Genomic DNA, 72089 nt, shown 5'->3' with positions numbered 1-72089 from the left:
GATTCAACGACAAATAGAATATGCTATATTCTACCATAAATTTTTGGATATAGGCCAATCCCAAAATACCCCACCCAAAGTGTAAGCCACCAATCCTCCATTAAATTGGCTTTGTCGAGTGTAAAATGATATAAACTGTAGTATTGACATCAAAACTTTTAAAAGTCTTAGAATCAATATGTTATCCACTTGTAATTCCAACTCAAAATTTTTATAATTGGACAAAATTTAAAAATAAGCTATCTTAAAAATAGGATTTTAGGGTTGTGTCCAGAATTTTTACATTATTTCGACTTTCTCAAATTCAGTCATTGATAACTATGGAGGTAGATTTCAGTATTACACAAACTAAGAGTGCTTTATTTAGCTCTTGATTGGAGTAGTAAGATATAACCAATTGAAAGGGTTTGGCATCACATATTTAACTTTGTCAAACAATGACGTTATTAAGAAAACTAAACTTTTAGAATTGTATTTTAAAAGCAAATGGTGCATTTAGTGCAACACTTGCTTTTAAAATACAAACAACTTAAGGACCGGCATGCTGTTTAATACTTTTTGAAAAATCAGATTGACAAGAAAAAGCAGGTTCTTGCCCCTAAGTATAACTAATAGAATCGTTCTGTTTTTGTTATCTCAAAGTATAACTAATCCTGTGCAGGGTAACTTACTGTTTTGCCAAACTCTTCCAATCTCAGGGCTGTCACAAAGATCTCAAGTTTCTGGGTAACTACAGAAAGAAGGCAGGAAATTAAGCAGCTAGTGATTTCCTTTCTGGTTCTATTTTTATTCTATACTCTATGAAAGTGGCCAGTGGTCAACTTCATATTCGCTAAGGAAACTCCCTGGTCCCCTGCCCTTGATGACTACCCTGTTACCTTGCTAAAATTTCACCCGAAGAGCTGCAAGGACAACAAAATACAACTGAGATAATTAGTATATTCGTTATGATGTTGGACATAATTGCTAATATTATGATAGTTAAGGGGTGTTTTGCTTTGCATTTCCCAATATTTAAAAAAATTACAAATAGTCAAGGTTTGTGTGGGTCTCCTGATTCAAAGGCAAATAGTATGTTCCAGTTGCCTCAATTTTCTTCAAAAGTAATAGAGCTTCCCTTTATTTTATCAATCATTTTAAAAAGTTTCAATAGATTCTCATCACGTAATGAAAAATTTAATAATAAAATAATAAAAATTTTTTTATCCATATCATTACTGTTTGGTTAAAGGGTGTAGTTTCAGCCAGTATTGCATTATAGCTTGTAATCACTGATCCGGCCTTGTTAAGTTACAAATATATACAATGCAGTATTGTTATATGTAATTTGCAAAATATTAGAAGCAATTTTCCATCCATTTGTAGGTCAACAAAAAGCTCCTATGAAATTATGAGCTAAGGGTTATATCCAGAATTTTTAGGGTTTTTAAGTCTCTTACACTTGATCATCGATAATTCCAGAGGTGGATTTTAGTATACACTAACTAAGAGTGCTTCATTTCTGGAGTATAAGCAAAAACAATGAGAGAGTTTTGCATAATGATTTAAAAAAAAAAATTTTATAACTAAAGTGGTTAAATTGAACTGTTATTGATCAAGCATTGTGAAACCAACATCAGAGGGTTGTGCAAACAAACTACGTCTTAAGTTAAATTTTAGTAGCCCATTAGCATACAATGTTATGGCCAATCTCACTAAAAAGATGTCTGCGACATGGGATGCAGAATATCTGCTCTACTCACTAGTGAGTGGCTTTGGTTGATAACTCTCCTGTGACAGTTAAATAGACATCGCTGCTTAAAATTATATTAAAGTGTTACAGTTACATTAACTTCAAACTTCTCTTGCCTTCTTTTTTTGTGAAAAGCCACCTGAAGTTCCAAGACTATGAGGAGGGCTTACCAGTCTGGCCTATATATATGCTACGTGTAGGATGGAAGCCAATATTAATTAAGTTCCAAGTACTAGATCCTTTTTTTTCTTTTATAAGAACCTTTTTTAATAGGAACGTTTAGGCTGCGATTAGCCCAAATTTTTAAAACATTCCTAGAACATACCCAGGCTGAGAGTCAGTTGAGAACTTTTTCATTTTGCTCATCTTTTTTATCTTTTTTTTTTTATGAGAAGAATAAATAAAGGCGAAAGAAATGTTAAACTGTGGTCAAACAGGACAATAAACTCAAATACTTAAGAATGCGGTTTTTATTGTTGTACGATAAACTGAAGAACAACTCAGATTGTGGTTGAATTTAGTCCGCAATAATAAAAGTTTCAGAACATCTTAAGAAAGTTTTCAGACTCAAATTGCATGAAAAAGAACGTTCAACCTCAGCCCCCAAATTAGACGTTAAAAAAAGGGTGTGTTACCAAAATGGAACCCATTGTAGTGCTCAACTTGTATTTGTTAAGTATTGCCTTTCCTCCAGTTGGCCAATATCATGGGTTTTTCATACACCAAACTGAAAAGCCATCTCTTAATCAAAGAAGCCGAATTCAGAAAGCTTTTACAATAAATATTTTTGTGCCCTTTTCCTAAAATTATTACTTTCGAGTTGGTGTTATTTAAAGCGTGGCCGTTGGACTTTTGTTGTAAACATTACAGGATTCGAGTTATATCAACTGTCTCTTGCCTTCTTTACAGAAAGATACCCGCAGGTTTTAGTTTCGAATTTGAAAGATAAAGATTAGGTCTTTCCTGCAAAGAGTATTTTATCCCAAATTGAAAGGTCCCTTTTTAGTTTTTTTCAGTTGGGCTTCCTTAAGTCGCAGTCATCCTTTATTGTAGGCATGCTATGCGTGCAAAAGTTATTTCTTTGGATGGATAAGTTCAGGTGGGACACTAATTTACTGACGTTTTCATTTTTGTAAAAAGACAAAAAGTATTAACTTCAAAAGATTCCGACAAATTTCTTTCAATGGAGAGCAAAAAAGACCCATCCAATTTATCTGAAATGAATTTAGACACAGGTGTTTTTCTGGTCTATTGTCACTGGTGTCTGAATAGTTTTAAGCAACACTAAACTGCATTGGTGTCACTCTTGCGGTAGTCTCCGTCGCAGCCGTTGTTTAGTCTCGCCACGCAGTGCAATCTCTCTTCCATTGCAAGACCAAACAACGACTGCAAAGGCGATTACGCTAACAGGCCTTCATTATTAGTATTTAATCACGAGGGTTTTATTCCGCTGCAGGAAAGTACCAGGCCTTCAGCAAAACTTCTTCGCCTTCTCCAGCAAAAGGAGAGGTGGTCCTCATAAGAGGGGTGTGGAAACAGAGACCCCACAAGTTAGGTAAGTAGTCCTCACAAGTCTTATATTAAAAGTAGTACCCACAAGCAGGCAAAGTTGAGTAATGGACAGGTCCCCATAAGGAAGTCCCCACAAGAAAAATTGAAATTTCCTCAATTCTAATCAAGTGTATAAAGAGTAAGGCAAACAAGCTATCAAACATCGTAGTTTTTATTTTGATACTGCCAGCAGAAGGGGGGGGTCCCCGCAAGCGGTGTGTGTAAACACAGTCCTCACAAGTTGCCAAAGGTGCGTATGCGTGTGTGTGTGTGTGTGTGTGTGTGTGTGGGGATAAATTTACTGTAGGCCATACCCTCTCGTGTAAAAAGGGGGGCTTTGTAGCGCAGAGCCAGAGCAAGAGAAACAACACCGTAAACAATGCACAAAGGAGAAAACATTTTCGTTATCTACTTCTGTTAAGAGAACCAAGCCAAAATAAAAGATGGGGAAATACTCAAAAGATACCCTTCAAACATGCTGATGAACGACCTAGAGTTGAGCTGTCGATGTAACAGTGGCTGACACTGTAAAAAGATGGTTTCTTGCTTTGTTTCAAAATCTATGTATTACAACAGCTGATTCGGACAGTTTTTCTTTTTTAAAATTTCGATACAGAAATATTTTGTCAATTTGAATCGTACGTACGCGGCATTTCGCAATAACTTTCTATCAGTTTAAAAGAAACCTTGACACAACGTGCTGATTAATTCACGTATTTCGTGAGAAAAAAAAAGTGTTCAAAGCGGCCGAAAATAAGTCACGATGGCTCTTTCTCCAAAACAACCTCGTGTTAAATAATCATGTTGAATCAGCCCATAGTAATCTATATGAATGATAATCCAGATTAAAAGGAATGTCTGCATGGTGCATGACAAGGTATATAATTAAAAAAACTCTTGATACCATTTAAAAAATATGCAACTATTTTTAACACTATCGGATATATCTTCATTAGCCTCACTGAAATATAACCTGGTTTTATTATTATTTCATTATCGTAAGGCCGAATAGCATTGTTTATTTGTATTCAGGAACCCTTGGGCTCCGTGATTTTTTTTTTTTAGAAAACGGTAACAGTATGGCGGAAAAACTATTTCGTTGCCGTTAGCTGTAGTACAATCTTTGTGAAACTTGAGGTTTTATGTGATCTTATTTAGCAGTTATTGGGTGTTTGGCTCCATGGTTAACCAAATTCAATTTCAATTTATTGATTTCTGACTTTTTTGCTTCGCTTTTCATTAACGTTGATTTACAGTATAGGAGTCTTGCTTACACTGTCAACATCCCCAGAAAGGAAACCTTAATGCCAGCGAACACTCCAGACGGTAAATCCTGTAACTGGTTGTTGGACAAGTTCCTGGAATAAATAGGTCTTTTCAACGAAGTGTGAACTCTGGTGTCTGCAACATGTGTGTTTTCCGACACCTCGAAAACTCCCGATACTTTTTCAAAATAATAACATGAACGTTTGTATTTACCTCACATTAGTGGATACTTAGATCAAGTTACTCTAACGTTAGATCCTAATACAAAATAACATTGTTCGGTTAATCTGCCAACATTTCACATCATCTGCATGGTTTTCTGAGCAGTGGTACAAATTCTAAAAGATGGCGAACACTTTGATCAGATTAATTGCTTGTCGATAACTTAAACTCGCATGCAAATTGAAAGAAATGGAGGATTCATTTTAAATCCCCTGTTGTTATATTCTTTTAACCCGTTGGTGATAAGTCCGAATAGTTTATTGAAACGCCAAGTGACCAGAGAGAGAATCTTTCATTCGAAACGATCAGAAGTAAAGTTGATATTAGCACATAAATGTAATGTGAAATTCTTTCAGAACTCTCAGCATAGATTTATTAACACACTAAATATTAATTGAATTTTCATTTGAGCCACGAGCACTAATTTTCTACTGAGTGACATCCATTCACGAATAACAGTTGTACCGGGCGTTTTTAGCGCCGGTTGTCGTTATATGGTCCTGAGCGGTATTGTAGAGACTAAATGACTGTAAATAGATGAAAATCATGTATGTAAACTGCGAATATATAAATGAATATAGAAGCAACCCTCGCATCAATGAACACTGCTTAAGCATTAGCGAAAATAAGGTACAAATTCCGTACAAGCCTGAATTTTTTTCAGGCCTTATTTTCCCTAGCTACTGCTTAAGTGGTGTTCATTACTGCGAGGAAATCCGTACTCATTTCTTTATCTGCAGCTCACTTATATGACTTTCATATATTTACAGCCATTTATTCATCAATTCACGGGTTTATTTGGAAGCAACATAATGATCGGCTTCTAATTGGCTTGTTAGCTCAGTTGGTAGAGCGCTGCACCGGTATCGTAGAGGTCATGAGTTCATGAATTCCATGATTTTCCGAAAAAAGAGAAATAAACATATGAACACAGCTCTTAGGCAGCAGAGGTAGTTTTATGACTGGTACGGGAGCAAAAAAAGTTGTAATTTATTGTACGGGAGACAAAAGCGCAAATGTGTGGTTTTCAAAAAGACAAGGAATGAGTCGTAAAATTTTTTGGCTTGCCCAGTTTTTGAACTTCGAATGTTGATAATGTTAAAGAGGGTTTCTTTTATAGCTTGCGAAACGTCAGTGCATGAAAGTGTCATTTTAAAAAGGACGCGAAATAGATTGAAACATTATTTTAGGTCAATCGAAAACGGTGCGAAAGTTTTTTAATGTTAAATGCCGTTTACGAAGTTGTAAACAAAAATATGCAACTAGAGCGCGAATGTTTGTGAGTTTGATTGTTTACGAAGCCGTTTTGGGCTCAAAGAAGTCTCAGAAGGAATTTCATGGGCAGTACGAGAGATAATTGTACAAATAAGGTGTGATCGTAAAGATGCACAATGGGTAAAAAATGTCGATGAAGTCGCAGTCAGAGTTTATCGAGTGGCGCATGCGTAAACAGTTTAAAAGAGCGTGATTATAAAAAGACGAGGAATGAGTGGAAAAACATTTGGCTCATTAAAAAAAATGTGTGAACTTTGGACGATGATGGAGCCGCAGTAAAAGGTTATTTTGAAGCTAAGTTCGAGCGTCAGCTGTGCGAAAGAGAATGTTTTTCAAGCGCATAGTGGATCGAATAACTTATTTTGCCCGATGGACGCCGGCGCGAAGATTGAACTTTCTTAATTCCCTCCCATGTGTCATCCATTTGATAAGCAACATCAAGATATGAAAAATACATTTTAATCTAGAAAAAATCGAAAAACTGAGATCTTCCTCAAGCTAATCGCAAGAAACATGATTGGGTTGCTGTCGTGCTTGAGAGAGCGGAAATTTGACTTTGGTGCGTTTTTTTTTTTATGAGGAGGAGCATAGACAACATTTAAGAGGGGTGAGGATTTGAATCAATTATCTTGATTACTTGTTCATGCGTGTACCTTCATGGAAACGAAATTAGAGATCAAGGGACAAGAGTACTTTAATGAAAACCTGTTTTCCTTCAATTCAATTCGGCCGGGGTTGTCCTAGAGACGTTAACGTTTCAAATAAATCCCACCCTGAGACCACCACCTGGACCATCTCCAGAACTCATGTTTAAGTTTAAGCTTTGAAACTAAAGGATATTCGTAAAGTTAATATCTTTTGCGGGGAAAGTTCTATGATAGAGCTCAATGCTTGAATAAGCTGTCTAAAGATAAAACTAAAAGAATTTTCCAAAACCAAAACAAAAACTTGTACCCGGAATCGAAACTGGTATGTCACAGGCACACCATGATCCTAATAGATAACGCATGTTTTTTTAAGCCAAAACATTCCTTGGTAAAATCACACCACCTCAGGAAAATGAAACCTTATTATCGACTCAATGGGCTAAAGAGGGTCAAACGGCGAAGATTATTTACCAGTTATGTCATCATGTTGAACGATTTGGTGACACATAGTGATCATTATGATAAACGACATTTTGTTATCCAGTTACCATGGTAAACTTAAGTCCCCTAGGGATGTAGATAAGACTCTTACCGGACTCCAAATAAATATGAAATGTAAGTGGACTACGTTGTACAAGAGAAGTTGCCAATCTAAGAAATATTGTATTGTTTTATATTTTTTGACAGGATGTTCAGATTCCAACACATTCTGATGTGAAAGCCCATATCATGTCTCTATACATCGGCACGTGATTATAAAATCATTAATGAATGTTCGTAAGCTAAAGAAACGTCATTCTTACAGATATTTCAGTCTTGTGTTCTTACTAAAGGCCCCTGCTGTCAAGTTCTGCAACTTGTTTTTGGACAAGTCCCTAGGAACAAATTAACAAATCAATTACCTATTTATGGAGGAAGTAAATTTTTTAAAGAAACTGTGGTGCTGCGTCGGTGGAAGAGTGTAACTTATTTGATAACGTAAATTAGTGATTTGCTCTGACGAAGGGCTAACGCTTGAAACGTCAACTTTGAAACTATATACCGTAACCAACTTACGTTATCAAATCAGTTGATTATACCAAATTACCTAATTATTTTATTTACTCCACTGGTAACCTAACTTGCCTAGCTTTCAAATATATAAGAGACTCGCACTGTCCGCATGGTGCTTGTTAATTTGAGCTTCACGTACAAATGAATCAGCTATGAGTTTTTCCTTTAACTTCAAACCATTTGCCGATCTCATAATGGCTGAAAAGATCTGATGAAATGTACATTCATCAGGATTATCCTTATGCTATTCAACTTTTCGATCAAGCAGTGACCATTTAAACAAGATAACTTTTATCAACTAATAGATCAGAACACCTCCTCCAACAATTCGGTTTGAACGTTTTGACCAATTCGACATCCACGAGGAATATCCGTGGCGAACAATTGCTTAACAAGTTTTGACCAGTTTTTTTGGCCCAAACGATTACCATAGCAACACTTCAGTCTACTACAGTGTCATCCAGTTTTAGCTTTCCGTGTATATCACCCAAAAACGAGTTCGGTGAACCCAAGATTTGATTATTCAGTACCAGTCAGCATATCATGACTTAGCTCTTAGAAACTTTTAAAAATATCAGTGGAATAAATTTGGAACCACCATAAATTATCGAAAAGCTATGATAGTGCTGAAACTACCTTACAAGCTTTTTCAAAGACTTAAACAAACCTACCTCTTTATGTGCTAATTGCAATTTAGCATGAAGAAAAGGTGTGATCAATAAACTCGCTTTTGAGTGACAAGCTCATACAGTTAACATGAAGGTTGTTTTTAAAATACCGCATAGTTAAAATTGTGAAAATGTCCGACCTCATTAAATCTTGGGTTTATAAAAAATAGGAAATTTTCTTAAAGCTTCCGTAACGGCCATGGGTTTTCGTAATGAGCTGACCAAAAACGATTTTCTTTCACTTGGCCTCGATCAAAGGGAGCGTGTACACTTGAAATGATTAATTACATACTAAAGACAATTTTCGAAAATACCAGAGCTTAATTTGACCAACGCTTTTGCTGTTTACCAAAACCAGCAAATAAAAAATAAATAAATATGCAATGATAATGATGCTCACGGAAACACCCGAAATGTTTTTTTGGCTATCTTAGAGGATAGTAAATACATGTAACATCAATTTTTCCTCCACAGCAAGGATCAGAAGCAAGTGTTCATATTCTTATAGTAATTTCAATGCTGCGCTCAGAAGTAATTCTGTCTCACTCTGTGTAACAGCTCTAAGTGACTTCTTTCCCATGAATACAGAGGTTAGCTCCGAAGGCTTAAACTGGGTCCGATCTACTACTTGGCTCTTAGCAATAAACTGATATGCTTCTCATGCAGAGCACTTTGTATAAAGCTGATCTAAGATATATCGACGATTCTCTGTTTAGTTCGAGTATTTTTACACTGCAATGGTAAGTGTTCTTTGAGTACGATATGAAATAATGAACTTAAGAAATTTACTGAAGTCCAAATTTTCAGCTGATCTCAATATCGTTTTCTTTTACTTATCTCGCCGTGTAACTTTCCAAGCTGCCTTACTTAAGACATTAAGTTTTTTTTACCTAAAAGTTTTACAGAGCCGGAAGAGAGCTTTAAAAATATAGTAAAGATGGACGAATTTTTTCCAAGCTTATCATGGATGATCTATTTCCCATGTGAGGGTCATTTCGCCCGTCAGTTTTTATGTTCTACGTTCGAATCGAACAAAAGAATAAATAGTCTGATATTGATGGTCCGACATAGATACCTTATCAAAGTTTACTCACTCAGAAATTACATATCACATGGAGGTTATCTCTGGAAATACTTCGGTTATGTCCAAGAGAAATGATAGATTGACACTGATTTCGTTACTAGATTCAACGGGTTTTCTTTGTCAGGTTGTAGTTGCTGGTGTTGTTGTTTTTGTTGTCCTTTCACCAACTTAACATTTGCAGGTGGGCTCTAAGGTCTAACTTAATATTTTCATGATCAAGCTCAATAAGTGGATCTTTACGTGGAATAGCGGACATATAATTTTTAAAGTAAATTTTGTAAATCGATGATGCATGAATTTAGCTAATTTGCGAAATTTATGCAATTTGATTTGCGAAACGCACCCGAACCTCACTGAATGAAACATTATTTTCCATCCGTTAATCTTCAATACATCAAAATAAAAAAGAAGTTGACAAAGTCAACATGACTTACAGTTTTATCAGATTAGAATTTCTGCTGAAAACTTCCTTCGGCAAGTGCTTCAGTTTGTTGTTTGAGAGCGTGCTGCAACAAAAAAGAAAGTAAGTTTTAGCTCAAATTGTGAAAGGACAATCAGCAGCTAGTAGAAAAACCGTCATCTGTTTTTACCGAATGAGTGTTCAAAAAAAGAAACCGGTAGAGAAAATCTTGATCGAAAGTAAAACAAAGTCAATATCTTAAACTCCTGCGTAAATCTGACTGAAATTAACCTGTACAACATTTTCAAATACATTGAATATGCTTTCACTGGGTTTTTTTACATTCTAAGGTAAATCAGTTGGCTCTTCTTTCATTTCAACACTCTGAATGCAGATAGAAAGGGAAAATCACCCGACGCATCTGGTTCAACAGTTATGGAATGTAATTCTTGTTATTTCTTATGAAATTTCTTATAAAATTACAAACGACCATAAAATTATTTTGTCTTTAGTATAACCTTCTCGTACTTTAGGAAATCATTGTGCCACTTCCAAATTCGAACAAAGGTCAAATTTGAGGCTTAATCGTTTATATGAAAAAATTATGCATGTCTGATTGGCTGAAAACGATTGCATTTTTCATATAAATTCTTATTGGCGCTGCCAAAATTTCGTCCTTCTTGACGTACTTCTGTGGTGAGTTTTTCATATGTAAGCATTAACAAGACTAACAAGTAACGACATGATTTCGAGTGCAATTTGGTGTAAATAAGCGCACTTGTAAATCTGTCAAAGACGGACTCGTGCAATTTTGTTGTCTTTGAAAATTTTTAGTATTTATTAATATCAAATTGCACTCGAAATCATGTCGTTACCTAAACTTATATGATGTATTAAGAACTTACAGTTTTCCAGTAGCTCGGGGAATTTTCTCTGGAATTGACTTAAGCTGTTTCGTTCCACAGTCGGCCGATACTAAGTTCTTCATGTTACCTTTAAGGACTCTGCATTGGCACTGTTGAGGGCACTCTGACAAACAAAAACAGGCTGCCATTAAAAATTGATATTTGAATCATATCTGTTTGTTCGAATCAAATTGATGATGGCGCGTTACAAAATATACCATCCGTTTAGCTAAGCATTGTTCAAAACCATCCAAAACTAAAATGCTCTCTCATCGAAATGAAGACATATTTCACATCACATTTTTTATTTCTATTCAGCCGTTGGTGCAAAACAGCTCTTTATAGTCACGAACATGATTTTTATTCGCCATGTATGAAAATGATCTGAAATACTTAATTATTGGGATTTGTTGCTCTCTGGTATTTTCCGTTTGATCTGTTCGAAGATAAGGAGAATAGCAAAGTCAATCCGGTGTAAAGTTTGTTAATTTTTTTCATGTTTACGACGTAGATTCAAATAGACCGAACTTACTACGGCCAAGGTCGCATTAGAACTTTTTTGTTTGTTTAAGCGAGAAATCTGTCAACAAGTAGTGTAAAATAAGTCCTACCCCCATTTTAAAACCTTGCCAACTTTTTGCGGATCGCCAAAATTTCGCCAATCTTCAAAGAAGCCGATGTCCTGCCTTGCAGGCTTCCAATTTTTAGCACACCGAACAATCTTGTTTTTTAACCATTAAGCTGTCATCGTACGCAAGACATGTCTAGATAAAATTTAGGCGAGAAAGAACACTGTGGTCCGCTGGTGTAGTCTGGCGCGCGCGATGGCAGGAAATTTGACCCTCTGTTTTCATTTGAAGGAAACGAGGAAATTGAGCGACGTTTTTATTTGAATGTCTGACTCGTACCCTGGGCCCGGTCACTGGCGGCAATCTGGAGAACAATCGGCTTTAACGAGTAATTCCCCTTTCAATGGGATCATCGAAGCCTGCACATGTGGTGCAAGCTGCAACCAAAAAGATCGACAGGAAAAAAGAAAGCGAAATACGATACATGGTCCCAAGCTCGAACGATGACTCCACCGCACGCGGAGACCTCGACTAAGGACGGTTTTGGAAGTGAGCTCTATTTAATAGAAGTCTTCTACGTCTAAGAACTGATACTAGATAAAACGCAACGTTGTTTTGCAGAGAAAGAAAGCTGCGAAGATAATCATTCGATGACGATCCATTCTTGCCCAGTAATTCGAGCGAGAATTTTTTCTTTATCCTTTCGTTGAGGGAGATGGGTTCGTGATTAACGAATGTGTCAATCAATGAAGTTTTGATCAAAGGATACTAATTGGATGCGACCGCCTCCAAAAATTGAAAATTTCAAAAATTTTTGCCAATGTTTGGTTCGCAAAAAATTCGCAAATATTTGAATTCGCTGTAGTGCGACTCGGCCCTTTAATTCTCAATTTCAAATAGATTCAAATAAACCGACCTACTAATCCTCTATTTCCTTATGTGAAGTATACGGCGAACGACTTAAAGATGGCTATCCTAACCGAAAAACGGCTCTCACTTTCCTATACACTGATTTTATTGCGTGCATTGCCTCTTGCGTGGTCGAAGTAATGGAAAATGCCTTTAGGTTAGCAATGGGTACCGTCAACTAATCACTTTTCAAATGAAAATTGACAGCAGGTGTTTGCATCACTTTCTGGTCGCTACATTTGAGCTCAGGGGAAAACCGCACTGACGTCACTCGACTTTTGCAAGTTGTTTATTTGAACGATTTTGCGATTATTCAATAGTTTGAACAACACAGTTTTTGATGGCATCACAGCAAAAGTTGTTAAATGCAGATCGATTGCTGACAGTATTATTTTCAACACACTTTGAGAAAGGGAAAGTCAGTTCGCCATTTTTGATGTTATTTGGATTAGTTTCTCAGCGTGATCAACCGATAAAAAGCAATTTATATACAACAAACCAATTTTTTTCCTTTTTTCAAGTTCTATAAATATTAATTAATAATGGTCAGAAAATATGAAACATAAAGAATAAGAAAGTTATGAGCAATACATTATTTGAGACCTGGTTTGATTATTTCCAACGCGAAGAAAGATCAAGGTATGATACATTTCTTTGACAGATATTAAACGTAACAAAGCCGCACTAGGGAGTTCTTCCTAAGTAGTCTATCAATCCCCCTCATAATGGAAACAGATTGCATATCTGACTTCCATTGCAATTTCAAACACGAGTCCCCTTTTATTCCTTCTATGGCTGCTAAGTTAGATACAACGGCTGCTACAAATTCGTTTTCTTAAGACTTCTTTCACAAATGCTTATGGGAAAAAACACTCCACTAGAATGAATTAAAAAAATGTTCTGCTCAGAGCAAGGCGAGCGTAATCTATATGTGACAAGATGGCACCTTAGACAAGAGAATCCACGTTGTTTGTTGAAAGACAAAACAGTGGCTATTAAACAGACGCAATTCTTGTAAACAAGTCGTTTCTTTTTTATGATACACCGAATGAACGCCGCTCTCTTAGATACAGCGATTTTCAATATCCTTGCTTTTATATGTGGGGCTTTTTCTTGGGCAGCGGTCAATCGAGTCAATTAATAATTTTTTAAAAGCAAAAGCATAAAAACTAACCTTTTAATAATTAGAAAAAAGAAACTTAGTTATTTTGTGTTTTACTTCATGAATATGACTTTTCAGGTTAACCTTGAATAAAATTGTAGAAGGTTTTATTTTAAAACCAAAAAATCCTAAAATTGACTCAAGACAAAGAGTAAGGTTTACCAAAAGCATACACAACAACTGAGATCCCCCTGAAGTAAAGAAGTAACTTGATACTTACTCTCAACAACAAGACTGATGTTTTTCCTCTTCAACAGGCCATGGTCGTCCACTTGGCAGCTGTAACTTGTATTTCTTTCTTCTTCAGTGACGTTGATTTGAAGTCGCACACTAGTGCTGTTTTGCACAACAGCGCCATTCTTTCTCCAAACAATGCGAGGGGCTGGTCCACCTTCCGCCGGGCACCACAAAGATGACGAATGGTTGAGCAGGACAAACTGAGTCTCTGCGACCATTTTTAGGTTGGTGGAAACTAAGCACAGAAATGATAAGACATGTCATCCAGAGTAAATTATACCAATAAGAAAATCAAAACATTGAAACCTAAGAATACTTACCTGTTGCATTTAGTGCTTTTCCATAAAGATAACTTTTCCATAGCCGGTATTTATGGTGAGATGAAAAACTTAACCACATGTTCTGTCCACTGGAACGTAGTTTAAAGCGAGGAACGTCTCTTCCACAAAATACACCCAAAAGATTCCCTGACTGATTATACCAATCACGGATCTCAAGATATTCCTCATCAGCACAAGGTGTTCCAGGTAAGTCAAAGGGAATATAAAGGTCCAATTCTATTTCCACATATTGCCCTTTTTCTACTTGAAGATGCTGGGTTGTATCAAAGTCTGGGATACGTTGTCGGGAGTATACTTTCGCGATTATTGCAACTGTGACAAAGAACATAATTTCACAGAGGAATAAATATACATACTTTGCACAATTAGTTAATTAATGACTGTCTATCTCGTTTTTTTGAGCCTCCGTTATCGTGTGCGTTAACGATAATGTAAACTCAAAACTCCTACGTCAATAATTAACAACTGATCAGTCATGCTGTGCTCAAGAGTCAAATGTCCCTGGTCATCTATGCGGTAAGCATGGATTTCACACATAAACTTTACGCAAATAACGATGTTCTTGTCAAGAACTGTTACGAATGGCCCTTGGTTAGGCTTGGATAGCTTCCGTTCGCATAATAGTTTAAATTGCCAGACTGCAGTGCTCATCGGTAAAATTGTATAGTTTACTCAAAATTTTACCAAAACTCTTAAATTACGCTCTTAATTAGCCTCAGTAGCCAAAAAACATCGTTCCTTCAGATTGCACGTATTTTCATAAATATGGATGGTAGCCTTGGCCTAACATGTAAAGCTAATTATAACTAATTTATGGAGCATATACATTCCTCAAACTTAGCACAATAACATTTCTTTGCTGAGTCGTAATAATCAGAATGGAGGAACTGCTAAAAGGCATTAATAGAGTAAAACAAAACGAGAAATTATCAACGTATACAATAAAAGATTTTTATTTAGAGCCAATGAATTTCACTGAAACTTCCTACAACTGTTCTGCGCATAAATAATGTTGCTGATTTCCTTTAGTTTTGCCCATATTTTTACGTGAACTTGCTGACAGAATACTCGCCTCGAACATTGCTTACTTTTCACCATTCTGCCTATAGAATTGATCCAAACTTACCCTCAGAAAATCAGAATAATCTTTGCGTTAAAATTTTCTCACAACCAAAACTACCATAGTGTGTCTTATGCTCGCTCGTGAAAACTACACGTCTTAAACAAGCCCAACCGACTTACCCAAAACAAAAGTGAAAGTCCACATTTTAGAAAGAATGCTAGAAAGAAAAGCAAATGAGAATAACAATAAATTTAAAGCTATCTTGTATGTAAGCCTCTACTCGGCACCTCAGCATATCTATACGTTGTATACGTTACGATTCAGTATCATCATCGGCTTCCACCTTATTTCCTTTGTCGCGTGATTGGACCAGAATATTTATGCCTTAACGACTGAGCGTTCTCCCGGCCACTGTGGCCATATCATACGGTGAATGTTTGCACTATTTTACTATTTTATTAAACTTAAATTTGAACGTGCAGGTTAGTTAATATTCCTGCAATAAAAATTGTTCAGTTCAAATTTTTAACGCTGTTTCTAAACATCTCTTGTTATTAAGAGACTTAAAGCAACATCCAGCATATTTCCATTGACTGCTATTTTATCATTGTGTCACACCTACCCCAATTCTAGTAGTATTCCATACAGTGTGCTTTACGAAAAATTTGCGTTGACATATGAAATAAAAATTCGTCGTCGTCACAACTTTATTAAGAAGTCAGTTACTCATAGAAGGACACAAAGCGTTATGTTCTGTTTTCCTCGTTTTTTTTTTCCTTTTATTTTTCTCTAGCCCTGTAGCATAAGACTCTAATTAAAACAATTTTACGACAGTTATAACACAAAAAAGCCACAAGAGTACCTGAATAGTGTTTGTTTCCTTTCTCCGTTAGAGTGTTTTATGCTGCAGTCGTATTTACCAACACAACAAATATTTTATTCACGTATACATCAATAAAACCCTCACAGATGTTTCAAGCTGGTGGGGTTATAAGTAAGGCTCGACATATATTTATCTCAGGTAGCCTCTGAAGAAGAGTTTCTAAATGTGCTTAACAAATCTGAACTGGAAAAAAAGATAAAAGCAAAAACAGTGTTCGCACTAGTTGTGGCAAAATAAAAACGTAAGTAATTTTTTCAGAAGAGAAAATCTTTCACAAAATGAAGTCAGCCTCTGGCCCCTCTTGTCATTTCCTCTTTGTTTAATAATTAGCATTTCAAATGTCTCATTCTTATTTTGAAAAGGAAGTTTTAAAACCCGCCAATACTTCATCCTAATCTGTGAATCAAAACATTTATACCTTCAACTTTGCATACTGAAAATCGATTGCAAGACTCGGTGTCTTTAAGTTAAGCATTGTTCAAATGCAAGACTAACCTGTGATATAATTGTAAGTTATATTAAAGAAACAGTAATATCATATTAAAAACAGGCTCGGTAAACAAACTTGTTGTCCTCTTTCTCAGAACTTACAACATGAAAAATAATTTTAGTTATAACGGTGCAACCCTTTGGAATAGTTTACCCTGTAACATTATACAGAGTCTGGTTCATTAAACTAATTTAAACCCCTTCCCTATCATAGTTTTTAAACACGGCATTCATGGAAATCAGGTTTTTAAGTGGCTCATTGTTGTAAGTTAATATGATGTTAGGATTAGGACTTTTAGGTTCTAAGGAAATTAGTCATTGTATTGAAACTTTTTACCGTGTATAAATAATGATAAAATAAATAAATAAAGTTGACGAGAAAAAAAAAGGGAACGAACCAAGTGACCTTAATGACGAAAAAAAACGTTTTAACCTTATCAAGAGCGAATTCAAAGATAACACAATGAAAAGGCATGTTTACAATGTTATATATTATTCTTTGGTGCCTCTGTGTATTCACGCGCTCGTCTGTATTTTAACCCCTGTTTATTAGTCCTGTTGTCCCCAGTGAATTTGCTGAAAATTGTTATTAGGCTACCTTATCTAAATATATATTGAAGAAAATAAGCACCCGAGCACCATTTGTTGTTATTGAAGATCTGCACTTAAAAACCCGCGCGGAATCTAAACGCTCGCAATTTAATTATTTTCCTATAGAAAATTTAAATCACAGAAAAAAGTGATCAACATTTAAAAGCAACAAAATCTATAGGATGTGTTAATAAATACACAAATCATTAACTGGTCTTCCGTACTGGTAACTTCTATTTTTTTTCTTCTTTTCTGAAATGACGTTCATTTGCAAGGATTTCGCATATGGTGCAGAGAATCCAGCTCTCATCTTCATTTTTATCGCTCTCTTAATTCGCACAAATTCCTTAGGATATATCTCGTCCGGCAATCAAAATTTGGAAAATTGAAAATTTAAATGAAATTGAGAGGCTTGAGTCGTGAAATTTAATGCCCCTTATTCGTATTTGCCTCTTGAAATCGCGAAAACAAACCCCGTAAAATATCGTCTCCCCAAAATCGCAAAATTAAGTACCCGCGAACTTTTAATACATTTAAAATCACTTAGTTGAAAGTAACTGTTAAATAAATAAAGAGAAATCTGATTGAGAATCGTCAATTTTCATTTTTTATTTGCGTGAAGACTTTGGGAGGCCGTGGAAGATGTCACTGAAATATTCTGAAATTTTGTTGCACTTCCTCTCCTACCGAAGAACTTGACGCATAATTCAGTTATTATTGTTTGCCCAACTTTCTCATTTTCTATTAGCTTAACAGGACATTTCATATAGAAATCAGGCTTGTTGAAAATTGACTCATCTATAAGAATTCATCTAAGGGTACGCATGCGCCTATGTTTGTGTTCAGCGGAACGCAAGGAAAGTGAACGAGAAACTTTAGAGGGAACTGTTTGTCTCAGCTGGTTATTTTGCTCCTAGTTTGACTGGTGTTAAGGCTCTCCGAGTTGTTCTTTACTCCTTAGGTATATTAGTAAAATGTGAATCTTTCCCAAAATGCCACAGTGTTATCTGCAAAACAGGACCATCTCAGTCATGAGAGGACGCGCGGACATACTTCAAAGACACAAAGAAAGTGAGAGAAGCTCTGCCATAAGCAGCCGAGACTTGAGAATTCTAATCAGAACTTTCCGAGGGAAAATTTGACTCTAAAAAACCGTGAATTTTTTGGCTGAATAGCAATCATTTTATTTGATAGAGGGCGGGGGAGGGGGGAGGGGGGGGGGCGAAAGAATACTTGGAAATAACAGTTGACAAGAGTAGGGGTCTAAAGGTTTAGTCAGGAGGTTCTCTTAAAGGATCTTTCCCTGTTAACAACCAATTTCATGTCAAGTGACCGGTTTATTTCTAAAAATACTGAGGTCAACCTAAGTCAAAACCATATAAATATACAGTTACAAAACGAAAATTCCTTGGTTATTTAGACAAAAGAAAAAGAACCTGATTAGTCCACCGTATTTCATAAAAGTGGACTTCTGTTTGCTGCTAAAAATATCATGCGATTGTCTCCCGGCCTACTATTGAGGGATGCATGCTTATATAACGTCGCCAAATTTGCCAACGCAAAAATCATTCTATTCTCAAATCAGTTGTTATAAAAAAAGCGCACACAGATGTTTAAAGCTGCGCGCGCAAGTAATAAAAGTAGAGGTTGTCTCATTTTAAATTCACTTGAGGTAATTTATACATCCCTAACGCTTTTTTAAATTTACTTATTTGTGCTAAATAATTAGGTCTATAAGGCCAGAATTAAAATAGTCAGATACCTACATGGTGCCATAGAAAATAATTTTAAGAAAGCTGAACATGTAAACATTTCAAAAGACACAAAATAAAATTCAACCCAGTCATCAGTTTGTAGCCACGGTAAATAATTACTGTGGCTGTGATATATATTGCACATCTCCATTCAGCATAATCTTCCTTAAAACTCAGATGTATAACTATTTTTCATTTTTCACCATTTAACAGTTCAGTTTGTTGTTAACTAATCCTCCAAGTTCGTTAATACTATCAGGCGGCCGTTATCCTTGGAATTAAATATTCAAAACTGTAGTAAACAAAATTAAACAATCATCTTTTACTTCCATATGTTAGTTAGAATTTGAATAACAGAGGTACTTTTCCATTATAATCTTATCTTTGGGAGAAACCATTGAAGGATGTCAACGAAGCCGATGTTATTTTACTTTTCTGTTGATTTACTTATTGCAAAAAAAGTTCAAAGGTTTATTCTATTAAATTTCCAAGACCAAAGAAACAAAAACTGAAGCTGGTATTCCTGCACAGTAAACAAGCAATACTTATAAAGTAGATTATTAAAAAATAGACAGTTGCTGTATCATTGTTATTCTAATTTTTATGTGTAAGGAAGATAAAATTCAGCTACTTCAATATATGTAAACAAAGTGTCTTCAAGATAATTTATTGTGTGGGAGTTTGGTTGTTTTGTGAAAAAATTAATTGCAACTTCACTTCAAAAAAAAGGAAGTAAAGTAAAAGTGAGAGGATGTGCTCATACCATCAGACATATCCCTCTCCCCTGAAAATTACACTCAGTTAAATTTAGTATGAGCCAGAAGAACCATGCAACCAGAATTCCACTGGTCTCCGAGGCCTGATGCAACTTAAAGCGCAGTGGAACCTCGATTTAACGAGCTTCGATACAACGAAGTCCTCGATAAAACGAACGATAGTCTTCAGCCCGACCAAAGTTACAGTAAAGTGTATAAGAAAGAACCTCGATATAAGGAAATCCTTGTAGAACGAAAACAATCCAGAAGCCCAAACGTGTAATATACCCCGATATAATGAACAAATGTCAACAGGTGACAAAAGACAAATGCAAAACAGACCAACAAGAATCAAAATCGTTTAATTCTACAACAATAGGACGTCACAGTTAACAGCTCAATTATAAATGCCGACGGCGGTAAGGTAACGGCGCAGTCAATAATTTCGTTCGTATACAGATACGAGAATTTCTTGAAGCCACTAAGTATGTCGGATGGTATATATTATTACTTAATGGCCGTTACGTACATTTGCGTCAGTATAATAGAAAATTCTAAGATAGCCAGTAACGCAATGACAAAACAACGAGATTTGTGATTATCATAAATCCCACGAATGCCGACACTGACACTATTGACACATCTACAGATCCGCTTTATCCTCTCTGTCTCTTATTAGTTACAATAAGGCTTCTTGTAGTTAACTTGTAAGAGGCAGGAATTACCTCTTTAATACCCTTGTTTCTCTGTTTGCCAGTGACTTTCACTGAAATTTGTCCTCCGTGCTTTTAAAACAAGGTGCTGTAGCCATGTACAGACCTGTACAGCGTACTGTAGCTTCATGTAGATATTAACGCACAAATGTTAATTACAGTAATCGTTCCGATCCCGAAATGCCCGACGTCACACCACCGAAAAAAAAATTTAACCATCCCTCGATTTAACGAACATTTTGGTTGTTTTTCTGCAAATTCGTCAAATCGGGGTTTTCGATATAACAAACCCCAATCTGCGTGTAGTCGTACCCCCCCCCCAAAAAAAACAAACAAACAAACAAACAAAAACAAAAAACAAAAAACAAAAAACAAAAAGAAAGTGAAAAGGAAGTTAGGGAACCGTCGCACAAGGCATCTTGTTTTCGGCGGGAAATTGGAACCGGTGAGGACTTCCTGGTAACATCACTAGAAACCACTGTTCAACCGACCGCGGTATTTGCAACGGCCGCCAAGGTATACATAGCTATTCTCGATCGGCTGCATTTCTATAGCATGACGTAAATACTACATTCAGAACAAGGGATGATTTGAAGGTGTTATTTGAATCCAAATGGCTGAGATGGATTTCTTAGTTGAGATCCTGTTAAGAATCGGTGTAAGAAACTGGATAACGGTTGGGAGGCAGCGCACACCGCGCACCTATAACGAAATAGTAGAACAATTGGAGGCGAAATAAGTCAGAGGATATTGGAAGATAACATGTTATTTAAAACCACTTTGACTTTGTTGACGAACACTGATTGATTGATTCCGAAAGACACACTTAGAAAGATTAAAACTCACAGACTCACTCAACCTACTTACACGTGTCTATTCCATAACAAAAACCACCACAAACTAGCTTCCTGTGTCATAGTTCGCTAATTTATTGTTCAAATCGCATGCCACACACGAACAATAACGAGTTTAAGAAACGACGACGGCGATGCCGTGGACAACGTCGGTTAAAAAGTGAACCTTTATTTTACCTACGAATCTCGCGTTACTCTAAAGTCGTTTAGTTTTTTCAGTGTCAAATCTATCTGAAACTAAATAAGGAACAGGGCATTAAATTAGAAATAGAAAATTAAAAAATTAGCCGTCGTCGGTCACGTTCTCCAAAAAACGCAGAGTTTGGTGATTTCACGTTGTAGTTTTGCAGAGGACGCAGAGAAATTTAGAAAAATTTATAACGCACCTACAAAGCCATTGTTCTATTCATTAAACCTTATGTTTAGTAATGTTCCCGTTGCCGTTGCAGTTGTGGTTTTTGCATGCCCAGCCGATCACGTGGAGCAGTCAGAGCCTCAAGAGCGCGCTGCCTGCTAGGCTTCTTCTTTTACTGAAAGGCGAGGTCAGCACTCTGCATTCCTCCGTGTTATAAAACGAAACTGGAACGTTAAAAGGGCCATTTTGAATCAGTTTTCCAGGCGACTCTCTTCAATGGACACGTGAGGAAAGATGGCATGTTAACTTTACACGAGCCGCCTCGGACACAACAGCTTGAATCCATCTTCTACGTTTTTACGAGTACTGAGTCCGCTTTTATGGGATAAAAATGACGTACATGTAAGATATGAGATCAAGGTCTGATTATTTATTTCTACAGCTGACTATACTCTTTCTTCCCCATTTTAGTGAGAGATATTCAAGATCTGATGCTCATGACCATTTCAGGAATTTCCACAATTTAAAAAGGAATAATCAAAGATATAATCTTTTTCTCTGAGTTGTTAAACCTACTTCAAACCTCTACCGCTGGTTCCAAATACATGTCAGTAATCTATTTCTCACCAACTGACATTGTGTCAGTTGCTATAAAGAAAGCAGCAATTACATGAGAGAAATGATCTCAGTTTATATCCCTATTGGCAAATGGAGACATTAGCTAGTTGTTCAGTTATTTCAGAAGTCATGATTTTGAAAGGAATAAATTTCAGATGAAATTCAAGCAAAGAAATGATCCTCAGAGGTTGACTGTAATTTATTGTCAATAAGAAATTGCAGAAAAAAAACCTGAAAAAATTCAGGCTTTGAAATGATTTGAACCCGCAGAGCCTTCAAGATACTAGTTGGCTACTCCTAGCATTACTGAGGTACAGAGACACTCATTGAGAGGCAAGTTTTAAAGCGTTCTCCTTTTTCATTAACAATTCTAATCATAATTTTTTTAAAATTAATTTGATTTGAGCTGCAGATGAAAATCAGGCAAAGAAATGGTCGCTGCAGGTGGACTGTAATTTAAGCAATTGCAGAAAAGAAGCGAGCAACACCTCCTACATACTAGCTGAGTGCAGTAGCACTAATTGAGCTATGAGGCCAAAATTCAAAACAAAAACTAGGGAAATCTCATTTGTCTTCAAATGCTAAAAAGAAAAGATTTGGACAGGGGTTATAAATAGTGGTGCCCAGCATCACTACTTAAAGCTTGATCTGGTACTGATCAAATTACATAAAACAACTGTGTACTCTTATGATATGTGGTTTCCATTACACCAACACAAGAGAAATGTACTTGTAACAGTAAGACACAACAGTAATAAGAGTTTCCTTCGATAAGACAACCACCGACACTGACATGTAAATGGTATGGGTAACATCCACCATTAGTTTTATCAACTGAGTTAACAAAACCAAAGCATAGTTGTTTTTTTGGAAACTAAACTCCCTTATCCTGTAGATCAACAGCATAGTGTGCCAACCTGTGGGACCTTGTATCTGTGACAATTCAGTGATGATACACAGGAAACAATAGCTTGTGGATGATCAATCAAAAGTGTGACCTACCTTGCTCTGGTAAGTAATATTTCCTACAGTAAGTTTGCAGAATGCACTCGTGGTGCCATGGGCAGCATTTGTTACCTAAAAAAAGTTATAATTTACATTAAAACAGTGACCTTTCACACTCTGTGTGGTCTTACAGTGTATTTTGGGAAGCGGAGATTTTGCATTTTTATTTTCTTTTCTATCAAATAAAGAAGAGACCACATCACACACTTACAGGAAGATTCTTGGATGAGTCCAGTTTAACAAAAAGAGCTGCTGTTGCTAACATCTCCTCACCAATAATGGCTTGGTCAGGCTGTACACAAAAAACAAAACTAATAAACAAGCAAATAATACACAGTCAAGATCTTTGTCTCTTGGTCTGCCTAAACAAATGGTTGGTCCTGCTTACATATGTAAAGGACCAAGGTGCAGTTCTTGCTAAACTGGTCCTGTTTTTTTGAGCATGGCCAGTCAGTAAAAAAATAAGTTCTCCCACTGACTACTGTACTTCCAAAGTGTGCCAAAGTTGTTAGACATGCTGAACATTACAGACAGAAAATGGTGAACAGTTGTTTCTGAGCCTTGAAAACACACAGAAGGAACCAACTCACACACCCATTCTCAAAAGTACAGGTCCACAACTTCTGCTTTCCATTTACTATTCTTTAACTGCACTGCACTGATTTGGTTTTTCTATTATTTTTATTTTTTTTTTATTCTACTATTTTTCTCGCTGACTGTGAACTTACCGGTGAGAGGTCCTCTAGTTTGGCAGTCAATGTGAACCATGTGCATCTCAAGTTGATCTGGTCACTCTTCACATTCTCTAGTGGAAGCCACTGTATTCAAAAATTACATAATTACAGGTTAGAATAAACTGAGTGAATTTAACCCTTTAACTCTCAAGATCTGATCATCAATTCTCCCCTCTGGCTACTACACATTTCCTTGTAAATTGATTATGAGAATTAGGTTTCAATCAAGGCAATACTGTAAATTGTACCTGATGAGTTTGAGTGTTCTCATTACCTGTTTGCTGTATAATGTATGGATACTATAGAGAGAAGTTACATGGTAATCACTTCTAGGAGTTTTAATCTGAGTGTTTAAACCAATAATTCATCACAATGGCCAATCAGGACAGAGAGAATTATTAAAATGAACCTGTGAATGTAAACTCAGCTAAAAGAAAAAAAACAGGTGAAGTACCCAAAGTAGAGGAAAGTGTCACTGATTAAATCACTATAAGTTTTATCTCTTTGCATGCGTTTGGCTCAGAAGGTAGCACATGTTTTCAAGACCAATCACAGACCATAAGAACAAGTAAACCCAGTGCAATCCTGGGTTGGTTTCATTCGACAATCAATTAAAAATTGTTCTAGATGCTATATCAAATCACACAGTGTTAAAAAAGGTTCCTAACACCAGTTATTAAATATGACATACAACTCTAGTTAGCAAAAGATTTGCAACTTACCAATCCAGCATTGCCTTGTTGGACAATTGTACTAATGTCAGCCTCAACACTGAGGAGATAAAACATCATTTTTCAACATCAAACAGTCACATACATGTAAAAACTGAAGATATGAGTTGCTTTCTACTAATTCATGTTTGGATGATTACTTACTGTATGATCCAAGAGATTCATCATCAGACACTTAGTCTTAATCAAAGACACCAATCTTTATTTTCTGACCATGTGAGTTGTCCACAAAGGCCTAATCACATAAACAATCAGAAACAAAATTAACAATCAGAAATGAAATATCCTATGTTCGAAGTATGGACTAGGAACCACAAACCCATCTAAATCTTTACCTCAAACGTTTCATTCCATATTGGATTCACTGTGTTGTCCTTTGTCTTTGTGTCTTGGCTCCCACTGGCAACAGAAAGAAATATCATCATGAGCTATGCCCTGGTGAAAAACCTCACAGGATCTTTGAGGATCTTCAAGGATTGACAAAGACCTGCCAAAGATCCTTAAGGACAAGGATCTTTAAAAGATCTTTAAAGGATCTGTAAAAGATCCTCAAAGATCTTTGTAAGCAAAAACGTTTGTTAAGATCCTCAAGGATTTGATAAAGATCCTCAAAGGATATTTCAAAGATCCTCATAAGGATCCTCACAAAGTTCTTTTCAAGGATCCTTCAAGATCCTCAAGGATTTAGCAAGGATCTTTCAAAGACCCTCAAAAGATCCTTTCAAGGATCCTTTCAAGATCTTTGTAAGGATCCTTAAGGATTTAATCAGGATCTTGCAAGGATCCTAGTCAAGATCTTTGCAGGATCTTTTTGAGGATCTTTCAAGATCCTCAAGGATTTAATGAGGATCTTTTAAAGACCTTCCAAAGATCCTTTCAAGGATCCTATTAAGATCTTTGCAAGGATCCTTAAGGATTTGATCAGGATCTTACAAGGATCCTAGTCAAGATCTTTGCAAGATCTTTTCAAGGATCCTTCAAGATCCTCAAGGATTTAATGAGGATCTTTTAAAGACCTACAAAAGATCCTTTCAAGGATCCTGTAAAGATCTTTGCCAGGATCCTTAGGAATTTGATCAGGATCTTACAAGGATCCTTAAGTCAAGATCTTTGCAGGATCTTTTCAAGGATCCTTCAGGATCCTCAAGGATTTAATGAGGATCTCTTAAAGACCCTCAAAAGAACCTTTTAGGGATCCTGCTAAGATCTTTGCTACGATCCTTAAGAATTTGATCAGGAGTTACAAGGATCCTATTCAAGATCTTTGCATGATCTGTTCTACAATCCTTCAAGATCCTCAAGGAATTGAAAAGCATCTTCCAAATATCTTTAAAAGATTCATTTCATGATTTTGTACAGCTCTTTGTAAGGATCCTTTTTAAATTTGATGTGGATCTCAAAAGCAACTTTGTCAAGATCTCTACCACATCTCTGCATTATGAATTAGGTTCCTTTGAAATCCTCAAGTAATTTCAAACATAACAAAATTGTATATTGAGGGCTCACTGTTTTATAATTTAAACACAACAAGGAATTTTCGCAGAAAATTATTGTGCAATGATTGTAATGAAGGTTACTGCATAGCAACGCCATGCTCGAGGCTTTCGGGAAACTTTGTGACTACTTACATGAAAACAAATAGTGTTTTGCATTATGGGATAGGAATTTATACGCGCCGAGATTTTTAACGGTCGCATAAAAACATAAGAAGCTCGTTGTTACGGCAAATATCATCGACAATGGTCGGAACTAAAGGGAAAATGTACACAGAAATAAAAGTAAAGGAAAGGCGTTTTCTGGAGTTCAGAAACAAGCGAAAAGAGAGACAGAAACAACCGAAATCGTCAATCAAACTCCAAGCAGGTCTCGCCATTGCTCTGACTCTGAGGCTGAATGAAAAGAATTCATTGGTACTTCTGGAAAGAAAATGAAGATGCCATCCTCGCCTAATGATTCTTGCTCTGAGCACTTGGAGAGTGAGGATGCAAATGATGTGTTACAGGGACAAGGATACAGGCTTATCGATCTAGAGAGATTCTCCTCGACGCTCACTGAAGGACATGTTTCTGAAGAAGGTGTGAATTTACTTGGTTCTGTGTAACCAACTTAAAAAGCTCTTTTAGAGGTTTTCATATGAATTCCCGAAAACACTTATTTTGTACCTCAGGATGTATTAGTTCAATTAATCTGAGGTTTTCAGGGCTGTATCCTCTTACTGAGTTGAGTTGGATAAGCTGACAGTTTCTCTATAAGCTGAATTTTAAGTAAGATATTATGGAATAACTCACCTAATAATCACGGTGAACTTTGAACGGGCACTGTGCCCATAATATAAACAACTCCAAAAGTTCCTCAGCTCATCCAAAAGAACGACCCTAGTACTTTGTTTTGACACTAAAAACACTTGATTTCATGCAATCTTTGTGCAGTTATCTTTTCTCAAGTATACCTAGGTTTTTCACACCATGTGGTGGACAAATTGATCTGATGTCAAATAACAAATTGGTTTAGGGCAACATATTAGTTATATTCAGTATGTGTGATTCCTAAGCTTTCCTTTGGTATATAGGTTAATATGGTTTAGAAATATAGTCATTGAAATACTCTTGTTTGCCTTTTTTTTCATGTTTACCCCCTCTGTAAGAGTAGTCTGAGTCTGGTCATAGTCTAGTCTTAGTCAAGTTGAACACATATTTTGGTCTTCTTATCTTTGAGCTGGACTGTTGCCAGATTTTTTGGAAAATGAAAATCTTAGTACTAACCTAAAGTCTGAACAGAAATAGTGTAGAAGTAGTCCTACTAGAAGAGGATGGGTAATTTTCGTTTAGCAATTAAAAAAGTTTTATCTTCATTTTTTTATGTTTGGTTCAATTTTTCTTTTTAACTTAGTATGAGGATTTAAGTATGCTTATTTTCTTGTCAAAATTTCGAAGGTTCTATAACATTCTTGCTAAGATCTTCAACAATCTTCCATTTCCTTGCCAGGATCTTCAAGGTTCACTGACATTCTTGTCAAGATCTTTAAGGATCTTCAAATCTCTTGCAAAGATCTTTAATTTGGCTGTCAAAATCTTCAAGGATCTTTCTTTTTTTTGCCAAGATCTTCAAAGATCTTTCAAGTTATTGCCAAGATCTTTAAGGGTCTTTTATTTTCTTTCCAAGATCTTTAAGGATCTTCAAAATTTTCAACAAGATCCTTGAAGATCTTGGCAAGAAAATGAGAGATCCTCAAAGATCTTAACAAGAATTTGGAAGATCCTCAAAGAATTTTCAAAGATCTTTAAAGGATCTTCAAAGTTCATGTAAAGATCTTTGAAGATCCAGACAAGATCTTCAAGGATCTTGACAGGAAAATGAAAGATCCTTAAAGATCTTGGCAAGAAAGTCAAAGATCCTCGAAGATCTTGGCAAGAAAATCAAAGATCCTTGAAGATCTTGGCAAGAAAATCAAAGATCCTTGAAGATCTTGGCAAGAAAATCAAAGATCCTTGAAGATCTTGGCAAGAAAATCAAAGATCCTTGAAGATCTTGGCAAGAAAATCAAAGATCCTTAAAGATCTTGGCAAGAAAATCAAAGATCCTTGAAGATCTTGGCAAGAAAATCAAAGATCCTTGAAGATCTTGGCAAGAAAATCAAAGATCCTTGAAGATCTTGGCAAGAAAATCAAAGGTCCTTAAAGATCTTGGCAAGAAAATCAAAGATCCTTGAAGATCTTGGCAAGAAAATGAAGGATCCTTGAAGATCTTAACAAGAATTTTGAAGATCCTCATGAAGATCCTCAAGAGGATCCTCAAAGGTCCTCATGAAGATCTTGAAAGATCCTTAAAGATCCTTGAAAGATTTTCACCAGGGAATTGGTGCACATACAGTAAGATACTCATTGGTGTTCTAAAACAATGATCTTGTCCTAATGAATTAATATCTCCCCATGAAGGCAAAGCAAATGAGAAATTCAAAACATGCCTTAGTTATTAATAAATTTATGTCTCGCTGATTGCTGATTCTATTTAATTCAGAATAAACAATCAAAAAAGTTTACACAGAAGTAGAATTTTCAGAGGAGTTCAGACTTTAAGTATGATTCACCTTCCATGAAACTGAGGTAGAAAAATTTCAGTGACACAAGCACCAAAAGACACTTGGATACATATTACTGCTGGTCAGTAAGGGCTCTTTCATGTCTTTAGCTCATACAGTAATCTCCACAGGCTTTGACACATACCTCTGAGAATGACATTTGGATCTTGGTAGAACCTTTAGATATGGTAACAATGTCTTTCTTGATTAAGTCTATTTAGCTTCCAGGACTTCAATGCAAAGGATGCCCTGGAGTGACAAGAGAAAGCAAAATCAATTGTCAAAAACCTTTAAAAACTTCACTAATGTGTACATTTGGTGTACTCAGTACTACTGAGTTATTCAAATTTAAATAATCGTTTTAAACATGTCTTGAGGCACAGTAAGAGACAATTTGCAGAAAGAAAATTCTAATGATAAGTACAAGTTGCTCACATCAGGCAAGGGGTATTTCATACGGATCAACATCAGTCAAAGGAACTGTGATCCTGTTTGGGAGAACCACAAATCCCACCACAACATCATATATGACTCCACAGATCATGTCACTGAAAAAAAGGGATAGGGAAGTTAGAGAACCTCACAACACCTCTAATCCAGATTAGTTTAATTTATAAATCATGTCTACTTTACTATAACAAATGATTCATTGCCCATGCAAGTTTTCTGAAGGGTGAAGCATACTTCAGACTAAGAATATCAAGAATATTTGCCATGTTTGTTAAGTCAAAGTCTAATAAATAATAAAACAAAAAAAAATTACAATAAGCTGAATCACACACCCAATTTGATTGGATCTTACTTTCAATCTATCTGAGGACAGAGGCATAGATTACATCACCATGAACAACATTTTACTTCCTTATAATATAAAACAATTGGATTCCTTGTTACAGTCTGTCTAGTCAGTAATAGATCACAGGTAATGACAAAATGTGGTGACACATCAGTGACACACTCATGCAGCTGCAACTTAAGAGCCACTTTTTTATTTCTTACCACAGTTTGACATCTGTAGTCTGTAACTGAACAGACCTACTGCAAAATGGAATTTATTTGTTAAATATCCAACCTGATTCAGTTTGTAATAAAGTATTGACAACCTAAAAAACAACTTTTCTTGTCAAAAATGTGTGTTTCAATTAACTTTCGACTTAATGGTCTGATAAGAAAGAAGACTAATACCCAGCCCACCCACAAGAGGAACAACTGGAATAAGAGGGCACAAAATCACATGCAGACTTCCAGGAAGCTGAATGGGATGAAAAGAAAACCATAAGAAAACACCAGGATAATAAATGATAATTCCAGTTTCAAACAACCCATGCAGGTACTGTAAAATGTTCTGTTTGTAATAAATACAATATACCTGGAGATCTTCAATGCCAACAATGACACCCTTGACAGATAACGCAAATTCTGAATCCCCAGATAACTAAAAGTAATCACAATAAATAAAACAGCAATTAGAAAATTTTGAAAAAAAATTATATCTTTTCAAAAGTCTGCAGATATCTAAATTTAAATTTTCACACTGTGTGCTACACATTTCATATCATTTTAGCACTGAGAATTTGGTGTAAAAACCAGAAAATACGAACAATGTTAAAGCTGGGGCAATCTAAAATCATGGACAAATAATTTAACGCAACAGAGCTAAATGTAAACTAAGCATCTGTCGAAGCATATGCATGCATAGTATACCATTTTTGAGTCCTTATTTGTTCTTCTTCAATTCTGTTTAATGAATGCTTTTTTTTCTCAGATAACATTGGTGTCAATGCAATATATATTACAGTGAAAAAATTAAACACAACAAAATTGATAAGGGAGGAGAGGGAGAAGAAGGTGGTTTCAAACCTCAGGCAATCATGTTTTGAAAAGTGAAGCTAGCATAATATTAAGCCTGTGAATGCACTTTCTTAAAACATTTTGCCCACAATAATTATTTCTTGGCATTGACATCTTGTTTTCTAGTTTTGTGCAACTGAAAACCATGCAAGTGACTTTGAGAGATTCACAGTTACTGTTATATTGATTCACATATTAGTGACCAGCATCACAACACAATGTAACATGTACAGCTGTAGACACATACCACTCAGAAAGAATACTATACAATAAATTGAGACATTAATGATGTTTGTGCTTAATGTGCAACTTTGTAAGGGGTTTTAGGGGGGCTTATAAATGGAGGGCTTATGAATGGAGGGCTTATAAATGGAGGGCTTATAAATGGAGGGCTTATAATGGAGGGCTTATAAATGGAGGGCTTATAAATGTAGGGCTTATAAATGGAGGGCTTATAAATGGAGGGCTTATAAATGGAGGGCTTATAAGTGGAAGGCTTATAAATGGAGGGCTTATAAATGGAGGGCTTATAAATGGAGGGCTTATAAGTGGAGGGCTTATAAGTGGAGGGCTTATAAATGGAGGGCTTATAAATGGAGGACTTATAAATCGAGGGCTTATAAATGGAGGGCAACATAACAGGGTTTAAATTAACCAGAACAGAAAAAGCACAAACTATAGTTGCACTGATCAAAACATGTATTGCATTAATAAATTGAACTAATTTTGATACATTTAGAGCAAAAAAAACCTAACAACACAGACAAAGCAAGAACATAACAAAAAGGAAGTTCAGACTTTGATTTCCTTGAAGTTTGTCTTTGCTTTTTTAATCAAAATAATAATGTCTAATTTACAACAGCATGGCTTCCTGCTTATCACTAAAACAACAAAAGCTAGAGAGGTGCTTATATCCAAGAGGGGGAGGGGAGGCTTACAATCAAATGTATTTTTTGTTCACTGGTAGATAGACCTATAACCAAGGGCCTAGCTAACAAGGGGCAGTTTGCAGCATCCCCTTCCCCTCCTGACCCACTAAAGAACTTTTGTTTTAACCTGCATGAAGCTGCTTTCTTAAAAAAGTTAAAAAACATCCTACATTTTGTCAATTGCATTCAAACTTTTGCTGCTTTAGTCACCTCAGCAGTATTATGAATTCAATCTGCCATTAAAAATATCAGCATTTACATGTAATAATATCTCATGCAATGTATATGGATTAATTTGGCCACTGCTTACCCTGTCATATAATTATATACTTGGTTTTTAAAGCCAATTGGACCGAGGGAAAACACAAACAAACTTAAGAAAAAATATAAAATTAAAACAGTCAAAGGAGAAAAAAATAACAGGAATTAAATGTTGATTTAAGATAAAAATGCTGATTTGATTCTGGTTGGAAGATGAATGCAGATTCTATCTGTAGCACTTGTGGTGACCAAAAGTCTAATTCATAAGATTTCAAGTGGTGTTGCTCCAAGATGAGGTTGATGAGGTGTTTGGGGCTATTTTACAGATCAAGATTGAAATGTAACAAACCAAAGTGGACCATTTACACAAATCTTTAACCTTGCAAGCAATCCATGAACCACAAATCACAATCAATGTCACAGTCAGTTAATCAATCAACTGAACAATCATAAACTGAAACAATAATGCAACAAAGTTCTATCAATCTAACGAAATGTTGCAAAATATATAAACAGAAATTGAGTGTAAAAAGCTGGGTCTTAACACCGACAACGAGATCAAAATGATAATAAACAATACAAATAAACCAATACACACTACGTTAAAGTACCAAAAGTTAAAAGAATTTGGTAGCTGGTAACAGCCTATCATCTTTATCTAAATGATGGCTGGTGCATTGGAAACAATTCTGGCCTTTAAAATCTCAAATCAATTGAATATATGTCATTACAACAAAATATCTGTTTGAATACTTTCATCCAATGCTGGAAAACTAGACTATAAAAAACAAAGTTACAAAAGTACTCACACATCAGTCCCACTTGTGTCAAAGGTTAAAAAAAAAAAAAAAAAAGACGAAAGTTCACTAAGTTCACTGAGCCCCAAAAAAACCTTAATGCAGCTCAACCAATTTTCAATGTCCTGATTCAGAGTTCAAATGCATGAAAATATGTTAAGTTAATTAATTACTTTAAAAGAAAGATACTGAGTGCTCTTCTTTTTTCCAGTTTCATCTCTTTCACATGAAATAAATCATGCCAATTCATATTAGTTCTCTTGGAATGAAAATACAAAGGTGACTATAATCTTCAAGCAAAGTGTTTCTGTTTGAAAGGCTGTTATTCATTCTAAATAATTTCAAATTCTTCATTTTGAAAGAAGTTTTACAAATTCAAGTTCATTTAGCTTTATCTCAAATTCATTTTCTACACCACACAGTTTATAAATAACACACATTCTTACATGCAAGTCTCTTTGTTCACAAGAAAGTGTTCTAGAGAACAGAAAATGCTTTGGGATTTTGAACTGATTATGATGAAACTTGTTGAAAAAGATACTGAGGTGAGATATTCCACAAGCCAGAGAAATTAACATTTCAGCCTTTAAATTTAAAATTTGAGGGGAGAAAGTTTAATGCCTGCAGAACACAACTAAAAATAACTTTGAAGAACACAATCAGAAATTTGAATTTTGTAAAAGGGATTAACCTTCTATTAATTTTGAGCTCTTATTTTAATGCTTAACAACCTGTGATAAGCAATCATTGTTGCAATAAATCACCATGATAACATACCAAACTCATTAAGAAAAAAAAAATAGAAAACTGAAAAATAGAAAAAAGGGTTTGCCCTTCTTGACCATAAATATGAATACAATGCAGCTTAAAATGGCTGTGCAAGTCCCATAAATACATTTTGTATCTGCGTCAATCTATATGAATACTAAAGGACATTTCATATTATCGATTTCTCGCCTTACTTCGTGACCGATATTGATGAATGTAACATCACTTGGACCACGCTATATTTCGAAGGAAGGATTTTGAATTTCTAAAATAATCGCCTAAATTTCGTGGTGTTCGTCGTGACTGACGAAAACAAAACGAAAAAACATCGAAGGGTTGGTGCAATTGCTAGGGTAGTTCATTTGAGTTGTCCAACGGGGTTAAGTCCATGGACTGAAGGACATTGTTTTGTCCATCACCCCATTTCTCGGTAATCGGTGCTTTCAAAATATGTTAAAATATTAGTACGTAATGCTCCTATGTAATAAGATACATTTCATAGACACTGAATCGGTTGAAAGTTCTTTGAAGATTTCTCACCTGTCGAGGGGTTCCTTGTAAACATTAGAATTTCATCTTGGTAGAAAGACGTTACTTGACACATCCGATGTACAAAGTGAGGATGAGACAAGTTTTTTAGAAAAGGTCACCATCATACGTTATCAAACATAACACACCCGTCAAAATAAACCGACAATTCAGTGCGACATCGATTCTTTCAGTTCTAAATTCACGGCAACTCATGCGCCATTTTGAAAGTGGCTTTTAACTGGGTCGAGAGCTAAATGTAGTCTAGACCAATCAGAGAGAAGACTCCGTGTTTAAAGAAATCTGTTTGCTTAACTTCGACGAATCCGGATTTTGATTTTGAAATCGGGAATACGGATTTTGTGGTAACACACGTCTTTCAACGCTGGAAATTTCATCCTCAAAGTGGATCTCAATTAAGAAATCCAGCTCTGGATCTCATCTATGTTTTGCCTTTTTCCGGGAAATTGGGAGACAAAGCGTGGTCAATGTGATCATTTCATAATGATACACTTCTCCGCATTAGCTTAGATGAAAATTATATGGTTTTTGGAACTGGTGATTGAATTTCCATTTAGCTGATATCTTTAAACTGGTGATTGAATTTCCATTTAGCTGATATCCTTAAACTGGTAAGAGAAATCTGAAAATCATAAGGCGCAGTCAATGTCATTATCTTATTATAATGTACTTCTTACTACCTTAAACGAAAATTAGATGGTTTTTATATGGAATTTCCATTCAGTTGATATCTTGAAGCTGGTTAAAGGAAATCTGAAAATAAAATTCCCTCACAACAGGGCTCCTCTTCACATATCTTCAAACACAAACAAACAATTTAGAAAGTAAATTACTATGAAAGTAGTGAAAGTAGTGATTCTTTGGAAAGTGCTGTCATGTAGTCTTAGATTGAGCAACGAACCGAACGAGCCGGAAAGATTTAATTGAGGAAGTTGTGAATGAGGGTACTATACATGAAACCAAAGTCGACCAAGAGATCATGAAGTAATAATGATTTATTTATAAAGCAAAACCTTTTTTTTAACTCTGACACTAGGTCAAGGGCCTCAGTTGAGAACAAAAGCTGTAGAAGTCTATGAAGAAGTTTCTCAAATATGGCTCAAATGAATTTGTGTATTAGCATTTTTCAAGCTTCTTCTTTGCCATTGCTAAATTGACCACGACGTTTTCCCAGAAACCATCTTTATGCCCTGGAAAAAAAATTAAATCTATTAGAAAGTTAGTAGCCCACTGGCATGTAAATCCACATGCAACTCGTCTTTTACTGTATTAATTCCCTCCCCCTTTTTGCTGTTTTTCTTTCCGCTATACTCTTTCCCTCATCCTCGACTTAAGAGCTTGAAGAGTCAGAAGCCATTGTCGCTTTAGCAAACTTTATAGCTTTTCTTCGTCAAGGAAAAAAAAATCAAGTATGCAAAAAGCTCAGCGATACTGAGTTTTCTTGTACATACCGTAATGATTCGTGCTCCGGGCGCAATTAACGCCCGGAGCACGAATTAACTATTGATGCCAAGAGGGAGGGCGCTTATTCGAAACGGGGCGCTTTTAAGGGAGACGGCACTATTTAATTCTCGGGAAACAGCAAATTGTGCCAAAAAAAGCTTTGACGTTTGTTTAAAAAGGATCAAGAAGACTGGTGAACGGACATGCTGTCCCTGGAGCGAGATCATTCGTTTGAAGGAACTGTGCACACACATGGACATTATAGTTGAGAGACAGAGACGAAGACCACTGTTTTTGTATAATAAGGTTTAAAGTAAGTGATTAAGCAATTAAAGGAAGATGAACCACCTTCGATCTGAATGTGCAGGTACACTAACAGTACTATCGCTGAAACAGAATAGTGCCGCTAATTGGTATAGGGGCACTTATCGCAATGAGGGTGTTTCACACTCGACAGGGTGATAATAAGAACAGCGGCGCTCATTAACAAAAACGAATTCGAGGGAGGCGCTTATTAGAGGGGGTGCTTACAGACATACATACATCTTTATTTAACAATGCAGGTTATGAAAATTGGCAAGAACGAAGTCCTGATGTGGACCTGCCTAACTACAGCTAATTAAATATTGTCACATTAGGTAAGGATAAAAATATAAGTGAACGAGATATAAATTTCTTAAATACAATAATGATTAGATAAATTTAGATGTGATCATTATAAATAATAAATAAATATCTAAAATATAGGAAATCATCATTTTTCATTGAAACACAGACGGAAACTCTGGCAAAATTTATGCTATTTAGTAGATGTTTCTTCGCATTCAGCTTAATCTTAAAATATCTTAAAACTGCACAGTCTTTGACATGATGCAGAAGAAGGTTCCATGCCAACACAGCCCTTTGTTTAAAAGAGGACCTGCCAATTTCAGATCTTGGTCTTGGCACTTCTATATTTAAAGAATTCCTTAAACTGTAATTGGGTTTTGCCTTAGAGAGGAGAATATTCAGTTCCTCTGTATTTGAACCATGATAGGATTGGTAGGTCACAACCAGCAGCCTCTTTACATAATATGGAGGGAAGTGCTTATTAGAGAGGGTGCTTATTAGGAAGGGTGCTTACTAGGGTACTTATTAGAGGGAGTGATTATTAGAGGGGGTGCTGATTAGAGGGGGTGATTATTAGAGGGGGTGATTATTAGAGGGGGTGATTATTAGAGGGGGTGATTATTAGAGGGGATGCTTATTAGAGGGGGTGATTATTAGAGGGGATGCTTATTAGAGGGGGTGCTTATTAGAGGGGGTGATTATTAGAGGGGGTGATTATTAGAGGGGGTGATTATTAGAGGGGGTGCTTATTAGAGGGGGTGATTATTAGAGGGGGTGATTATTAGAGGGGGTGATTATTGGAGGGGATGCTTATTAGAAAGGGGGTGCTTTAACCCTTTCACTCCCAAGATCTAATTAGTAATTCTCCTTACTATCTGCCATACAAGTCTTATGATGTTAGTTCAGAGAATTTGGTATTGGATCAACTAATAATCCCATGATTGATATTCTCCTCTATTCTCATCACCTGCCTGCTTGATATTGTATTGACACTGTAAGGAGAAATTCTGTCTTGGTCACTTGTGGGAGTGAAAGGGTTAATGGCATGAGGGCATCAAATCAAATCATTATGGTACTGATCAGTGGTACCTGTTTAAACAGTAAGAAAAGCTATTGATTTTAACAGTTGACTCAAAAGTTCATGCTTAAGTATTACTCACTTGTTTAGGTGTAGCATCCTTTGTAATAATTCTTTGAAACATTGTCATTTCATCAGTCATCCACTTTGTTCCTACATTTCTTAATGGCCATTTCTTGCTCTTCCTGTTTCTGCAACACGTCCTGAGCTGATTTATACATGTCCTAAAGGGAATCCAACTGTTTTTCATCTTCTGTGAAAGTATCATAAGGGCAATTCTGTCTGTTGTGGTTCTTCAAGCTCACAGTGTTACTCAATCAACTTTCCAGAATAGTGAGTGATTCCAATGGTACTTATTTACTATGCTCTGTAACTTGTCTGTAGAACCTCAGTAATTTGTGAAATATTGAACAAAAAAAAACCAGTCACCACAGAGCTAGCAATGTTTACCAGTGATGCCCTTGGTTATCTGAAGTGAGAATCCTTATCCACAACTTGTGATATTTTGGACACAGGCATTAGCCAGTTGGCTTTTTACAAAGCGCAAGCTAGGAGTTAAACTAGGGGCAACCAAAAACAAATCCAGTGAACAACAGAGTAAAGAGTTGAACCCAGGACCGCAAGAGTACAAGTCCAGCGCCCTAACCTCTCCACCACAATGTCTCCAATAATGCTGGCAAAATTCATGTGAATGTCACATGTACAATAATATTCAACATATTTCAAGATACAAGGTGTAGTAAAATTAATGTTCAAGGAGAACAATAAAGATCATTGAAACTATTTAGCAACTGGGCTTGAACTGAGTCTAATTGAGCACTAGGATTAAAACACCTATCATTCAAAATGAGACCGTCCATGTGTCAGAAAAGTCATGTTACATGCATTATATTTTACTCTATCTTTTCTCATTGCTGGGTTCTTCTCCTAGTTTTACATTAATTGAAAAAAGAATGGTATCTACTTGTCATTCTCAACAGCGATTTTCCTTTACTTAATAGTCACAGACAGATCGTGTCACCAAAAATTTTAGAACAGATTACCCAAGAATTTTTATTTTTGCCTTTATGAAGTAGCTTCCCTAGAAAAAGTTCAAACAAATCTAGCATGTTGTCCATTGCACCCAAACTTTTGCTGCTTAAGTCATCACAGCATCATTATCATTATCACTTCAATCTGCCTTTAAAAAATGAGCATTTAATTATCTCATGCCATGAAAAAAAAATCACTCAAATGACTGGATTAATTTGGCCACTGATTACCCTAATTAATAAAATTAAATAACCCCCATTTTCTTGCCTTGATGAGCCCAGAAGAAAACTCCATGCAGTTCAACCAATTCTTAGTTTCTTGATTTAGAGTTAAAATGCATGAAAACATTAAGGTGATTCCTCAGTTCATCAAGGCATATCCTGTGATGTGCATTAAAATCATGTAATCAGGGGAAAGAGCACATGTGTATTCTGAGAATATGGTACTGTTTTTCAATCCATGGACCAGGTTAAAGAGGTATGAAGGTCTTTAGCTCTTATACGAGCATGGTGACCTATATTTTTTATTGCATAATTTTAGTGTACCATTTATTCCCCTTAAATTGGGGATTTTAAAAAAAATGCTTCAAAGGGGAAAAAAGATAAGGCTAAAAGCATGCACATAGCTCTTTATTTGAGCATGCAAATTATGATCTTGAAAGAAACAACTCAATGAACATTTTGAGTCTATGTCATTTAAATTTGCCTGATTTTCCCATAAATTATTTATCAAATTGTTCCATATGCTCCAAACTTTCTACCTATTGTATCAAGTTGTTTTCAAGGGTTACTTAAAAAACCCTAGCTTCACACATCATTAGTGCCAGTACAGGTATAAATGGGGTATGTTTGGCCACTTATATCTCCTAAACAAGCACAGTGACTTATCGTTTTCCAAAATTTATGTATCATTTCAAACAGACATTTGCAAGGAACTTTTAAGGAAAGTTTAAGGAAAATTGTTCAATAAATTGTTTTTCAGAGGAATCACCTAAACCAACTTAATGTCTTTTAAAAGAAAGATACTGAATGCTCTTCTTTTTTCCAGTTTCAATTTGTTCACATGAAATAAATCAAGCCAGTTCAGAAGTTCTCTTGCAAAGCAAAGCAAAGGTGACTACAATCTTCAAGCAAAGTGCTTCTGTTATAGTTTAAAAGGCACTCAATGACAGAGACAATCTGTAATACTTGTTCTAATTTATTACAAATTCTTCATTTTAAAAGAAGTTTAACTAATTAAAGTTCATTTAGTTTCTTTTCAAATTCATTTTCTACACCACACAGTTTATAATAGCACTTATTCTTAAGTTTCTTTGTCTACAACAAAGTGTTCCAAAAGACACTGAAACATGCTTTGGGATAACTGATTATGATGAGACTTGCAAAAGATACTTTGTTGAAGTATTGCAAAAGCAAGAGAAATTACAATTTCTGCCTTTTAATTTAACAATCCCAGGGAAGACTGCTTGATGCCTGCAGAGCACAACTGAAACTTAGGTTTCTCAGTGTCTAACTTAGCTAAATTAAAAATCCGATGAGACGAATTGGCCAATTTACATTTAAATGCTACTGGAGTCAACTTTGAAGAACCCAATCAAAAGTTTGAATTTTGTAAAATGGATTCACAGTCTATTATTTTTAGCTCTTATATTAAGAACCTGTGATAAGCAGTCATTCTCGAAATAAATCACCATGATAGAATCTTAAATTTATTTAGTATGGGAAAATCAGAAAAAGCGAAAAGAAAAAAGGTGTTGCTCTTCTAGACCATAAATATGTTTACAATGCGGCTTAAAATGGGTGTGCGAAACCTTTAAAAATATAATCTCCTTCCAAACATAGCCATGCCAACTGATTAACATGGAAAATATATTTTTTATCTGCGTCAATTTATATTCTGAAGGACATTTAATATTATCGATTTCTCTCCTTACTTCGTGACCGATATTGAAGAATGTAACATGACTTGGATCACGCTATATTTCGAGGAGAGGATTTTGAATGTTAAAAATAATCGCCTAAATTTCGTGGTGTTCGTTGTGACTCACGAAAAAAAACAAAAAAAAAATCGAAGGGTTGGTTCATGTTAGGGTAGTTCATTTGAGTTGTTCAACGGGGTTAAGTCCATGCACTGGAGGACATTGTTCTGTCCATCACCCTATTCCTTGGTGATTAGTGCAACATTTGTTAGAAAATGAGTAAGTAACGTTCCTATGTAATAAGATAAATTTCATTGACACTGAATCGGTTAAAAGTTCTTTGAAGATCTCTCACCTTTCGAAGGGTTCCTAGTAAACATTAGAATTTCATCATGGTAGAAAGACGTTACTTAACACATCCGATGTACAAGGTGAAGATCAGACGAGTTTTTAGAACAGGTCTTGATCATTCGTCATCATCCGTCATCAAACGTACCACAATATTGTCGAAACAAACCGACTCTTCAGTGCGACATTGATTCAGTTCTAAATTCACGGCAGCTCGTCCGCCATTTTCAACGTGGCTGCTAAGAAACTGGGTCGAAAGCAAGTCTAGGCCAATCAGAAAGAAGACACCGTGTTCAGAGAAATCCGGGTGCTTCACTGTTGCGAATCTGGATTTTGATTTTGAAATCGGGAATTCGGAATTTCGGTAAAACATGAAATCCAAAAACGATTTTCAACGCTGAGAAATCCATTCTCAAAGTGGATCCCAATTAAGAGATCCAGCTCTGGATCTCATGAATTTTTATGTTTTGCGTTTTTCCGGGAAATCCAAAAAGGATCTCCTTTAAGAGGGGTCTCACTGAAGTTAACCGTTGGCTATAAAAAGAAAAAAAGGACAGATTTTTTAGCGTCGAAATCCGTCTTCGCTCTTCATTTCTTACAACAAAATCTGTTATCTCTATTTCAAAATTTTAATCCGGATTCACCAATCGAAAGCACCCAGAACTTTAGAGCAGTTTTCCCAATATTCCATAAGTTTACGCGCTTATTTTGGACTCTTCTGAATAGAAATAAGATTATTTTTATAAGGCCAACAGCTTTTAGGCTTTTCTATCATCTTATTAAGGCCATCCTCGGCAGTAAGTTTCTTCAAAATTGGTTAATCCACGCCTAGCCTACGTGTAGTCGTACTTGGCGAGGGTAGGGTACGGCTACACATAGGCTACTCCATGTCTCCACTTTCTGGGAAATTTTCTCACTGACAATAACACTTGAAATAGTCAAGAGAAAATAATGGCCTTTATTCTCTCTTGAAACATTTAAAATATTCTTATGATTCACTTTCAACAAAATGCATTTGAGTCGACCACGAGATCATGAAGTAATAATGTTTTTTTTATAACTCAAAATCTTTTTTTTTTTTAAATTCTGACAATAGGTCAAGGGCCTCAGTTGAGAACAATAGCTGAGTAAGTCCATGAAGAAGTTCCTTAAATATGGCTCAAATGAGTTTGTGAATGAGCAGTCTTTCAAACTTCTTCTTTGCCATTGCTAAATTGACCACGACGTTTTCCCAGAAACCATCTTTATGCCCTGGAAAAAAATTAATTTTATTAGAAAGTTTCGCGGCCAACTGGCATGTACATTGACAGGAGCCCACTGACAGTGACATGTACCTCCTTTTTTACTTTATTAATGCGCGTTGATAAAACAGGATTGCAGTTTTATTTCTTCCTTTTCCCCTTTTTTAACAGCAAACATTTTTCCCAACAGTTTTTACGACAGTGTTGCAGACAGCAAAAAAAAAAAAAAAGAAAAGAAAAAGAAAAAAAGTTTAGTAAGCAAATTTCCTATTTTTATTTTTTATTCATTAATTTTTTTTCGGGTGTACAGGATAGTGGGATTTTGGTCTTGTCGTTTTGAATTGCTGTTATAGACCGAGACAAAAACTTCGAAACTGAGGAATTGAGCTCATGTTCAGTCATCTTGACCTCGCACTTTCTCAACAAAGTATATCTACAAATCCTGGTCATTAAAGTTTTCTAATTTTTTCGTCAATATTTCGGAAACAAGTTTTGTCTTTCCCTCCCCTATGGTATGTTTTTGGTATTCACGTGAGACGTGGGTGATCTGATCAATTAACCAATCGCGTTTTTTAGAGACCTTGCCAATGGGGGATTGACATAGACACCCTTTCGAAGTTCAGTTGAGTTTTTGGTAGCATGAACGTGTGTCATGTTACTTGTCATCAATCTAAAACCTGTTGGCCCATTACTTAGCTAATACGCAATCTGATTACGTGCCCGATTGTCGATATAGTTTGTGAAGAGTTTCCTGTTGGAATTAGCTTTGAATAAAGCGGCAAGTAGGGGAGTGGTGTGGGCGGGGACCTGCCTCTTCCCCACCCCCTCCCTCTTTTTGCTGTTTTTCTTCCCGCAATACTCTCTCCCTCATCCTCGACTTAAGAGCTTGAAAAGTCAGAAGCCATTGTTGCTTTGGCAATTGTTATAGCTTTTCTTCGTCGTGGGAAAAAATCAAGTATGAAAAAAGCTCAACGACATTGATTTTTCTTGTACATACCGTAATGATTCGATTTAGCGCCCGAAGCGCTTATTTACTCTTGATACCTTGAGGGATGGCGCTTATTCGAAACGGGGCGCTATTATGGAACACGGCACTTATTAAATTTTTTTTTTGAGAACCAGCAAATTGTTCCAAACAAAGCTTTGATGTTTATTTGAAAAGGACCAAGAAGACTGTTGAACGGACATACTGTCCTTGGATCTTTCCTGGCCAGAACGAGTAGCCAAGAAATCGTCGTCGCAAAATTTGAAGGCGTGATCATTCGTTTGAAGGAAATGTGCACACATCAGAATTACTTATAATAATATCTGCATGTGCATCTCTAGAAATATCTACTGCAGCTTTTAAAATTTTATGAGTTTCTTTTGGAAAGGTGTTAAAGTCCGGGTAGGATTTCACTGAAGCCGGGATGGAGTTAAAACGCTTAGCGGCACAGTCTTGAAATGTGCCTGACTCCAGTGGTATTTTAAGGTTAATAGTTCGCTGGAACGTAAGCATCTACCGTGTTGTACAGTTTCACGCCTCAGATTCCTGGGCCAATGTTAATCATACAGGGCTTTATGCGCTGCTTTAAGTAAATGCCAGTCCCGTCGCTCACTCATTGGTAACAAGCTTAACTTAAATAGAAAATTCATGGTGACCCGTGACAAAGCTGGCAGCGGAAAACTGAATATGCTGAAGCTTTTTAAGCAGATTTTTACTAAGCAGGTAAAATACAATGTCACTGAAGTCTAAGCGTGATAGAACTAACGATTCGGTAAGGTGCTTTCTTAACTTATAATTAGTAAAGTTCTTGACTTTTTTAAGCGTGGCTAAGGTACCATAACATGAAGCAGCTAAATGTTTGATACGGTCGTCCCATTTGAGGTTACTGTGGATGTTAACCCCGAGCAACTTTGTAGATTCGACTCGCTTAAGAGAGTTGTCTCCGACAGTGAGATTAAGTGCGCAATCTGCTAATTTGTGATGGGATGACATTTGCTGGGTGGAGAGAACCATGAATTTGGTCTTATTAGGGTTCAAGGCAAGGTTAGAGTCCTAAGACCATGATCCAAGTTCGGTAAGGGATTCATTTAAATCGTACGTCGGTGATTCCAATTCCCTTACTGCACAGTGGGTGTAGAGGGATGTGTCATCAGCGTACTGAGAACAAGACGTGGATAGATCGAGGTTGTCTCGAAGGTCTGATACATACAAATTGATGATCATCGGCCCAAGGACCGATCCTTGAGGTATTCCAAACTGTGACAATTTGAGGTGTGGCTGATTTAGTGTCATCAATTTGTACGAATTGTTTTCGATCAGAAGAATAGCCAAGGAGCCATTTTAAATAATTTTTGGAGAAGACAAGTTTGTAGAATTTCTTTAGCGTCGTCTTGAAACAAACCGTATCAAAAGCCTTAGAAAAATCGGCGAGAACCATCAAGGTGACCTCTTTCTTTTTCATAGCGAGCTTTATATCATCTCTTATTCCAAGAAGGGCAGTAGTGGTAGAGTGCCCTTTACGGAAACTAGAAATGTTATCATGAAGAAGAGAGGCGCTATTTGCGAACTCCGACATCTGCCAGCCGACCAACCTTTCGAACACCACCTTAGACAACACCGGTAATATCGAGATTGGTCTTGGTTCGTCATTGGTCGTTGGGTTGTCTACCTTGGGTATGGGCGACACTCTAGGGATCTTCCAAAGCTTTGGGAAGTATGCTTCAGTTATACAAACGTTTATGATCCTGGCAAGGGGGCCTGCCAAGTGGTCAGCCACCAGCTTTATGAATGTAGTTGGAATCTGATCAGCTCCCGTGGAACAATCGGTTCGAAGTAAGCAATTAAAGGAAGATGAACCACCTTCGAATGTGCAGGTGCCTATTAGAGGGGGCGCTTGTCAGAGGGGGGTGCTTATTATATTAGAGAAGGTGCTTATTAGAGAGGGTGCTTATTAGAAAGGGGGTGCCTATCACAGAGGGGGCGCTTTTAGCACGAGGGCACCAAATCGAATCATTACGGTACTGATCACTTGGTAAGCTATTGATTTTAACAGTTAACTCATTAGTTCATGCTAACCTATTACTCACTTGTTTAGGCGTAGCATCCTCCGTAGTAATTCTTTGAAACATTTTCATTTCATCAGTCATACAGTCCTCTTTGTTCCTACATTTCTTAGTGGCCATTTCTTGCCCTTCCCGTTTCCGCAACACGGCTTGAGTTCAAGAGGGAATCCAACTGTTTTACATCTTCTGCGAAAGTATGATCAATAATTAATTCTTTTCTGATGAACAGTCATAGGGGACACTCTGTCTGTATTGGTTCTTCAAGCTCAGTGTTAATCAATCAACTTTTCAGAATAGTGAGTGATTCCATCGGTTTTTCTTTACTACGCTCTGTAATTTGCCTGTAGAACCTAAGTAACTTATGAAATCTTGAAATTTAAGATGCAAAGGGAAAAAACAGCCACCACAGAGGTAGCAATGTTTACCAGCGATGCCCTCGGTTATCTGAAGTGAGAATACTTATTGAAAACTTGTGATATTTTGGACACAGGCAAGCCAGTTGGCTTTTTACAAAGCACAGCCTAAGAGTTAAACTAGGGGCAACTAAAAACAAATCCAGTGAGCAACAGGGTGAAGAGCTGAACTCAGGACCACAAGAGTACAAGTCAAGCACCCCAACCACTTGGCCACAATGTCTCCAATAATGCTGACAAAATTCATGCGAATGTCACATTTACAATAATATTTCACATATATTTTAAGATACAAGGTGAAGTAAAATGAAGGCTTAAGGAGAACTACAAAGATCATTCACAGACTATTTTAAAAAACTATTTAACAACTAGGCTTGAACTGAGCCAATTGAGCACTAGGATTAAAAAACCTGTCATTCAAAATGAGACCATCCATGTGTCAGAAAAGTCATGATGCATGTACTACATTTCACTATAATTATCTTTTCTCATTGCTGAGTGCTTCTCCTAATTTGACATTTATTGTAAAAAAGAATGGTATCCACTTGTCATTCTCAACACTCATGTTGCTTTACTTAATCACAGACAGATCACATTACCATAATATTTAGGGCAGATTACCCAAGAATTTTTATTTTTGCCTTCATGAAGTAGCTTCCAGTAAAAAGTTCAAACAAACCTGGCATGTTGTCCATTGCAACCAAACTTTTGCTGCTTAAGTCATCTCAGCATCATCATCACTTCAATCTGCTTTTAAAAATATCAGCATTTTATTATCTCATGCCATGAAAAAAAAAATTATCCACCCAAATTACCGGATTAATTTGGCCACTGCTTACCCTGTTATATAATTGTATACCTGGTTTTTATAGCCAATTGGGCCAAGGGGAAAAAACAACCAAACTTAAGAAAAAATATAAAATGGAAACAGTTAAGAAGGAAAAAAGAGGACTTAAATGTTGATTTAACATAAAATCCTGATTTGATTCAGGTTGGATGATGAATGCAGATTTTATCATCTTTACACTTTCCTCAACTGTTGAAAATTTTCAAAAAAGGTTGTTTTCCTGCTCTGCATCAGTCATATTGACCAATGTTCCCTCAACACTTTGAACAAAAACTTGTTGAAGGACTAAAAATTAAAAGGACAACAAGACATGAAGAAAGTGAATTTCTGTCAAAGGAGCCTTCACATACATGTCAGTTTTACATGAAGGAAGCTGTGTTACCAAGTTCTTAGAGCAACTTAAAGCTCTTCACTCTGTTACTTAAAGGATTTGTTCTCAGCTGCTATGAGTTCAACTACACTGTACTGAGCTACAATTTGCACTTTGTCAATTACATGCCTACCTGGAAATTAACTAACCCCTATTTTTCTTGCCTTGACGAGCCCAGAAAGAAAAAACTCCATGCAGTTCAACCAATTATTTGTGTCTTGATTCGGAGTTAAAATGCATGAAAATGTTGGGGTGATTCCTTGCTTTAACACAGCGTATCCTGAATTGTACATTAAAAATCTGGGGAATGCGCGCACACACATTCCAAGAACATGGTATTGTTTTTCAATCCATGGACCAGGTAAAGAGGTATGACCATCTTTAGCTCTGTGAACAAGCACGGTGACCAAAACTTTTTATTGCATAATTTTCATTTACCATTTATCCCCTTTTAAATTTGGGATTTAAAAAAAAACTCTCCAAAGGGGACAAAAGATAAGCTAAAAGCAGGCACAAATTGGCCCTTCACTCAAGGATTCAAATTATGATCTTGAAAGGACTGACACAAGGAACATTTTGAGTCTATGTTGTTTAAATTTACCTGATTTTCCTACAATTTATATATGAAATTGTTCCATATGCTCCAAACTTTCTATGTACTGTATCAAGTTATTTTCAAGGGTTACTTTAAAAACCTTAGCTTCTACCTGTAGCAAAATGTACTGTGAACCGCTGAACCGTATGTTTGGCCCATTATTTAATCTCCTAAACAAGCACATTGACTTATCTTTTTCAAAATTAATTTATTTTTCCAAACAGACATTTGTAAAGAACATTTAAGGAAAGTTTAAGGAAAATTATTCAGCGATTATTTTTCAGAGAAATTGCCTTAACTAAATTTGTCTTTTAAAAGAAAGATACTGAATGCTCTTCTGTTTTCCAGTTTTAATTCATTCACACAAAAAAGAAAAGCAAAGGTGACTACAATCTTCAAAGTGCTTCTGTTATAGTTTAAAAGGCACTCAATAACAGAGACAATCTGTTACTTGTTCCAATTTATCCCAAATTCTTCATTTTAAAATAAAGAAGTTTTACAAATTAAGGTTCATTTAGTTTCTTTTCAAATTCATTTCCTACACCACACAGTTTATAAATAACAAACAATCTCAAGTCTCTTTGTCTACAAGAAAGTGTTCCAGAGGACAGATATATGCTAAGGGATAACTGAATACGATGAAACTTGTTGCAAAAGATACTTTGGTGAGAATTATTCCAAAAAACACAGAAATTACAATTTCTGCCTTTTGACTTAAAATTGCAGGGGAGACCACTTGATGCCTGCAGAGCACAACTGAAACTTGGGTTCATCCATGTCTAACTAGGCTAAATTAAAAATCTGATGAGACAAATTGGCCAATTTACATTTAAATGCTTTTGAGGTCCACTTCGAAGAACCCAATCAAAAATTTGAATTTTGTAAAAAAAGGATTAACTTTCCGTCATTTTTTAACTCTTATTTTAATACTTAAGAACCTGTGATAAGCAGTTATTCTTGCAATAAATCACCATGATAGAATCTTAAATTTATTTAGAATAAAATCTTTAAACAAAAAGAATAAAAGGTGTTGCTCTTTTGATCATAAATATGTTTACAATGCGGCTTAAAATGGAAGTGCAAGTCCTCCAAAACATATGCAAGTCCTTCCATACATAGCCATGCCAACTGATGTACATGGAAAATACATTTTGCATCTGCGTCAACCTATATACTGAGGCTTAAGGACAATTAAAATTGTCGATTTCTCGCCTTAGTTCGTGACCGATATTGAAGAATGTAACATCACTTGGATCACGCTACATTTCGATTTTGAATGTTTAAAATAATCGCCTAAATTTCGTGGTGTTTGTTGTGATTAACGAAAACAAAACAAAAAAAATCGAAGGGTTGGTGCATGTTAGGATAGTTCATTTGAGTTATCCAACCGGCGTTAAGTCCGTGGACTGGAGATCATTGTTTTGTCCATCACCCCATTCCTTCGTGATCAGTGATACATTTTTTAGAAGACGAGTAAGTAACGTTCCTATGTATAACATACATTTCATAGACACTGAATCGGTTGAAAGTTCTTTGAAGGTCTCTCACCTGTCGAGGGGTTCCTGGTAAACATTAGAATTTCAACATGGTAGAAAGACGTTACTGAACACATCCGATGTACAAAGTGAAGATTAGACGATTTTTAGGATTGGTCATCATCACCCGTCATCAAATGGAATACAGTTGTCAAAATAAACTGACTATTCAGTGTGACATCGATTCAATCCTGAACTCGTGGCAGCTCGTCCGCCATTTTGAATGTGGTTGCTGAGAAACTGGGTCGAGAGCTAGTCTTGGCCAATCAGAAAGAAGACACCGTTTTAAGAAAAATCTGGGTTCTTAACTTCGACGAATCTGGATTTTGATTTTGAAATCGGGAATTCGGATTTTGCGGCAAAACACGTAATCTAAAAACGACTTTCAACGCTGAAAAATCCATCCTCATAGTGGATTTCAATTAAGAAATCCAACTCCGGATCTGATGGATTTCTATGTTTTGCGTTTCTCCAGGAAATCCAAAAAGGATCTCTTCTAGGAGGTCTCAATGTGGTTAACAGTTGGCTATAAAGCGAAAAAAATATATATATATATATTAGCTTTGGATTTTTAATGGAAATCCACCTTGGGGACAAATTTTTCAGCGTCGAAATCCGTTTCTGCTTTTCATTTTTTACTGCAAATCTGTATTTCAAAATTTTAATCCGGATTTGCCAATCGAAAGCACCCAGAACTTTAAAGCAGTTTTCTCAATATCCGCGGTTATTTTGGACTCTTCTGAATAGAAATATGATTATTTTTATATAGCCAACAACTTTAAGGCTTTTCGACTATCTATTAAGGCCATCCTCGACAGGAAGTTTACGGCTACACGTAGGCTAATCCATGTCTCCACTTTCTGGGAAATTTTCTCACTGACAATAACACCTGAAACATTAAAGAGAAAATAATGGCCTTAATCTTCTCTTGAAACATTTAAATCATTCTCATGATTCACTTTCAACAAAATGCATTTGAGTAATGTACGCATATAAGCCGATAGACAAGGTTTAAAAGACAAATGAATAAAGGGGTAAGTTTCTAAAGAAACTGTGGTGCTGCGTCGGTGGGAGAGTATAGCAGGTAATTTAGTGTTAACAACTGGGTTGAAAACGTAAATTAGCCACCGTAAAGGGTAAAAAAGCTGACGTTTCGAGCGTTAGCCCCGATCCAACTATTATGGAATAACCTCTTTGATGATCATTGGTTTGATGAAGGCAGTGGAAAGACAACAATATTGTCTAACCTTCTTAAGGGAACTGAAACCAGTGATTTCTTTCTTAGCTCATAAAAGTGTATCTAAAAATTACATCTCTACTACCGTGTTTTCAGATTTCAAAGCCAAAAAAATTCAAGAGGTAAGAGGTTGACGATCGACGCTACCATTTTCAAAGTCAAAATAGTAATCTGGCCGCAAGCTATCGACTCGCGGAACCACATCGCGCGGTTCACAAACAGCTGCCACTCTGACCATAAAAAGTAAAAGATCATTATTCGCATCAAAAATATAAATTTTTTGTGGCATCTAATTGTTAAGGCAGATCATCATTGGGAGACAAAGCGTGGTCAATGTCATCATTTCATAATGATATACTTCTCACCAGCTGAGATGAAAATGATATGGTTTTTAGAACTGGTAATGGAATTTTCATTCAGCTGCTATCCTTATGCTGGTAAGAGAAATCTGAAAATCACAAAGCGCAGTCAATGTCATCATCTTATAATAATGTACTTCTTAGTACCTTAGACGAAAACTACATGGAGAGAGAGGGTGCTTATAAGAGGGGGGATGCTTATTAGAGTGGGAGTGATTATAAGAGAGGTGTGCTTCTGAGGGAGGGGATTCTTATTTGAGGGGGTGCTTACGAGAGGGGGTGCTTATAAGAGGGGGGAGCTTATTAGAGGGGGCTGCTTCTTAGAGAGTGGGTGCTTATTAGAGAGGTGGTGCTTATTTGAAGGGGATGCTTAAAAGGGGTGCTTATTAAAGAGGAGGTGCTTATCAGAGAGGTGCTCTCTAGAGAGGGGTTGCTCATTAGAGAGAGGGTGTTTATAAGAGAGGAGGTGCTTATTTGAGGGGGTGCTTATGAGAGAGGGGCTGCTTATTAGAGAGCAGGTGCTTATAAGAGGGGCGTGCATATTAGGGAGGGGATGCTTCTTAGAGAAGGGGTGCTCATTTGAGGGGGTGCTTATGAGAGAGGGGGTGCTTATTGGAGAGGGGATGCTTATTAGAGAGGAGGTGCTTATTAGAGAGGAGGTGCTTATTAGAGAGGATGTGCTTGTTAGAGAGGAGGTGCTTATTATAGAGGGGTGCCTATCAGATAGGGGGGTGCTTATTAGAGAGGGGGTTCTTATCAGAGAGGGGGTGCTTATTAGAGAAGGGGTGCTTATTAGAGAGGGGGTGCTTACCAAAGAGAGGGTGCTTATTACAGAGGAAGTGCCTATCACCTCCTTTCTAAAGAGGTAATTGTTCCACTGGAATAATGGTATTTGTAAGAGTCATCAATTCGGTGTCAATTCCACAATTTATTTGATCTGATCAACTACACTCAGCACCCTGCTTGAATACAATACCGTATGAGAAATCCTTACAAACAAGCAAGTGTCCAAGTCCATGACCTTAAAAATTGCAACAATATCCATAATGGTTCCGTGATGTTCTATTCCTTCAATGTAAGTCCAGTTAAAAGATCATCCAAAGAATAAAGGCAAAAATAACAAGCAATAAAAACACACATGCACTGAGGTTTGACCTTTGTGTTGAATGAAAAAACCTCGGCAGAGAGAGGGCCTAGTGCACAGGAAACCTAACATTTACAGTATTAAAAGATTAAATTTGGACAGATAGTTCAGATTACATTTGATGATTGAGTATGAAAGACACTAAACAGCTAGTTGAAAATAATTACTAATCATGTTCATGGGAAGTTTCTAGAAAGGTAATAAAACCTTTCCCATCCTTGCCTTGAACATAAAGACACCTATTGATAACATCAACATATTTCACATGCAAGAGACTTTCGCTTTCTTGAATGTATAAAATGTTGACAATTACATTTTGATGAACAATTTCCTTCAGGACTACATCCTGTGGTGAAGGAAGGTCTAGGCAAACAATCAATCCATTCAAGCCATACTCTGTGATCAATGCATAGGCAACATTTTAGAAGAGGAAGTAGCAAACCACTCTACCACTGCATTTCCTCCCATGTGCACAAAACTGGACAAGGTAGCTGCACGAATTTCCTTTTCTAGGATACATCATGCTGTGGAAGGTGACATGATCTTTTGTCACCCTTTAGGAAACCAAGTATTCTGGGACAGGACCACTTCCAAATGCTGTAAAAAAGACATTTTGAAACTGTGTCAGCATTTCAAAGTGCACAGGTTCATACAGCAGGATTCTCCCATCTGTATACTGAACACTGGGCCTTTCACCAAGAAGATGTTTTGCAAACCTAGTAGCACTGGGTGTGGATTTGCATTTCTGTGGAACATGCACCTTGTAGGTTAGGCTTACTCCTAGTTTTTCCACCATTTAATTTCTTTGGGAGTCCCCTTGTTCAAGAGAACTGATTTACAAGGTGAGTGATAAATGCTTCAAATACAAATGCAGAAGTAAGTGCTAAGGAACCATGGCCAAGAACTCTTGGAAAGAGAAGTGGAATTAAGCATGGGAATTGTATGTACACTTTTCAATACCATAAAGACTTGGTAAAAGTTTCACAAAGTTATCAACCAAAACTTGAGCCTCCTCTACACAAGGTTTGGAAATAGGAACTGAGTGCAGGAAATGAAGAGCAGTATAGTGCAAAGTGATAAAAGTGGTCTGTGCCAAATTCATCAGAAAGTGCAGCATATTGAGGACATGGCAGTCCAGCAAAGAGGGCAAACAAACGAAATTCTGATGCTTTTCAGTGTTTTAATTCAGCAATACTACATGGCTTTCTGGTAAAGTCATGTGGCACTTTGATAGAAAGGAACATGTTGTCTAGCTCATGACTAATTCCTAGCAAACTGTTTGAATCTGCAGCATACTGAAGATTGAACCACCATTTGAATAGCTGCATGTCTTTTCAGGATGCCTTTGCAAACACAATGCATCCAGTCAATAGGTAAATTGTCTGAAATGTCAGTCAATCAACAAAACACATTTTCTCCTTTAATGCCAAACACTGTGGTGCCTCTTGCCTCCACAATTCTCCCAAACATCCTGGTTTCTTGTGCTGTTCTGACAGCCACAGCACCAGAAGGCCAGTTTTCATACAGCCTTACATGTATTTGCCCATCAGAATGACTGTACCTCCCTGGATGTTTGCATGTACTGCAGCCAAATTTACCATTGTGCTGCTTGATATTATTATGATATTAGCAAGGCTTTGGCAGGCAGGTGTGGTATAACAGATTGGATTTTGCACACTGATGACACAAGTTCACATGTTTCATTGTTAAAATTACTACCATTTGCCATATTGAATAATTCACTGGTAAAATGTTTCAAAAATGGTGGCAAATGTGGTTTAGACTTCCCATGCCACAGTCCAGTAAGTAGGATGTTTTCAAATTTGTATCTTTCTTGGGGAGGTAACTCCACAAGAAAACAAATAAGTGGCTTCTTAAACTTCTTGGACTTAATCAAGGGTGCCCCGCCCCATCAGTGCTAACTACAATTAAAAGTGCTTTCTTTTCTCTGGCGCAAGGGTCATGCTGGATGAATTTTTGGTACACTACCATTCTGTGTGTCTCTTATGCAGTCTTCAGCTGGCAATTGTGCCTTAAACATTCTATAGTCTTTAATAAATTGCCAGTGTTCTGAAAATATATTATGAGGGAACAGTTTTGACTTTCCTTTAGAACTTTGTAAGAGAACAATGAAAAAAAAAAATTATTATATTAGTATGTGTGAAGTAGAAAGGGCTCTGTCATCAATAGAGACAAGCAGATGTCTGCATAGAAGATGGACAATTTTTTTTAACAAATAGAAAACCTTTTGCAGGGTAGAAGAACTCCCCATGAAGTGAGACTCACCTAATAATATCCTTTTTCTCTTTCTGAAGTTTGTGATCCTCTTCAGATTCTTGCTTCCCTCATTTCTGTTATCAGAAGGTTCAATGAGTTATTAAATAATAATAATAATAATGATAATAATAATCACTGACCACTTCCCCAGTAGGGCTTCTCAGAGCCAATTCACACAAATTGTAAATAAACATTGTAAAAACAAAGATCATAACTAGTCATGTGGCAGACCAGTAAGCTTTTTACAAGCATAGCTTAGGAGTTAAACTTAGGGCAACCAAGAACAAAAAAGTGAAGAGCTGAACCTGAGACCACAAGACTAGTCCAGTGCCCTAACCACTCAACCACAATGCCTCCAAAATTTAATGCTCATAAAATTCACATGCATGTCATAGCAGCAATAATATTCCATATATTTTTTTTTGAAGATACCAGCTTTTAGTAGTAAAATGAAGGCATAATGAAAACAACAAAGATCATCGGCAGACTTTTTTAGAACCCATTTAGCTACTGGGAATAAACTGAGTCTGATTGAGCACTAGTATTTAACAACCTTTTAATCAAAATGACACTGTCAATATGTCAGTTAAGTCACATTATTATATTTTACTCTATCATTCCTCATCTCTGGGTACTTCTCCTAGTTTTACACTTATTAAAAAAAAAAAGAATGATATCAACTGGTCATTCTCAACAGTGATTTAGCTTTATTTAATCAAATACGGATCACATAACCAACATTCTAGTCCAACAGATTACCCAAGAATTTTCATTTTTACCTGCAGGATGTGGCTTCCTTAAAAAAGGTTTATACAAATCCAGTATGTTGTCTGCTGAGGGTAGGTCATCTCAGCATCATCACTTCAATCTGCCTCTAAAAGTATTAGCATTTAATTGTCTCATGCTGTGTAAAAGAGTCACTTAAATGACTGGATTAATTTGGCCATTGCTTACCCATTATATATACATACCTGGTTTTTAGAGCCAATTGGACCAAGGGAAAACACAAACAAACTCAAGAAAAGATAGAAAATGAAAACTAAACCAGAAAAAAATAACAGGAATTAAATGTTCATTTGACAAAAAAATCACAAATTCTTGATTTTGAAAGAAGTTTTACAAATTAAGGTTCATTTAGTTTCTTCTCAAATTAATTTTCCACACTACACAGTTTATTAATTACAAACATTCTTAAGTCTCTTTATCTACATGAAAGTGTTCCAGTGGACACTGAAACATGCTATGGGATAACTGATTATGAAACTTATTGCAAAAGATTAACTTTGGTGAGGTCTTGCAAAAGCAAGAGAAATTACAATTTCTGCCTTCTAATTTAAAATTTTTCTGGGGAGACCACTTGATGCCTGCAGAGCACAACTGAAACTCATAGGTCTCTCAATGTCTAACTTAGCTAAATTAAAAATCCGATAAGACAAATTGGCCAATTTACATTTAAATGCTACTGAGGTCAACTTTGAAGACCCCAATCAAAAATTTGAATTTTGTAAAAAGAGATTAACCGTCTATTATCTTTTAGCTCTTATTTCAATGCTTAAGAACCCCTAATGAGCAATCATTCTTGCAATAAATCACCATGATACAATCTTAAATTCATTTTGAATAAGAAAATTAGTAAACAAAAAAAAAGTGTTGCTCTTCTTGACCATATATACATATGTTTACAATGCGGCTTTAAATGGGTGTGCAAGTCCTATAAATATAATCTCCTTCCAAACATAGCCATGCCAACTGATGTACATGGAAAATACATTTTGCATCTACGTCAATCCATATACTGAAGGTCACAGTTCATATTATCGATTTCCCGCCTTACTTCCTGACCAATATTGAAGAATGTAATACGACTTGGATCACGCTATATTTCAAAGAGAGGATTTTTAATGTTCAAAATAATCGCTTTCATTTCGAGGTGTTTGTTGTGACTAACGAAAACAAAACAAAAAAAATCGAAGAGTTCATTTGAGTTATCCAACGGGGTTAAGTCCAACGGACTGGAGCTCATTGTTTTGTCCATCACCCCATTCCTTGGTGATCAGTGCAACATTTGTTAAAACATGAGTAAGAAACGTTCCTATGTAATAACATACATTTCATAGACACTGAGTCGGTTAAAAGTTCTCTGAAGATCTCTCACCTGTCGAGGGGTTCGTGGTAAACATTAGAATTTCATCATGGTAGAAAGACGTTACTTCACACATCCGATGTACAAAGTGAAGACAAAACTAGTTCTTAGAACAGGTCATCATCATACGTCATCAAATGTAACAAAACTGTCGAAATAAACTGACTGTTTGGTGCGACATCGGTTCCTAAACAGTTATAAATTCATGGCAGCTCGTCCGCCATTTTGAATGTGGTTGCTAAGAAATTGGGTGGAGAGCTAGTCTAGGCCAATCAGAAAGAAGTCACCGTGTTAAAAGAAATCTGGGTGCTTAACTTCGACGAATCTGGATTTTGATTTTGAAATCGGGAATTCGGATTTTACGGTAAAACATGAAGTCTAAGAACGACTTTCAACGTTGAGAAATCCATCCTCAAAGTGGATCTCGATTAAGAAATCCAACCTCGGATCCCATGGATCTTTATGTTTTGCGTTCTTCCAGGAAATCCAAAAAGGATCTCTTCAAGGAGGGGTCTCAATGAGGTTAACCGGTGGTTATTAAACGAAAAAAAATGAGCTCTGATTTTTTTAGTGGAAATCGACCTTAAGGACAGACTTTTCAGCGTCGAAATCTGTTTTTGCTATTAATTTTTTTACTGCAAAATCTGTATTTCATAATTTTTATCGGGATTTACCAATCGAAAGCACCCAGAAATTAGCGCCTTTTTCCCAATACTCCACCAGTATTCGCGGTTATTTTGGACTCTTGAATAGAATGATTTTTTCTATATAGCCAACAACTTTAAGGCTTTTCAACTATCTAATTAAGGCCATCCTCGGCAGTAAGTTTCTTCAAAATTGGCTCACCGATGTCTCCACTTTCTGGGAAATTTTCTCACCGACAATAACACTTGAAATAGTCAAGAGAAAATAATGGCCTTTATTCTCTCTTGAAACATTAAAATCATTCTTGATTCACCTTCAGCAAAATGCATTTGAGTGATCGATATACGCAGATAGGCCGATAGACGAGGTTTAAAAGAACCGATCCAACTATTATAGACTTACCTCTTTGATGATCACTGGTTTGATGACGGCAGTGGAAGACAACAATACTATCTATTCTTCTTAAAGGAACTGAAACCGAGTGATTTCTTTCTTTGTTTATAAAAGTTTATTAAAAATTACATTTCTACTACCGTGTTTTCAGATTTCAAAGCCAAAAAAATTCAAGAGGTAAGAAGTTGACTATTGACGCTGCCATTTTCAAAGTCAACATAGTAATCTGGCCGCAAGCTATCGACTCGCGAAAACCACATCGAGCGGTTCAAAAGCAGCTGCTGCTCTGACCATAAAAAAAGAAAAGATCATTAGTCGTACCAAAAAAATATGTTTTTTGTAGCATCCATTTTATTAAGGCAGATCATCATTGGGAGACAAAGCGTGGTCAATGTCATCATTTCATAACAATGTACTTCTCCCTAGCTGAGATGAAAATTATATGGTTTTCGGAATTAGTGATGGAGTTTCCATTCAGCTGATATTCTTCAGCTGGTAAGAGAAATCTGAAAATCACAAAGCGCAGTCAAAGTCATTATCTTATAATAATGTACTTCCTATTTAGACGAAAATTATATGGTTTTTAAAACTGGAGATGGAATTTCCATTCAGCTGATACTGATCTTTAAGCTGGTTAAAGGAAATCTGAAAACAAAATTCCCTCACAACAGGGCTCCTCTTCACATATCTTCAAACACAAACAAACAATTTAGAAAGACAAAATGAAAGTAATGATTAATTGGACAGTGCTGTCAGGTAGTCTTAGATTGAGCAACTAACCAAACAAGCCGGAAAGAATTGAGGGAGTTGTACACAAATGAATGAGGGCGCTGCACATGAAACCAAAGTCGACCAAGAGATCATGAAGTGATGATATTGATTTATTTATAAATCAATTTTTTTTAACTCTGACAATAGGTCAAGGGCCTCAGTTGAGAACAATAGCTGTGTATGTCCATGAAGAAGTTTATCAAATATGGCTCAAATGAGTGAATTAGCAGTCTTTCAAACTTCTTCTTTGCCATTGCTAAATTGACCACGACGTTTTCCCAAAAAACATCTTTATGCCCTGGAAAAAAATAAATTTATTAGAAAGTTTAGTAGCCCACTAGCATGTATATTTACATGCAACCTCTTTTTTACTGTATTAAAGCGCGTTGATAAGGCAGGATTGAGGTTTTATCTCTACCTTTTCCCCTTTTTAATGGCAAACATTTTTATTGTGAAAGTTTTTACGACAGTGTTGCAGACAGCGAAAAAGAAAAAAAAGAAAAAGAAAAAGAAAGAAAGAGTTTCGTTGGCGAGTTTGTTATTATTATTTTTCATTCAGATTTATTTTTTTCGGGTGTACAGGATTGCGGGATTTTAATATTTTCGTCAAATTGTTGTTATAGACCGAGACAAAAACCTCAAAACTAAAGGACTTAAGCTCATACTATTCAGCCATCTTGACCTCGCACTTTGTCAAAAAAGTGTATCTACAAACCCTGGTCATTTTAGTATACTTCGAAAAGGAGTTTTTTTTTCCTTCTCCTATGGTATCTTTTGGTATTTTCATGAGACGTGGGTGATCTGATCAATTAACTAATCGTGTTTTTTAGACACCTTGAACTTGACAATTGGGTTGACATGGACACTCTTTCGAAGTTCAGTTGAGTTTTTGGTAGCATGAACGTGTGTCATGTTACCTGTCATCAATCTAAAACTTGTTGGCCCATTACTTAGCTAATGAGCAATCTGATTGGCCATTCGTGTCCAACTGTCAATACAGCCTGTGTAGAGTTTCCTGTTGGAATTAGCTTTGAAAAATTCAAGTATGGAAAGAGCTCAGAGATATTGAATTTTCTTGTACATACCGTAATGATTCGATTTAGCGCCCGGGGCGCTTATTTACTCTTGATATCTAAAGGGAGGGCGCTTATTCGAAACGGGGCGCTATTAAGGGACACGGCCCTTTAAATTTTCGAGAAACAGAAAATTATGCGAAACAAAGCTTTGATGTTTATTTGAAACCGACCAAGAAGACTGTTGAACGGAAATGCTGTCCCTGGATCTTTCCTGGCCAGAACGCCGGAACAGCCAAGAAATCGTCGTCGCAAAATTTGAAGGCGTGATCACTCGTTTGAAGGAACTATGCTCACACATGAAAATTATAGCTGGGAGACTAAGACTAAGACCACTGTTTTTGAATGTATAATAATAATGATAGTAATAATAATAAAAATAATAATAGTAATAACGGTTTATTAATAGCATTTCCATGGGTAAAATGGCTTTACATCTGTTACACAAACATAAAATTGGATATTACAATAAAATTAACCAAAAAAAAATGCTATAAATCAGAATTACTTATAATTATATCTACATGCGCATCTCTACGAAATATCTACTGCAGCTTTTAAAATTTTATGAGTTTCTTTCGAAAAGGTGCTAAAGTCCGGGCAGGATTTCACCGCAGCCAGGAGGGAGTTAAAATGCTTAGCGGCACAGTCTTGAAATGTGCCTGACTCCAGTGGTATTTTAAGGTTAATAGGTTCGCTGGAATGTAAGCATCTACCGTGTTGTACAGTTTCAAGCCTCATATTCCTGGGCCAATGTTCGTCATACAGGGCTTCGTGTGCTGCTTTAAGTAAATGCCAGTCCCGACGCTCACTCATTGGTAACCAGCCTAATTTAAATAGAGAATTCACAGAGTTCACATAGTGACCTGTGACAAAGCTGGCAGCGGAAAACTGAATATACTGAAGCTTTTAAAGCAGATTTTCACTGAGCGGGTAAAATACAATGTCACTAAAGTCTAAGCGTGATAGAACTAACGATTCGGCAAGGTCCTTTCTCAACTTATAATTAGTGAAGTTCTTGACTTTTTTAAGCGTGGCTAAGGTACCATAACATGAAGCAGCTAAATGTTTCATACGGTCGTCCCATTTGAGGTTACTGTCGACGAGCACCCGAGCAACTTTCTAGATTCGACTCGCTCAAGAGAGTTGTCTCCGACAGTGAAATTAAGTGCGCAATCTGCTAATTTGTGATGGGATGACATTTGCTGGGTGGAGAGAACCATTACTTTGGTCTTATTAGGGTTAAAGGTACGATTAGAGTCCTAAGACCATGATCCAAGTTTGGTAAGGGATTCGTTTAAATCGCACGTCGTTGATTCCAATTCCCTTACTGCACAGTGGGTGTAGAGGGATGTGTCATCAGCGTACTGAGAACAAGATGTGGATAGATCGAGGTTGTCTCGGAGGTCTGATACATACAAATTGAAGATCATCGGCCCGAGGATCGATCCTTGAGGTATTCCAAACTGTGACAATTTGTGGTGTGATTTAGTGTCATCAATTTGTACGAATTGTGTTCCACCAGATAAATAGCTGAGGAGTCACTTTAAATAATTTTTGGAGAAGCCGAGTTTGTAGAATTTCTTTAGCGTCGTCTTGAAACAAACCGTATCAAAAACCTTAGAAAAATCGGTGAGAACCATCAAGGTGACCTCTTTCCTTTTCATAGCGAGCTTTATATCATCTCTTATTCCAAGAAGGGCAGTAGTGGTAGAGTTTCCTTCACGGAAACTGGAAATGTTATCACGAAGAAGAGAGGCGCTATTTGCGAACTCCGACATCTGCCAGCCGACCAACCTTTCGAACACCTTAGACAACACCGGTAATATCGAGATTGGTCTTAGTTCGTCATTGGTCGTTGGGTTGTCTACCTTGGGTATGGGCGACACTCTGGCGATCTTCCAAAGCTTTGGGAAGTATGCTTCAGTTATACAACTGTTAATGATTCAAGTAAGGGGGCCCGCCAAGTGGTCAGCCACTAGCTCTATGAATACAGTTGGAATCTGATCGACTCTCGAGGAACAATCGGTTTGAAGAAAGCAATTAAAGGAAGATGAACCACCTTCGAATGTGCAGGTGCTTATTTGAGGGTGCGCTTATTAAAGAGGGGATACTTATCAGAGGGGGGGTGCTTATCAGAGGGGGTTGCTCATCAGAGGGGGGGTGCTTATTAAAGAGAGGGTGCTTGTTAGAGGGGGCGTTTATTAGAAGGAGTGCTTCTTAGAGAAGGTGCTTATTAGAGAGGGACCTTATTAGAAAGGGGGTGCCTATCACAGAAGGAGTGCTTTAGCATGAGGGCGCCAAATCGAATCATTACGGTACTGATCACTTGGTACAGTACCTGTTTTTAAAAACAGTAAAAAAAGCTATTGATTTTAACAGTTGACTCATTAGTTCATGCTATCTTATTACTCACTTGTTTAGGTGTAACATCCTTTGTCGTAATTCTTTGAAACATTTTAATTTCATCAGTCATACAGTCCACTTTGTTCCTACATTTCTTAATGGTCATTTCTTGCTCTTCCTGTTTCCGCAACACGTCTGAAGTTCATTTTTACATGTGCAAGAGGGAATCCAACTATTTCACATCTTCTGCGAAAGTATCATCAATAATTAATTCTTTTATGATGAGCAGTCATAGGGGACACTCTATGTGTTTTGGTTCTTCAAGTTCACAGTGTTCATCAATCAACTTTCCCGAATAGTGGGTGATTCCAACGGTACTTCTTTTCTACGCTCTGTAATTTGTCTGTAGAACCTAAGTAACTTGTGAAATCTTAAAATTTAAGACGCAAAGAAAAAAAAACACTCACCATAGAGGTAGCAATGTTTACCAGTAATGCCCTTGGTTATCTGAAGTGAGAATCCTTATCGACAACTTGTGATATTTTGGACACAGGCAGACCAGTTGGCTTTTTACAAAGCGGAACCTGGGAGTTAAACTAGGAGCAACCAAAAACAAATCCAGTGAGCAACAGGGTGAAGAGCTGAACTCAGAACCACAAGAGCACAAGTCAAGTGCCCCAACCACTCGACCATAATGTCTCCAATAATGCTGGCAAAATTCATGTGAATGTCACATTTACAATTATAATATTCCACATACATTTTAAGATACAAGGTGTAGTAAAATGAAGGCTCATGGAGAACTACAAAAATTATTGGCAGACTTTTTAAGAAACTATCTGATAACTAGGCTTGAACTGAGCCAATTGAGCACTAGGATTAAAAAACCTGTCATTTAAAATGAGACCATCAATGTGTCAGAAAAGTCATGATACATGTATTATATTTTACTCTGTCTTTTCTCATTGCTGTGTTCTTCTCCTAGTTTTACATTTATTAAAAAAAAAAAGAATGGTTTCCTCTTGTCATTCTCAACAGTGATTTTGCTTTACTTAATCACAGACAGATCACATTACCAAAATATTTAGAACAGATTACCCAAGAATTTTTTCATTTTTGCCTTCATGAAGTAGCTTCCTTAAAAAAGTTCCAACAAACCTGGCATGTTGTCCATTGCACCCAAACTTTTGCTGCTTAAGTCATCTCAGCATCATTATCACTTCAATCTGCCTTTAAAAAAATCAGCATTTAATTATTATAATTATTATAAATATATTATGCCATGAAAACAAATTCACCCAAATGACTAGAATAATTTGGCCACTGCTTACCCTGTAAAAACTATAAAAACCAGGTATATAATTATATAATATATAATTATATACCTGGTTTTTATAGCCAATTGGACCAAGGGAAAAAACAACCAAACTTAAGAAAAATGTTCATAAAATGAAAACAGTTAAGGGAGGAAAAAATAACAGGACTTAAATGTTGATTTAACATAAAAATCCTGATTTGATTCTGGTTGAATGATGAATGCAGATTTTATCATCTTTACACTTTCCTCACCTGTTGAAAATTTTCAAAAAGGTTTTCCTGCTCTGCATCAGTTATATTGACCAACATTACTTCAACACTTTGAGCAAAAACTTGTTGAAGGACCAAATATTAAAAGGAGAACAAGACATGAAAAAAGTGAGTTTCTGTCAAAGGAGCCTTTGCATACATGTATGTCAGTTTTACATGAAGGAAGAAGCAGTGTTGTCTAGTCCTTAGCACAACTTCAAGCTCTTCACTCTCTTACTTAAAGGATTTGTTCTCAGCTGCTGTGAGTTCAACCACACTGTACCAAACTACAATTTGCACATTGTGAATAACATGCCTACTTGGAAATTAACTAACCCCCACTTTCTTGCCTTAATGAGACCATAAAAAACTCCATGCAGCTCAACCAATTGTTAATGTCTTGATTCAGAGTTAAAATGCATGCAAATATTGAGGTGATTCCTCAGTTTAACACCACGCATCCTGTATTGTGCATTAAAATCATGTAATCGGGGGAATGAGGATCTGCACATTCCAAGAACATGGTATTGCTTTTAAATCCATGGACCGGGTAAAAAGATACACTGGTCTTTAGATCTTGAATGAGTACAGTGACCTAATTATAATGTTTATTGTATAATTTTGGTGTACCATTTTTCTCCTTTAAATTAGGGATTTAAAAAATTCTTCAAAGGGGAAAAAAGATAAGCTAAAAGCATGCACATAGCCCTTTATTTGAGGATGCAAATTAAGATCTTGAAAGAAACGACTCAAGGAACATTTCGAGTCTATGTCATTTAAATTTGCCTGATTTTCCCACAAATTATACATCAGATTGTTCCATCTTAAATTCATTTAGAATAAGAAAATCAGAAAAAATGAAAAGGAAAAAAGGTACTGCTCCTCTAGACCATAAATATGTCCACAATGCGGCTTAAAATGGGTGTGCAAAACCTATAAATATAATTTCCTTCCAAACATAGCCATGCCAACTCATGTACATGGAAAATATATTTTATATTTGCGTCAATCTATATACTAAAGGGCATTTAATATTATCGATTTCTTTCCTTACTTCGTGACCGATATTGAATGTAACATGACTTCGATCACGCTACATTTCGAAGAGAGGATTTTGAATGTTTAAAATAATCGCTTACATTTCGTGGAGTTCGTTGTGACGTACGAAAACAAAACAAAAAATATCGAAGGGTTGGTGCGTGTTATGGTAGTTCATTTGAGTTGTCCAACGGGGTTAAGTCAATGGACTGAAGGTCATTGTTTTGCCATCACCCCATTCCTTAGTAATCAGTGCAACATTTGTTAGAAGTTGAATAAGTATCGTTCCTATGTGATAAGATACATTTCATAGACATTGAATCGGTTGAAAGTTCTTTGAAGATCTCTCACCTGTCAAGTGGTTCCTGGTAAACATTAGAATTTCATCATGATAGAAAGACGTTACTTCACACATCCGATGTACAATGTGAAGATGAGACGAGTTTTTAGCATAAGTCATCATCATCCGTCATCAAATGTAACTTAACTGTCGAAATAAACCGACTATTCAGTGCGACATCGGTGCTTTCAGTTCTACATTCACGCAGCTCGTCCGCCATTTTGAACGTGGCTGCTACGAAACTGGGTCGAGAGCTAGTCTAGGCCAATCAAAAAGAAGACGCCGTGTTCAAAGAAATCTGGATTTTGATTTTGAAATCGGGAATTCGGATTTGGCGGTAAACATGAAATCCATGAACGACTTTCATCGCTGAGAAATCCATCCTCAAAGTGGATCTCAATTAAGAAATCCAACTCCAGATCTCATTAATTTCTATGTTTTGCGTTTTTCCGGGAAATCCAAAAAGGATCTCTTCTAGGAGATAACTTCCAATGAGTTTAACCGTTGCCATCCACGACAACGACGCACGCAGTAAAAAGACCGGTAAGGAATTGGGTCGGGTACGTTGCCCCGTTGTGATTCAGAAGTGACTTAGCAGTCGTTGCGACGAGACTTCAGCGCTATCTTTGTTCTTGAATATCCAAACCCTGGCTCTTTAAAGATCGCCATCACAAAGTTTCGGTTTCATAGACAGCTCTAGGGACAAGGAATTTATCTTCTTTGAGAATTATGCAACAAGCGAAAACAGAGGATAATTACTGATAATGAAAGTAAGATTTTGATTGGAATCCTCATGGACAATTGGACTTTTTACAAAATTATTCTATTCTAGTCTCGCGTCTGTTCATTCATCTGTCAAATTTTAGAGCCACTTTGCAAAAGTTTAGCGATAAATTTTCACAAATACACTGAATAAGAGAAGGAAGGGGACCTACTTATCCTGGAAAAGAGTTTTGGATTAATTCCAAACATTATTATTTACAAGTGCACAATTTACGTAAATCCCACGCGTTTCGATCGCGACGGGAAAACCAGCGAAATGATGCCCTGAATTTGTTGAATAGAACGATAATGCCAACACCGGAAGTCGAAAAAGTGTCCTGTCCAGACTATCCGCGCGCTCTCCCGTTCTGAAATAACGTTCCCGTTCCCGTCCCCTTGCTAACTCACTCTCATGTTACGCAAGGAGTAGGAAACGCGATAAAATAAAATTCAATTGTGAAGAGCAGAAAAGATAGTATGTAGCTTAACACTTTCCAAACACTTTTTAAAAGAGACAAAAAGTTTTGGTGGATTAGATTAAATTATGAGCCTGTTTAATTCTGACGGAATTAGAATGAAATAGGTTCCAGTAATCAAAACGATTACACAATGGTTTCAACCACGAAACAAATTTACAACAGAATTCAAAAGCACCTGAGCAATTATACTAAAATAATTATTCGTCTCAGGGTCAGTGAATAGTGTCGAATTCATCCAGGGATTACTCATCAATATTCATTTCGCCTTTGGCGAACAATGAACAATGTTAAAACGAAAGAAATATTGTGACTTTCCCTTTGAGCATGGCTTACCTCTGAAATTTAAAAATTCTAAACAAAAAGTAACATTGCTTGATTGTGATGTTACAAAGCATAATTCGTCCGCGTATCAAGATTCTAATATGGCATACCTATGGGTCGTTCAATTTTGAATTCCTTGAGCTTCGTTTCTTTGCAACGCTTGATGAGAGGAATTTGTTGAGACTGACTTTGTGTGTAGAATGTTGACCCTCCCTCCTAACTTTTCGCCGTAATTCCTCCATGTTTGTCCGGTATCTAATCTAACCACGGAAGATAATCTTCACTAAATGGCTCAACAGAGTCAATAGGGTCGGCGGTTGAAAAGTCTACGACGTCGAAACGGGTAAAAAAGGGGAAATCAAATGGTTCAACACAGGAATCAAGTGAATTGTAAGTCGCCAGGTTTAAGTCTTTTCTAACCGGGGTCACTTCATCCTGTTGTATAGCATGCTGTTTAGCTGCCAAGTTTTGCTTGGGAAACAAAAAATTATTTTGTGGTATGTTCAGCTGTTCTAAAGGGCTCCTGTCTGCCAAGACTCCTGGTTTTTTTCCCAGGCGAGAGGAAGAGGTTTCGTGGTGTTGCTCGGTAAGTTTTGAACCATCGTTCGAGATCTTTTCCTGAAGGGAAGCTATTGTCTCTCTCAGAGAGTGACTTGTTCTTTTTTTCCTCCATCAAAGTATTTTTTCCTTTCAATGTCGTCAGTGCTTTCCAAATTACTGATTGTTTTGCTCTCTGGCCAATTTATTATTGGCTTCCCGTATGATATTATTGAGCCATTCTCTTACAGCTTTCTTAGTTTTCTCTGAATCTCTGGTCATTACAGACATATACTTTATTTATGCTCGAAATTCAGTGTAGCTGTAGAGCTAATTTCTTCGAAAAATAAGCTAAAATAAAATGAAAATATGCTATCTTGCAATTCCAATATTATTTATAAACTATATACAACATTATGCATGCAGAGGGAAATATAACTTGTAGATCTACTGTGGAAAAGCTTCATATCTAAAGATCTCCTGCTTGAATTATAGAAAATTTAATGTTTTGTAAGTGTTTGGGAGAGAGTTCAATATTTTGCTAGCTAAGTATGAAAAAGAGTGCAGACCGTATGTCGTTGTTTTTGGTTTGGGAAGGGACATGATATGATTTCCGCGCAAATTGTAGGATGAAGACCGTGCGTTGAACATATCTTTTAAATAACCTGGATAATTCGTAAAGAACAGAGTCTTATATAACGTGATCGTGAAGTTCTGGAGGCGTCTAATGAATAGAGATTTTCTGTTAACTTTGCATAGTAAAATGTCATATGGAGAGCTGTAGTCCTGTAGTATAACCTAAGAATGCACTTATTTAGATTATCTACTTTGTCGGCATTGCGCGCACCACAGAAATGCCAAACAGAAGAACAGTAGTAAGGATGCGGCAAAATAAAGGCTTTATAAAGCTTCAATAGCGTCTCCTTATTAATAAGTTTCTGAAATCTAAGCATTACGTGAAATTGATTATTTATTTTCTTACAGATGACTGATACGTGATTATTAGAAGAAAGCCTATTATCTATTGTCATTCCGAATATATCTACCGAATTATTTACTGGGAAACAAAAATTGTGCTCAGTTTTTTCCCAGGATTAGAGCTTGGTGCTTTTTCTCGTTAACAATCATGCCATTGTTTTTATACCACTGATTTGCGACATTAAATTCTTGACAAATGCACTTTCCAGTGCAAGTGAGTCTAGGTTAGACGTATAAATCTGATGTTCGTCTTCGTATGCGTCATTGGACAGTTTGATTCCAGAAAGGCTCTCGTAGGTAACCATAGTGATTGGGTTCCCTTCTTTCCATCTTTTGCGGAAAACGTACTTTTTGCTTTCCTGCCACTAGTTGCTATCTCTTCTCTATCAACCGTGCTTTGTTGCCTCTTATCCTTGCTGGCTAAGCTCATGAACCCTTGGTGAAGCGTTGAATATTCAACTTTCGATGGTAAGACTTGTTCGCCGGATTAGAAACGAGAAAGCGTGTTTTTTCTTGGTAAGTTGTTCTTAGGTTGTCATTTGGAATGTCAGACTTTGTGAGAACCTTACCATCAGTTTGGAAAGCGATCGACCTTTTATCTTTCTTCATTTGCGCCAACTCTGGTTTCAAAAGTTCTGCCTCCTTGTGAGCTTCTAAAAGTTTCTACTTTACCTCTCGGAGTAGTATCTCTGCTTCAGTCGTACTTTTGATAAGTCTTTTTATTTCCTCGTCTCCTTCGTTTATAACTTTACTTTTCTGGTTAATTTCCCGGCGCAATTCAAAGTTGAGGGAGGTCACGTCTTGAGTACTGATAAGTAATTCCTGAATTTTTTCCTTTTTCTTAGCGCACTGATTGAATCAGTATTCAGAGTTGCTCTTAACAATAATTCAGATCGTTCTTTAAACACTTCATTTCTTCCTCTAACACTTCCCCATAAACTATTTTCCTTTGAGGAGTTTCTTGTAGCTCTTGGATCTTCTTTTGATAGACTTTTTCGTCAGAGTTCTCATGCTGTTCCCTCAGGTAAAGGGGTTCATTCGCTGTGTCAGTAGATTCAGTCTTAAAGGTACATAGTAGACTTGCTTCTTCAGACGAGTTTGACGTTTCTAATAGTTCACCTATTGCCGTCTCCTTGACAACGTTCAGCTCGTTTTCTAAAGTCTCCAACTCTTGCTGCAACATATGCTCAACAGCTGTCTTATTTTCAAAAGTTTCCTCAAATCCTCGGATCTGACCCTGATAACTGCTATCAAAGGCTATGAGACTTATAGTCTGCCCGGTGAGTTCTTTGGGCTCAGTTGTATTTTTAGACGAGTGGAAAGTTGGAAATTTGTCGCATAGCCCTTCCTCTGGACTTGCGACTATGTCTTCGTTTGCGTCGTCTTGTCTGTGTTCAAGGAAAGCTCAATGCTTTCGATTCTAACAATTTGATCTTTATCTGACCCATCAACGTTTCCATGTGTTGTGAGACCATCAGCTTTACCACGTGTTGTGAGACCATCAGTCTCCCGTTTGCGCTCCCAATTACTTTCTCGGTCGGCCTCCTGACTTAACGACGCACTTACTAAGTTACTGTTAACCGAAACGGCAGTGTTAATATAGCTCCTTGAGCTTCCTTGATGCATTTGTATTTGGATCGTCACATACATCTACAGCATCACTGGAAGAGGGAAAACTTATTCCTGTCAAGGAGGATTCTGACGAAGGTAGCTCAGCACTTGATTCACTTGACAGACTCTTGATACTTCCACTTTGAGAAAAAATGCTTTCACCAGAGGTATGCGTACGTCCTTCACTTAACCGAAAAAAAATTTATACTTATTAAGTGAAAAATCCGCTCTATTATTCAGATTGGAATAGTCCTATGAAGTGTCGATAGCATTCAAAAATAATCTTGGTATTGCATATTGTGCTCTGAAATTGCAATATAAAACTCGTCCCACTTCCCAACCTTTTCGCCTGCGCAATCATTCGTTTTATCTACGTTGAGTTCTTATTGGCTGTTTGACATTTTAACATCCTACCCGGTTGGTTTAACGATAGCATTTTCATTTGATCTTCAAAGAAGAAACCGAACTGGCAAAAAAAGAATACTTACCCTAGCAGTTTCCACTTCAATATCAGATTTCGTGTCATCTGTCTCCTGAGGCTCTTCATTCTTTTTAGTTTCTGAAGATTCAAGAAAAGAACTCCTTTACAAACACGAACTTTTCACCTTAGCGTCTCAATTCTATCCCCAAAATTTAAAAATGTACGTCCTCGACAGCTTGCTGATGCTACATTTTCCTCCTCTCTACTGAGATGTGCATGATGTAATAAAGCTTGTTTATAGGTATGAGAGCGAGTCAGAGACCTGGATCGAGTACACGAGGTCAAGATTCAGGAGGCAAATTTTGTGACACAAAAAACCTGACCTGTCGATAGCATTCAAAAATAATCTTGGTATTGCATATTGTGCTCTGTAATTGCAATATAAAACTCGCCCGACATCCCAACCTTTTTGCCAGCGCAATCATTCGTTGTATCTACGTTGAGTTCTTATTGGCTGTTTGGCATTTTAAAATTCTACCAGGTTGGTTTAACGATAACATTTTCCTTTGATCTTCAAAGAAGAAACCGAACTGACAAAGAAAGAATACTTACCCCTGCAGTTTCCACTTCAATATCAGATTTCGTGTCATCAGTCTCCTGAGGCTCTTCATTCTTTTTAGTTTCTGAAGATTCAAGGAAAGAACTCTTTTACAAACACGAACTTGTCACCTTAGCGTCTCAATTCTCTCCCCACAATTTAAAAATGTATGTCCTCGACAGCTTGCTGATGCTACATTTTCCTCTTCCCTACTGAGATGTGTCTATGAGAGCGAGTCAGGAGACCTGGATCGAGTACACATGGTCAAGGTTCACGAGGAAAATTTTGTGACACAAAAAACCTGACCTGTCAAAACAAAAAACTTGGCACTAAAACTTAACTAGAAGCGGAAAGGAGGTTACAGGATTTGAATCACCATATTAGTAAAAAACCTTAAATGGTAATTGGCTTCGTTGTCTTAGGAGCCTGGATTCCAGGGCTGCAGTAAAAGTATTTTGCAACTGAAAGGAGTGGTTTTCTACACAGCGTTATAGTATTATTGAATAAGACTTTGCAGTTTTCTTAGCACGATATGCCAGACCTGAAATGGTACTTTGAGTTTGCTCTCCAATTTCCTTCGTGTTGGATAAATTAGCTTTGCCTCCATTGTCTGATGTGGCTACGGTAACTACTGACTCTTCTGACCCCATGAAACGCTTTATCGTCCCCGTAAAAATGTCTTCCATTATTTTGAACATCGAATGATGAACTTTATTAACATCGTCTCTATCAATGACCACCTAAATATGATGAAAAAGGAATCAAAACATCTCTACTCCACTTGGTAAATGCGATTATTCAGTATGTATTTACTAAGACTAAACTACTGCATGACTAATCCCTATCAAAGACTTGCACATTTTCGCAGTCAACTTTCTTAGCAAAGAGGAGTTAGTTAATCATAATTTTATTGTAATTCCTTCTAGCTGAGGTTAATGCTATAGGCAATGGCTGTCTATGAAATTACGTTCGTGTTCTTCGAACCTTCTGTGGAGAAACATATCATTTGCATTCTAATTTTGAACGAGTTGTGCAAAAACTATTGGTTTGAGAGGTCTGATGGTAAGATGAGCGTAGTCCTTCAAACAGTTTTGGTCAAAATTAGCAAAGTCATAGTCACAACCACTCCAATGATGAGTTTTTGAAGTCCCCACAGCTTTACTATATTGCTGTCAAGGCTATAAAACAGCCTTTTCCTCTCATTTTAGACAAACAGAAAATACCCGTTGCGATTTAGGCTGACCCGCTCCTCTGCCACGTACCAGTCAAAGCACACATTGCTATAGGTATACCCCACCTGTCGTCCTTGTAGGTCAGCTTGCGGTTACCCCTCCAACTCAGCTTTCAAGCGCTTTCTCTCGGACTCGTGCCAGTTAAACAAGTCATAAATACCATCAGGATCCAATAATTTATAACCAGTTCCGTGGGGTATGTAATCAACATTTTGATGTTTGGCTCAGAGCGAGCTCTTTGTGGATATTGGCACTAAAGATGATGGTCTATAGCAGTGGGTAGCCTCCTCGTCGTCCAAAACAGACGAAACTCGACGTGATAATTCCTTCGTCATTTGAGCCCTTAAATCTGCAGGGTTCTGATCAATTGATGCTTTTCTTGGAAATTTAACTCGAAGAATGGGAAGCGTGGGTGGAAGGAGGACGTCATTGCCAGCTAGGGCTTCATGACTGCCGCCCCCATTGATTTTTGCTTCACTCCAGAAGTATTTTGTTTCTCAGTTGTCCTATTTCTTGACCAGACAAGTTCATGGGAACGTTTAAAACTTTTGGCTTCTTCTTTCGCCATGATTCTTCTTCCTTCTTCGCAACCATTTCCTGAAATCGCCCCCCAAGAACATCAAAGCTGTTCTTCCATTGCTTGATCCTGCTAAACGCTTGTTGCTCTATTTCTGACGCATACTTAGGAATGTCGGTCAGAGGGGAGTCTGAGGCGATTGTTGCTCTACATTCACTCTGCTTAGTCCTCCACATCCTGACAGCAGCCCCCACTGTTGTCACATCATCATTTCCGCTTTTTGATGAAACACTCTATAAAAATAACATCACTGAAAATTATTTAATTATTCGTTTGCTTTTAAGGTGTCACTTTTTGGGAATCAGCTTTCTCTTACTGTCATAATTTGATAATCTAACTAAGGAATGTAAAAATACTACTTTATACAATTTTTATGTCTAAATGTGGTCTAAACGAAGCATTTCAATATAATTACTTATCTGTATATTCTTACACTTACCATATTTCGTTTATAATTCATATTTGATGTGCTCAGCTTTTAAGTTTTTACACGTGAGCCTATGGCTCGGATATATAAGGCAACCTTATTTCAAACTATGAAATGATCGACTGATTGATTGAGTTTGCTGGTATTTATTTATAGTCCAGAGTTGGCAAAAGCGCTAAGGGAATGAAATGTATTGCCATTAAAGAGAAAATATCCCGGCGAAGGCTGAGACTAGGGACTTTTAGCAAATCACGACGACAACGGCAACGAGGTAGTGGCAGACAAAAGATCTAATGAGCAGAACGATAGCTCAGCGCGAGCCTTTTAAAAATGTGTACATTTCTTAGCCATTCTCTGCAAAATAACAACTTGAAATCATCAAAATTTGCGTGGTCTCAAAAGGGGTATCCGACGGCAAATTAGTTAACCTTCCATTTAGTACTCCACGCCGCTCTCATACGTTATGCTGACATTAACTTGTGGCGCTGTGAGAAATAATAAGGAGATCCAGTAATTCGGGAGATCCAACTGAAAATAT

At 36.7% G+C, this 72089-nt stretch overlaps 4 protein-coding genes and 1 long non-coding RNA gene across 11 annotated transcripts in view; 1 reads left to right on the top strand and 4 right to left on the bottom strand.

The window, feature by feature from the left end:
* LOC149050758 (uncharacterized) overlaps positions 1-679 on the top strand; it is a 14255-nt gene extending 13576 nt beyond the window's left edge. For both annotated transcript variants that reach the window (XM_089198346.1, XM_089198345.1), the window contains exon 7: positions 1-679. This exon is cut by the window's left edge and continues 389 nt beyond it. The gene's annotated coding sequence lies outside the window, so the exon portion shown is untranslated.
* A 3228-nt stretch (positions 680-3907) lies between these two features.
* Positions 3908-15391, bottom strand: LOC113683858 (uncharacterized). 2 transcript variants are annotated; one of them, XM_089198310.1, is made up of 6 exons: positions 15264-15391; positions 14001-14333; positions 13664-13915; positions 10804-10927; positions 7497-7568; positions 3908-4641 (listed from the first exon to the last, which is right to left on the bottom strand). In XM_089198310.1, the coding sequence occupies exons 1-6, from the start codon at positions 15286-15288 to the stop codon at positions 4554-4556; spliced, it is 894 nt and encodes a 297-aa protein (XP_089054436.1). In that variant the 5' UTR covers positions 15289-15391; the 3' UTR covers positions 3908-4553. The 2 variants fall into 2 exon arrangements, with proteins under 2 accessions (XP_089054436.1, XP_089054437.1); XM_089198311.1 differs by lacking the exon at positions 3908-4641 and adding an exon at positions 9933-10004 and having other exon boundaries at positions 6417-7568; positions 15264-15295.
* A 13412-nt stretch (positions 15392-28803) lies between these two features.
* On the bottom strand, positions 28804-34038 carry LOC149050757 (uncharacterized). Its single transcript, XR_016184401.1, has 4 exons — positions 33791-34038; positions 29427-30079; positions 29103-29192; positions 28804-28893 (listed from the first exon to the last, which is right to left on the bottom strand). It is a non-coding gene; the product is annotated as an uncharacterized LOC149050757 (long non-coding RNA).
* Positions 34039-34779: 741 nt separating this feature from the next.
* On the bottom strand, positions 34780-63850 carry LOC149050755 (uncharacterized). Of its 5 annotated transcripts, none has more exons than XM_089198340.1 (5): positions 63620-63850; positions 61823-61894; positions 44541-44702; positions 37012-37182; positions 34780-34989 (listed from the first exon to the last, which is right to left on the bottom strand). In XM_089198340.1, the coding sequence occupies exons 3-5, from the start codon at positions 44634-44636 to the stop codon at positions 34948-34950; spliced, it is 309 nt and encodes a 102-aa protein (XP_089054466.1). In that variant the 5' UTR covers positions 44637-44702; positions 61823-61894; positions 63620-63850; the 3' UTR covers positions 34780-34947. The 5 variants fall into 5 exon arrangements, with proteins under 5 accessions (XP_089054466.1, XP_089054469.1, XP_089054468.1 ...); XM_089198343.1 differs by having other exon boundaries at positions 61823-61890; positions 63620-63847; XM_089198342.1 differs by lacking the exon at positions 63620-63850 and adding an exon at positions 62234-62517 and having other exon boundaries at positions 61823-61890.
* LOC149050756 (uncharacterized) lies at positions 50788-52928 on the bottom strand (the record flags this gene model as incomplete). The annotated part of the gene is made up of 2 exons (XM_089197776.1): positions 50788-52184; positions 52641-52928. Coding segments are annotated over 2 exons (531 nt in total), but the record flags the coding sequence as incomplete, so codon positions are not given.
* Positions 63851-72089: the final 8239 nt, after the last annotated feature.

The sequence above is a fragment of the Pocillopora damicornis genome, chromosome 2, assembly GCF_964200805.1.
Source record: "Pocillopora damicornis chromosome 2, jaPocDami1.2, whole genome shotgun sequence".
In the NCBI taxonomy this organism is placed as follows: domain Eukaryota; kingdom Metazoa; phylum Cnidaria; class Anthozoa; order Scleractinia; family Pocilloporidae; genus Pocillopora; species Pocillopora damicornis.
Note: the sequence above shows the minus strand (reverse complement) of the source record. Positions and strands in the feature narration are given on the sequence as shown.

Excerpts from the sequence above, each read along its gene's own strand:
- LOC149050755 (XM_089198340.1), bottom strand. The coding sequence starts at position 44,636 with ATGGCCACTAAGAAATGTAGGAACAAAGAGGACTGTATGACTGATGAA. Across the intron at positions 37,183-44,540 it reads AGGATGCTACGCCTAAACAA|AAGATGAAAAACAGTTGGAT; the intron begins GTGAGTAATAGG and ends ATACTTTCACAG. Across the intron at positions 34,990-37,011 it reads AGGATGCTACACCTAAACAA|GGCATAAAGATGGTTTCTGG; the intron begins GTGAGTAATACT and ends TTTTTTTTCCAG.
- LOC113683858 (XM_089198310.1), bottom strand. The coding sequence starts at position 15,288 with ATGTGGACTTTCACTTTTGTTTTGG. Across the intron at positions 14,334-15,263 it reads GACTTTCACTTTTGTTTTGG|TTGCAATAATCGCGAAAGTA; the intron begins GTAAGTCGGTTG and ends TCTTTGTCACAG. Across the intron at positions 13,916-14,000 it reads AAAAGCACTAAATGCAACAG|TTTCCACCAACCTAAAAATG; the intron begins GTAAGTATTCTT and ends TTCTGTGCTTAG.